The following is a 71096-nucleotide window of genomic DNA, read 5'->3' as shown; positions in this document are numbered from 1 at the left end:
CCAGCACAGACCCTGGCAGTCGGGAGGTTCCCTCCGCTGTCAGGGTCAAGTTGTCGAGCACAGGTCTTAATGCAGGGCATGTGTGCAGTGACTCTGATGTCCTTGCATCCTTCCTCCTGCACATGGTCAGGACCTCATCCTCAGAATTCACAAGCCTATCCTGCTGACAGCTTGGTGAATGACTCTAGACAGCTCAAGGGGCCTCTCTAGATCACTAAAACCTGGCTTATAAAATGAAGGGGTTGGTCTGCTCATTTCTAAACTCTGCTGGTGATAAAAGTCTCTCGGCAGCCTCCTAAAACGCTCAGCCTCCCTAGCTCTTCTCTTAGAGATTCTGGTTCCCGAGGCCTAGAATGGGACCCAGGTTGGAACCTGTCCTTTAAATGTGATTCTTGACTGTAAGGTTCCTTGGGAAATACTGGGGTCCCTGCACTCTAAGGTCCTTGAGGCTGAAAAACTCCTGTATGTTCAAGTTCTACAACCCTGGTGTGTGTGTGTGTGTGTGTGTGTGTGTGTGTGTGTATGTGAAAGAGAGAGAGAAAGGGGGAGATGTGTCTTCGGGCTGATGAAACTGTCAGCCAGGCATTACATTTCAGAAAGATTTTAGGTTGTCAACTTTCGAGAATTAGTCAGCACATGACGTTTCCACGCCCGGGCCGCCAGTATGCACATGTGACTGTTTGCCTCTGTCTTTCTGACTCACATCTGCTTTCCTCCAGAGACCTCTGGCCGTTCTCAGAACCAGCAAGGGACAAGAGCCTGTGGCTGGAGCATCCCTGCCAGCCATGCCCGAAAAATGCCCATTCAAGAGCTTCTAGAAAACTCACCACCCTCCCCGCCCCTCTCAGCACAGGCCAGGGCTCCAGAAGGCTGTTTGAGGGAGGTGTGCCTGAAGGCGGAGCCCCCAGAAGTAGGGCTGAGCCAGGGGCGAGAGGCAGAGCTGGTAGGGGTGGCGAGGAGAGTGGCTGTGCAGCCAGGGCCCAGTCCTGAACCTGCCACTTAACAACTGCAGGCCTGGGGGCAACTCACTTTACACGTCCAAGTCTCAGTTTCCGCCCCCCCACCCAAAAATGCTACACAGTGTTGTGAGGGTTAAGTGAGATCATTGGTGAGCTCATTTTGTAAATGCTGAAGCTGCCTGGGTCACATGCCCCCTCCAACTCTGCACATCACCCTTTTCCAGTTCTCTTGAAAGTTGCACCTGTAATGCACAACCCCAAGTTTCTAGTGACCAGGCCTCGGCTGTTGGGGTTTTTTTTTAGCTTCTTAGACTGTGGAGATGCAAATAGCTGTGCACCTGGAGAGTTGTTTAAATTATTCTCCCTTCCCGAGCCTTACTTTCTAGGTCCGGGGGAGAGCGTGACATCCCCAGGGTGCAGGTTGGGCTGACACAGGCTTGGGCTGTGTGGAGACAGGGAGGCCCCGGAAGGTGAGAGAAGAGAATGCCCTGGAGACTCAGAGGGTGACACAGTGCCCCTGGGCTCAGGGACGCGGGGAAGGACTTCCCGGAACATTGTGTGTGTTCAGAGATTTCTGTGCATTTGTGTTTGTAATTGCAAATGTGCATTGTATGCATTGTGTGTGTGTGTGTGTGTGGCCTGTGTATGCACTGAGCCTGAGCCTGTTCACGTGACCATGTAGAGCTCTTCTCCAGAAGTAGACTCACTACTGGTCTAACCACGATGTCAGACTCAGACTCACAACTCACTGAATTGAAGCCCAAACACTAAAAGCGTAAGGCCATGGTTTTGGTTCTGACTGTCCCTCAGCTCCTGTCCAGCAGGTCACAGCTGGGGGCTGTCCATCAGGTTGGACACTCCACACCTCTGCCATGGCCCTCAGCCTCCTCCCACCCCACCTACTGCCCACATGATTGTCCAGTGAATCCGAGCAGACCCTAGAGTTAGAGTCAAAGATTGCCAGGCTGAAAGAGGTCTCGGAGGTACAGTCCTCCTTCCAGACTAAAGGCAAGGAAGCTCTGAACCCCAGAGAGGTCAAGTGGCCAGTCCAACCAAGTTCGCACAGCCAGTTGTTGATATCCATTTCTTGTTTATGCATGGACAAACATTCACTGAGTTCCTATTGGGTGCCTGGAACTGGACTGGACACTGGAGAAGAGAACCAGGGAGCGTAACCTAAGTCAGGGATCAGAGGTGGCTTTAGGAAGTGACATTTAAGCTACCACTTAGCTGAAGAGTGGGTGAGGCGGAGATCGCCAGGTGATGGATGCATGGGAAACTCCACGTGGATGAGCCCCAAGCTTGAATGGGGCTTTGAAGGAACTTTGAATGTTCAAGGCCGTGAAAGGCACTCACCAGGGATGGGGAGATAGACACAAACTCACACAAGGACTTCGGATGCTATCCCACATGAGGAGGAGACATTTCAGCTGGGGTGGGGGGTGAAACATTCTTAAAAGGCAATTTGTGGAGAATAGGCTGGCAGGAGCAGAAGCCTAGAGTCAGGTTCTGAGATGTTCTCCACCGCTTTGTCACTTGCACCACGTCATTTAAAGGTCATCATACAACCTTATGAGGTGGCCAATTTTATTCCTGTTTTTGTCCCTGTTCCCCTGGGGTTGTGGCCCGGGAGGAAACAAGGCTCAGAGAGGCTGAAGCTTGCCTAGATGCCACTCACTTGGTGAGCCGTAGAGGTAGCTCGCTAAGTTCCCACTCTTGCCTACTAAGTTTTCCTGACCTTTCTTGGAAAAAAAAATCAGCTACCCTTGGTGGTCATTGCCTCCCACTTATTCTTCAGCCCCCCTGCAATAGGGCTTTGTCCCCCTCTGTCCCCGCACCTGCCTCTGCAGTCACAGTGATGTGCTATGTCCATTCCCCAGTCCGTGCCAACCTCTGATGCTGCCCACCAGCCCTACCTTGACTGCAGGGACATCACACTCTCCTGGTTCCCCGCCTGCATCTCTGGCTGCTTCTTCTCACACTTGCCTGCTGTATCCTCCTTTGCTAGCTCTCTGTGGATGGATCCTCCTCGAGGAATCTGTCTCAGGACAATTCTTGCTCACTTGGGTGCTTTGAATACACAGCGGAGGCTCGAGTTATGCCCCCTCACCGACTGCCAATTGTCTATCCCTAGCCCTCACCCCAGTCTTGGGCACTGAAACTAGACTGGCAATTACCAGCATCATCTCCTCAAAAGCAGCATGACCAGAGTCCCTAAGCCTTCTACCATGATTCTTCTGGTAATGACACCGCTATCTACCCAATGTCCTGCTACAGAAACTTATTTTTTCCACCTCTGACACCATTATTCCTACATCCAATGAGTCGTTAAGTCCTCCAATATTAGCTTCAAAATCCTAATCCAGTCTTTCTTTCCCATCCCTGTGTTCACAACTCTGATCTGTGTCTTCATCAACCTCCTTGGCAAGGTATACAGGGCACCAAGGGTGAAACAAGGGTGAAGGGGCCTATGTCCTTCATCATGGCTTATAACAGCAAGCTTCAACCCAGCTCATAGGCATCCAGCCTATTCCAGAAATAGGATGTCATCCCAGTGCAAGAGTGGATAAGAGAAGGCCAGCTTTCCTTCCTTGGCCAGCTACGGTGTGTGGGTATGGTGCAAGTCTAATCTGGGGAGGGCTCCCTGACCTCTCTCGCACTCAATATGGCACTTCCCTCTGCCTAGGGAACCACCAGTGCCTGCTCATCCCCCACCATGTATACACACAATTCACTACTGCTTAGTGGGTAGACAGATTCTAAGATGGTTCCCAATGGCCCTCCCTGCTTGGTATTCACACCTTTGTTTATCCCTCTTTCTTTAGTGTGGACAGGACCTATGACTTGCTTATAACTGACAGAATACTGCAAAAGGTGATGGCATGTCACTTCTGTGATTAGATCACATAAACACACAACTTCGATCTTGCTAGAAGACTCATTCTATTGCCTTCTTGGCTTGCATGCTTCCATGAAGCAAGTGGTGATTATGGAGGGCTTTATGTCCAAGAAACTGAGGGTGTTCCCTAGGTTACAGGCAGTAGGGAACTCAGGCATGCAGTCCAACCATCTGCAAGGAACAGAATTCTATCAGCAACAACATATGTGAACTTGGAAGTGGATTCTTCCCCAGTCGAGCCTCAGATAAGACCCCAGCCCTGGCCAACACCTTGACTACAGCCTTGTAGGAGACCCTGAAGCAGAGCACCCAACTAAGCCATGCTCTCATCCCTGCCTCAGAAACTGTGAGATACTGTGTATTGTTTCAAGGTGCTAAGTTTGCACTAATTTAATACATGGCAATAGGAAACGAATACATTTACAGTGTCTTTTCTTATTTGAACAAAAGGAGGTGAGTTCTTTCTGCTGTAAGCAGGCATGTACGACAAACATAGAGGTGCCCCAAACCCACTGGATTAGCCTATCTTATTGGCCTGTCCTGTATGTCTTCTCCCACACCAACTTTTCTATTATTCCCTGAACCTATACTTTCTTTGTTTAGAGTATTTGCCCCTTTTCTTTTTTTTTTTTTTTAATTTTTTTTAACATTTATTCATTTTTGAAAGACAGAGAGAGACAGAGCACAAACAGGGGAGGGCTAGAGAGAGACGGAGACACAGAATCCAAAGCAGGCTCCAGGCTCTGAGCTGTCAGCACAGAGCCCAATGCGGCGCTCGAACTCACAGACCACGAGATCATGACCTGAGCTGAAGTCAGATGCTTAACCAATTTTCTTGACCTGCAAACTGCCTTTTATCATCCTGGACTGGCTGAGATGATACCTCCTCTAGGAATCCCTCTGAAATTAGCCTCTGAGGTTGGATTCACAGCTCACTGTGTGTTCCTTTACCCTGCACCACCTACAATGTTCTGTGGCCACCTGCACTCAGGTCTCACTCACCACTCAGTGCCCCAGATCTCATCTTATTTTCCATCTTATACCCAGGGCCTATTAGGTCATGGGGATACAATAAATGTGTGCTGAATGTGTGAATAGTTGAGCCTAGCACAACTCCTCCACCAGGAACACCACAGCCAGTGAGGGAACTCTGTAACCATCTTGAATGGAAGACAAGGCCTTGCTGTCACCACACTGGCCTACTTTAAGGGTGTTAACATATGCTATTATGATATTTATGTAAGTGGGGAGAACTGCCTTTACAGGGGAGTAGATATGTTGTGCTTAGAAGCAGGGTGGTTTTGGATACTCAAGCTAGCCTCTAGTAGAACAAAGGGTGGGGACAGGGAATAGTGGAGAGAGCAAGGAGCCAGCAAGATAGTGGGAACTGGGGACCAGCAGTGACACCAACCATGAGAAATCCCCAATACGAGGAAGGCCAAGAACAGAATGCCTGATGCTCACTTTGAAGTTGTTGGCATTGCTGTCAGAGTTGCCAGATTTAGAAAACAAATGGGGACGTACAATAAAAAAATTATTGTTTATCTAAAATTCAAATTTAACTGGGTGTCCTGGGCGTTATCGGGGTTTGTATCTGCTGTGACAAAAATCCCTCCTCCTATACATTTTCAGTCAAGTCTACAGTTAAAACTGTGCCTCATATGATTTTGGGGGGTTTATGGAATTATATAAGAGGAAGAGTTTGGGCTCTGGAGCCACTGGGGCAAAGAACAGGAATAACACAGAGATAAAAATGAATAAATTCAGTGGAATCAGCAGTTGAGAGTCAGAGGTGACCACAAAGGGTAATCTTGGGAAAATCTTAGGAAAGGCTTAGAACTTTTGAAAGGCGGAGTGAGGGCTTGAAGCAAGCTTATCCTTTCAAATGCAAGGAGGGAGCAACCAGATGACATGTGGTTGACACATAGAACACCTGTAGAGCTCTGAATAGAGTCCGAGGAACTGTGTTCTCTCCTCATCCATCCCTCACCTTTACTGGGAGAATTTTGGATGCAGGATCCACAACAAAGCAGCAAAGTTCTTCACCTGAGGGTCAGGGAGACGCAGAGGTGTGGTGGAGGGAGAGGCACCCTGATAGCCTTAGAGAGGAGTTGGAAAGGGCCAAGATTGGCTTTGGCAACATACACAGTGGGAGAGGGGCTGGGTTTTCACCAAGTTCATCAGGAACCCTGATGTGAAGAATGTGTGAGGAGGGGTTACTACTCAGCACCCTGCTCCCAGCTGCGAGATAGATCTTGGGGGGCAGCGTGACCCCCAGGACCCTGGCTGGGCTGCCCCAGCAGTGTCCAGTGGGGCCTGGCCAGCTGCCCATTTCAGTAGGGACTGCTAACCCCCAGAACAGCCCTCTCTGCACCCCAGCACTGCAGTTTTGAGGCCTTGTAGCTCTTCTAGGGCTAAAGCCCATTGGGAACCAGCCTGTGTGGTTCCACACGAATCTACTCTACCCACAGTGGACATCCCATTTTTCTCTAAACACACCAGCAATATTCATACCTCGTGCCTTTGTACATGGTATTAAGACAACATAGTGTTAACACAAGACCACATATATTTTAATCCTCCTCCCTTTGAAAGGTGAGCCTGATTCCCCTCCCCCTGAGTGTGGGCTGGACTTTGCAACCCCCTTCCAACAGGTGGAATAATGTAGAGGTGACAATGTGTGACTTCAGGGACGAGGTCCTAAAAGGCACCGAGGCTCCCTGCTTGTTCTCTCTCATCACTTACTCTGCAAAGCCAGCTGACATGTCACCGAGACACTCAAGACTCTCCCTACATGTGAGGAAGTGAGGCCTCCAGCCAACAGCCATCAAGGGACAAAGGCCTCTGCCAGCTGCCACGTGGGAGAGTCCCCAACCCTGACGAAGCCTCCAGGTGCCTGCAGACCCAGACAGCATCTTGACAGCAGACTCAGGGGAGCCCTTGGGCCACATCCACCCAACTAAGCTATTCCTAAATTCCTGGCCCGCGGAAGTGTGGGACAGCAAACGTTGTTTCAAGCGGCTAGGTTTCAGGGTACTGTGTTAGGTAGCAGTAGGTAACTGCACACACACTCTTGCCTAGACCCAAGTAACCCTCCTTCTCTGCCCGGCAAACCTTTCATCATCCTTCCAAATGCCATGCCAATGCCACTCTCTCTGCATCACCATCTGCTAGGCTCAGGGTCTGGTCAACTGAATTAATCCCGTACAGTAATCCTCTACTGGATTATTGCTTGCTGTCTCCCTCTCCTTGGAATCGGAGCCCCTTGAGGGATTATTCTTCATGCCCGGCACAATGATAACGCTCAGTTAATACTTCCTTAGCCACTTGATTTAATCAATCAACACAGAGTGAGGCTACGTAACATGGTGTCCTCCTCGTCTTTTTTAATTTTTTTAAAATTGATGACAACATTTTATCGGAGAAATTGTGTTCATTTGTGAGACTGCCTGGTAATGGACTGTGTTGCTAACATCTTTCTGTGGCTCAAGTGCTCCAGAGCCACACATGTTTAGTGGTTACCATACTGGAAAGTGCCAAGATAGAAATTTTCATTATTGCTGTAAGTGCTGTCGGACAGAACTGATTTAGAAAACTTTTGAGATATCTTGGGGCGCCTGGGTGGTGCAGTCGGTTGAGCGTCCGACTTCAGCCAGGTCACGATCTCGCGGTCCGTGAGTTCGAGGCCCGCGTCGGGCTCTGGGCTGATGGCTCGGAGCCTGGAGCCTGTTTCCGATTCTGTGTCTCCCTCTCTCTCTGCCCCTCCCCCGTTCATGCTCTGTCTCTCTCTGTCCCAAAAATAAACGTCAAAAAAAATTTTTTAGAAAAAAAAGAAAACTTTTGAGATATCTTAACAATGGTAGAGGTCAGGAGGGTCTAGGCTGATGCAGTGGCAATGAGATGAAGGGCCAGGATCTCTCTGAGACACTTAATGTCATGCAGAGCGATGAGGGGGGATGCATTCAGGTACCTTCTAGGTTTCTCCCTACGGTAAAATGGGTGGGTGATGGATGGAAGCACTGTAGGCACAGAAGAAGGAGCAGGATTTGGGAAAAGGGGATAGAATCAGATTTGGACCCAGAGAGTAAGAGATAAGGCTGGGACAGGCCAGTGATGTCTGGGAGGCTGCGGGGGTCTCAGAATGTGATGTGGGAGTCTGTGTGAAGACAAGAGCACCAAGGGAGGGGCAGGAGCTATGGTAGGCACTGGAGCCACGCGCCAGGGTGAGGGTGCTCGGGGAAAGCAGGCAGCATGAGATGGTCAGGGGTAACATCAGGGCTTGGGGAGCACTGGCATTTAGGGCAGGGTTTTCAAACTGTGGGTGGGTCAGGAACTAGAAGAGATCTCCTCCAGCATCCAAAATAGCATCAAAAATATTAACATGCCGTGCATACGATTTAGGTAAAGATCTTTCCCTTGAAACTTTTGTTATGACGATGTCTATATATCCATCATTATCTATCATCTATTTATCTATCTATCTATCATCTATCATCTATCATCTATCTGTACCTATATATATTTATGCACTTGATTGCAAGCTAAAACATATTTCTGGGTTGTGGTCCAATTAGTTTGAATGTCACAGGTTTTATAAAATGAACACCACAGACTGCAACATGGGACACGGGAACTGGGACGGTGTCCTTTTTCTCATCCCCACCTGAAATCCCGGCATACGGTAGACACTCAGTAAAGACCTATTGCACGAAGGAATGTAGCTAGAGGGTAAGAGGAGAGACAAATAACCCAGTGTCAGATGTCAGGGATTTGGCAATATTGAGAGCATGTGTGGCCTTATCTCTGCAATTTCTGTGCATTGGCGGAGCAGAAGCCAGCCTGCTGGAGTTGAGGAAGCAGAGATGAGGCAAACGACCTTGGAAATTGAAAGGCATTTGTTTTGTTTGTTTTGTATTGAAGACATGAAAGTTCAATATGTGCCCAGAAAAGACTGTATGGGAAAAGCATGCTCTAGAAACTGTTGTTGGACAACAAAACCACTAGCCATATGTGACTATTTAAATTAAAATCAAGTAAATTCAAAATGCAACTCCTTGGGGCGCCTGGGTGGCTCAGTCAGTTAAGCGTCTGACTTCATCTCAGGTCACGATCTCACGAGTTTGTGAGTTCGAGTCCCGCGTCAGGCTCTATGCTAACAGCTCAGAGCCTGGAGCCTGCTTCGGATTCTCTCTCTCTCTCTCTCTCTCTCTTTCTGCCCCTCCCCACTCGTGCTCTCTCTCTCTCAAAAATAAACAGCAAAAAAAAAACCCAAAATTTTTTAATGCCCTTAATCTCAGGAGACTAAGTAGCTAAGTGGTTGGTGTGCTAACTGGCTAATCAAGTGCTAAACGGCTACCATGTTGCACAGAGCTGAATAGAACATGTTCATCATCGCAGAAAGGTCTACTGGACAGTGTCACTCTAGAAAAAAAAGTCTTAATTCATCATGTCTATGCTGGCTTCAATAAAACAAGTCCAGGTTAAACCAGTGCACAGCGCTCCCAACCTCCTTCTACCCCAAACATTCTCCAAACCCAGCAGGAAACCTTTGGGAGATTATGTTACAACCTGTACACAATGGACTCACGTTTGATCTCAGCGGGTGAGAGTTAACCCCGGGAGAGGTCAGTGGGGACATCAGGGAGGGTGCTGGACCTCAGGAGGTGGTCTAGGGACTGTGTGGGCATTCTATGCATTCATGATGCTTTCTCACCAAATCCAGCAAAGGTTTGTGACAACTAGAAAAGCTCGTGCTTGCCCAGAACTGAGGGCACAGAGAAAGGGGCTGACCAATGGTGGGTATGGGGACAGTGCTGGACAGGAAAGGTGGAGCATCCAAGGTAGGGCGGACAGAAGGTAGTGGGTAAAATAGGGCCATTACATCAAAATCCCAGTTCTACAAAATTCAAGTGACTGGTAGAGAACCAATAAATGATGGGTATAATTTCTATGCGTAAGTTTCATGGTGTCTGTATGGCGCCTTAATAACAAAAAGCAATGTGGTAGAAGACTGAGATGTTATTATCTATCAGAGCCAGCCACTTGGCCTCTGTTACTAAGGCTCTCACCAACTTGCCAAAATGAGAAAGTCCCTTCTGGAATTTTAAAAATATAATGTTCAATTTAATGGAAAAATCTCTCTCTTTTTTGAAATCGCTTGCTCTCCAAGATACGTTCATTTCTCTGTTCAATGAAAAGGGAGCTATTCCTCACAGAAACGTATTTCCTTCTCTTCTCTTCCATCCACATTAGCGATTTGTGAGCCCTGTGTTAAACTTATCATCTCTTCTGCGATAAGACAGGAATTTGGAGCAGGCTCTGGAACCATTTCTGAACCACAGTTTCTGATGAGGCAACCAAAGCTCAAAGAAGTTAATAGACTCACTCCAGGACCTGAACACGGCATATTCAAAATCCGCTGCAAATAAAAATATTCCACTCAATGACAGGTGAACCTTAAAACATCCTGTTAAATGAAAGAAGGATGGTCTAAAAGAATGGAATTATGGAAAAATAAGATAAAAACAGAGAGGGAAGCAAACCATAAGAGACTCTCAAATACAGAAAACAAACTGAGGGCTGCTGGAGGGGCAGTGGGTGGGGGGATGGGCTAAATGGGTGATGGGCATTAAGGAGGGCACTTGCTGGGATGAGCACTGGGTGTCACATGTAAGCCATGAATCGTTGGGTTCTACTCGTGAAGCCAAGACTGTACTGTATGTTAACAGTAATAACAAATTAAAATTAAATAAATTAAATAAAATAATTAAATAATTAAATATTAATATAAATATAATAAATATAATAAATATATTTATATATAATATATAATAAATATAATATTTATTAATATTATTAATAAATAAATATAAAATAAATATATATAATAAATAAATATAATAAATATAATATAAATTAATATAAATATCAAATAAATAAAATATTAAATAAAATAAATAAAAATAAATTAAAATTAAAAAATGAAATTTTGAATTCATTTCTAACAAGTTCAAAACAGGCAAAACTAAACTACAGCCCTTAGAGGTCCACACACAGGTGATAACACTACAAGGAAAGCTGGGGGCGGAGGGGGGGAAGATTCACAAAGGTCGGGAGAGCAGCACCCTTGGGGAGGAGGGAGGTAACACAATGCAGGGCTCTGGAGGGACTTCTAAGGGATCAACAAGGTTTTGTTGGTTACACTGGGCGGTAGTTACACAAACATATAAAAGCGAAGTGCAAATCTTCTCATCTCATTGGTTCAAAAATGACTGTTTAAAGAGCTCACTCATCTGGCCTCACTAGTACAGAATCCATGGGAGTTCACCTGATTTTTCCAAGAATTGAACTTTTAGACTGTGGGGTGAGAGGTGCTCTGTGGGGGGGGGGGCAGTGAAGTGAGTGGGGTGCACGGGATGTTGGGGGGGGCTCTGCTGCTTCTGGAGGTGCCCCACTTCACCTCCCTCTGAGCTTCTAAGGGTTTCGAGGTGTGGTCCTTGGGGCCCTGTGGAAGTGGGTCGAGGGCTTGCTGAGGGGGTGCTAAGTGACCGAGTGCAACTCCAGGCCCCTGTGGTGGCCATAACGTCACTGCTCTGCCTCCAGACACCGTTCGCAGTGGACGTCCACAGGAGAGCTCGTTTAAAGAATGGCTTCTGATGCCAAAAGAAAAAGGAAGTAAATTCCTGGAGCATCAATTCTCCCTTAAGCAATATAGAAACACAGAAATACTAAAATTAATATTTTCTTTAAATGTTTACTTATTTGGGGGGGGGGGACAGAGAGAGAGGGAGATGCAGAATCTTTTTCTTGTTTTAAATATAATTTATTGTCAAATTGGCTAACATACAATGTGCCAAGTGTGCTCTTGGTTTTTGGGGTAGATTACCGTGGTTCATCGTGTACATACAACACCCAGTGCTCATCCCAACAAGTGGGGAGACACAGAATCCAAAGCAGGCTCCAGGCTCTGAGCTGTCAGCACAGAGCCTGACACAGGGCTTGAACCCATGAGCCGTGAGATCATGACCCAAGCCAAAGTCGGAGGCTTAACTGACTGAGCTACCCAGGCGCCCCATAAAATTGCTGGTGTTTTGTTTTGTTTTGTTTTGTTTTGTTTTGTTTTAATTCTCTCTTCCAGACTATTCACTAAGACAATTTCCATCAGGCCTCCCTCCAGACCCTGGGCCCTGAGATCCTGAGTTCTTCCCCCTGACTTCCCATCTCCTTCCAACTACATCCTTCCTGACTGCTGCAAAAAGGCTGCTTGCTTTCGGGGCCCGAGGGCCAATTCCAGCCATCCTGGGTCATCTGGTAGTCTTTTCTGGGGGAGGTGTGGCTTCTAGAAGGCGGCTTCCCCCAGGCTATACTGGACAGGGTATACAGCTGGGACGCAGGAGAAAGGAGTCCGGGAACAGTTGTAGCCACCTAAGTCTGGAATCCCCAGGGCTAAGGCATGTACTGTTAGGTCGGATGTCCCTGTTCTAGATTTGTCAGCTGCTGGGCTTCTCGGAGCCTCCGGCTCAGGACCTCTGGCCTCCTCTCTGACCTGCTGGCTTCCAGAGCTGCTGACATAGGAGTCCTTCACTGTGCAGGCTGCCCGATCCCTGCTAGAGCGAGCCGGACACAGTGAGAACCGGTCACATGACTGCCCAGAGCCCAACAACAGAGAGCTGAGGCCCGGGGAGCCAGGACAGAAGGGGCTGTGCTCAGAAGGGCAGCCCAGTAGGGTGGGAACATGGGAGCTTACGGGACACACCAGCACCAGCCCAGCCGCTCCCCATTTGGAGAATAAACTCCCTCCAGAGAAACTTGCCCGTTGTGGCTCGCACACTAAATTCAAAGTCATAGACAGGATGTATTATATAACCAAAGGCAACTGTTCCTCTTGGCGTCACTCCAGAATTTCATTATTAAAAACAGCTAAGACCATTTACTGAGTTATTACTACATTCCAGACATTCTGCTAAGCACTTTATGTACATATCTGGGTCAATCTAAGTCAATCCTACCTGCCGCTGAAGTATTTTTACCAACTGTTGAGAAAACGAGCACACGGGGAGGTTTGGTAGCTGTCAGCATTACCCGGTCGACACAGGTGAACCCAGGTCTGGATGGCTTCATCCAGTCCACGGAAGTAGCCACAGCAATCACGCTTGCTTCTTGCATGGGGCAAGCCCACCATGACCGCCGCCTGTGCATCTCAGTATCCTCCTCCGCCGTGCCATACTTCCCCCCAGTGACATGGCTTCCAGTGTCCCGCTCTCCCCATAAACATCCGTCTCCCCAGCCTTCATTTTCTAGGGGCTACCTCCATAGCTTGGTGTGAACAAGCATAGCTCATTTCTGTGCAGCCTCCCACGAATACAAATGCTGCCAATGCGGGGTCCCCAGTGAGCCCCCAAGGAACCCAACTTTGGGGGACCCCAGGTCAGTTCTCAGACTTGTAACACTTCCATAGGTGTGTCTACACTGATGGCTACAGTCCAACACTTGATGATCTTAGTAATACTGCCAAGTTACCAAGAACTGATAAAATTACACCCGGTAATCTGTGTGTCTTAGACAAATATTTAATCTCCCTCTGTGTGTTTTCTTACCCACAAAATGGTGATAATGCTTGTATATACATCACAGCATTGTGAAGATTAAATTAATACATGCAAAGCACTTAAAATTGTGCCAAACTCATTTAGTGTTATTATTATCATTATTGGTGTTGTCAGTGTATCACTCTTACTGAGGCAGGAAAGTATGCAATGACTATTTAAAAAATGTGTATTTATTCTGAGAAAAGAGAGAGAGAGAGAGAGAGAGAGAGCGGGTCAGGGGCAGAGAGAGAGAGTGAGAATCCCAAGCAGGCTCAGTGCTGTCAGCACAGAGCCTGAACGGGACTTGATACCACGAACCCTAGGATCGGAACCTAAGCCTAAATCAAGAGTCAGGTGCTTAATTTACTGAGCCACCCAGTCACCCCTGCAATGACTTTTAGAGATAATTCTGTCAAGAAGGTAAAAGTTTTGAAGACTAGAGTTAGTCTTTGGATATTGGCCCAGTGACTCCCACTGCCTGAGATGAGGGACAGCCTAGAGACAGCACCATAAGGCCACCAGAGATAAGAGATAAAGGACTGGGGAGTCATTCAGTTAGCTTGATTGCTCTCAAACTGCCAAAATAGATTCCCTAATTAGTAATACACCTTCTTCCAGTGTCTGAAAGAGATTGAATGACAGTTAGATGAAGCTTTTTAATCAGAAAAACTGCACTGATATTGTGACCTCTTTTTCCAATAATTTCATTGTGCCCTGCCTCCTCCCCTTTGCTACACTTTCCAAAGACAGATCTGGCCTTCCGACCTTTGGGAGAGATCAGGCATGGCCTCCCCTGCCGATTCACTGACTCTATCGTTCGAGGTCCCATTCTAGGGGCAGGGGTGGGGAGATGACATGGCCTGTTGGCTGGCTCCATCAAAGCTGGACCCAACCACAGACAGAAGAGTTGTGCATGATAGTATTTGTATCCGACCGCACTGCTGTGGAATATACCTATTCTGAACACGGCAGGAATAAAGGTTTTTTTAGATTAATAATTGGTTTGATTCAAAAGACATCTTTGGACTTCCACTTCCAGGCAAGAGGAAATAAAAAGGACCATCTTTGCCCTCTTGGCTGAAAAATGTAAAACCGGACAAAATATGTTAAAGACACTGGACATCAGGCAATGAAAGGTAGTATGATTCCTAAGAGATGGGAAACAAAGGAATCGAGCCCTCTGGCTGTCTCAGCCCACTGGCCGGAGAGTTTCCACGCTGCCAGTCAGGAAGGAGGAGGCCAAAGGGAGCCAAGTTTTGGAGATGGGGCCAGGAATCTGGGGGAATGCCAGGCAGAGCACCAGAAAGGAGAGAGCTGCGTAGGGAGGGAGCTCCAGAGACCTGCAGAGGGTCCCCCTCAGTCTTCAGCTGAGTACTGAGCAGTGCATACATGTGGGGAAACTACTCTGGGCTGGGGAAGAACCACCCAAAAGGATTGGAGGGAAGAGCTCCCTTGCTCCACAGAGCCAGGAATTGTTCCTAGTCCACCAGCCAGCATGTAAAACCTTGTCATTCGGGGGGCATTGGATGGAGAACTGACGTCAGTGATAGAATTGGTAGACAAGAATATTTGAAAAGTTATGATACTCTCAGAATTGCTAAAGCCCAAAGCACTGACAACACCAAATGCTATTGAAGACGTGAAGCAACGGGAACTCTCACTCATTGCTGGTGACAATGCCCTGTGGCACAGCCACTCTGGGAGACAGCCTGGCCGTTGACTACAAAACGAAGCCTACTTGTACAATGTGATCCAATAACACGTTTGTTAAAACCCACAGAATGTATACTGCAAAGAGTGAGCCTTAATGAGAACAATGGACTTCAGTTAATAATAACAATGCATCAATACTGGCTCATCAACTGTTAACAAGTGTCCCACACTAATGGAAGATGGCAAATCATAATTGGGAAATGGTGTGGGGGTGGGCAAAGAAGGGAGAGGGGGTGAACAGGAACTCGGTACCTTCTGCATAATTTTTCTATAAACCTAAAACCTAAAACTGCTGTAAAAAAAAAAAAAAGTCTTGTAATTAAAAAAAAAAAACTAGATAAAGAACAAAACTCTAGGGGTGTATGGGTGGCTCAGTCAGTTAAGTGTCCGACTTTGGCTCAGGTCATGATCTCACAGTTTGTGAGTTTGAGCACCGCACTGGGCTCTGTGCTGACAGCTCAGAGCCTGGAGCCTGCTTCAGATTGTGTCTCCCTCTCTCTCTGCCCCCACCCCCCCTCTCAAAAAATGAATAAACATTTTTTAAAAAGAACAAAACTCTATTATAACTCTATTCCAATTCTCAAAAAGACAGAGGAAAGATTGACTACATTAAGTAAAGAAGCAGAAGATACGATAAGAACTGAACTTCTAGAAATGACAACTACAATGTGAGAAATAAAAAATAACCTGGATGGGGATGGGTAGGAGAGGGGAGGTTTATGCTCTGCAGAAGGTGGGTTGGAAAGGCTCCGGATTTGGGGATATCAGCAATAGCTAAGGGGATAGTTGAGATGCGATTCTGAAAGTGCAGATTAAGTGAAAGTCCACACATCTTGCTGTGAGCCAAGCTCGTGCCTCCAGATCTCAGCATGGCTGAAAGATTCCTCTTGGGAAAACTGGCCCATCCTGGAGAACGTACCTCCAGATATCCACAGCGGGCATGACAGACTGAGCATCTGTCTATTCCCCTTCCAGAGACAGCTAGGAGACCATAAGGAAGCCTTGCGCATCGGGTAGAGCTTCTCCTTCCGGTCTAAGTGACTCACTCATTCCAAAATGAGAATGGACAGCCGAAGGTCATCTGCCTTCTGAAAACAGCCTCAAAAGCGAAAGATGGGATAAGACACATAAACACAGAAAAGGAACTTGGAGAAAGGAGGGTACAAGGACCATGAGAAAATATCAGCAAAACTTCCTAGTGCTATTCTTAGAGTGACAGAAGACATCACATCTGTGACATAGCAGTAGGAAGCTCTTTAACTTTCTGAGGTTGGTTACACTTGAGGTGGGGCTGAGGGGGTACCAAGAGTTTGGGGTTGGCTTGGGCGAGGCAGAGAAGAAAGCTGAATTGGAAGGATGGAGTGAGAATATTCTAGGAGATAAAATGCAGTGACTGATGAAAATAAACAAATGTGCCACATGCCCATGAGTCTACGGAATGAACTCTAGAACGTTCTTTGTGATGACACTCACGTTTGTAAAGGGCTCTGTAACCGTTCTGTGCCCGCACGTTCAGGCCCACACCCTCTTGCCGTGTGTTGTCTGGACCACTGCTGCAGCCTCCCTGTGGGTTTCCCCCCATTTCCCATCTCAGCTCTGTGCCTCCATCCACCACACAGTGGCCACAGAAATCTTTCTCACACTCAAACCTGATTGTGTCACTCACCTGCTCAGCAGCTTTCAATGGCTTCCCATTGCCTCCCCATTCCCCGAGTGTGTGAAGCTGAATGGACCCATCCTGCAAGGCCCAGCTTCAGGGCACCTCTGTTGAGGGGCTTTTCTCAGTCATTCCCTTCTGTTGAGACCCTAGTATTGTCTCCTCTGGAAATTGCCCCTCCATTTCAGGATGTGACACTTGTGTGTTTTTACACTGTGTTTCCAAGAGTCCATGAGCCCCTCACAGGCAGGGACTGCTTCTCACCCATCTGAATCCTCAATGCCCAGCACAGTACCTGGCATGTGGTAAGCACTCCTCACTCAGTCACTGGATAGAATTGACCTCTTTCTCCCTCATGAGAAGGTTGGGCTCAGAGAAAAGCCCCAGGTACACTCATTACCAGCATGAGTAAGGGTCCTACATCATGTCAGCCCTTCTCGGACTCCTTCGCAGCTTTTCACAAAGGTCCTTGTGGCTTTAGGCTCAGTGTGGAACTGTGGGCTAAGGCCCCTAAAGATGGGCTAGTCCAATGTCTGCATTTTGCAGATGAGGAAACTGAGGCCTAGTGAGGGCCGGTGTCTTGCCCGAAGCTCCGTGAGCTCACACACCAGAACAGGACGTGGTCTCCTGGCCTCTAGGCCAATGTCCCACCAGCTCTCACCCCATGTGTAAGGTGACTGGTGAGAAACTGGTGGCTGTTTTCCAGCTAAAGTGAGTGCCTCACCCCATCTTCCCTTCTCACCACTGTGGACATGTTAGTGGAGGCCCCCAGGGACAGGGCAAATAGGAGGCAGACTTGGAAGGGGACTTGAGAATAGGCGAACTTGACCAGAGCGGGGCGTCCATCTGAGGAGAGGGGGATGTGCAGACCACCAGGAACCTGCTACCACTGTGATCTGTCCTGGGCTCGTGAATGCCACAGCCAGTAGCGTCCAGCAACGATGCAGGTGTGTGTCACCTCAACAGACGGGTCCTCGCTGGGAACTCTCTCAGCAGATATGAAAACTGAAAGAGGAGATCCTGGAAAAAGCGAAGCAGGGCATCTGTCCCTGGATTCTGTGACCCCAACCCGGGAAGGGTCAGGAGATCAAGGAGGTGGTCTTGAGGGAGTAGTGACAGCAACTGTGGGCCCCGCCAGTGAAGGCTGAGATGCGAGGCAGCTTCTAGAAGCCAGAGCAGAGCGCTGGCCAGCTGTCTAGGGGGAGCCAGTCCTCTGTCCACTGTTGTAGTTTAGAATTCTTTCTATATGTATTTTCCTTTTGTTCTCCCTTAACATTTAGTAAAATGTCCTTTTGAAGCATCCAGCTTGTCTTGACTGGCTTCGGGGCACCAGGGACATTTGGTGGTGTCTCTGCAGGAAAGAGTGGCTTCCTGAGCGGAAGTAGCAGTGTCCTGAGGACAGAGGCTCCCGAGGGGCCGGAAGAGCTGCTAGACCACCTACCCTTCCCACCAGAGGATTCTCCTTCCACAGTTAAACCTCCAAGACTGGGGATTTCATCACGGGAAGTGAAAATCTCTTACCACCACCCTCGGAGTGCAGTTCTTGGGCTCAGTTGTGTTCTAGAAACCACAAATCCTCTTAATTCTATTCCTATTCAGCACACGGTTCCTCTCCAGGCACATGCGTTTTCAAGATCTGAAGTAAAAATGCTATGTGTTAACAATAGTCAGCTAAAACCACAAAAACAAAACTGTCTTTCCACACCCTGGCCTAATAGTCTAAGGAAATGACAGGCAGATTGGTCTCTCTTATTGAATCTGTGTGGGCAGGCCTTTAAAAAACTCCAAACTAATTCTAAGTGTGGGCATCTAGCTTGTTGGTCTGATGTTTCTGGTTGCCTTGTTTTCTTGCTGAGAACTGTGACAGGGGACCCCATCTTCAAGGATTTTCTGTCCCTGGGGAGGTCATCTTCTGAGCCTAGGATCCTGCCGTCCCTGATCCTGTGGTATATCTCCTCCTTAACCCTTATGCAGTGGTATCCAAACTCCAGAGCACACGGGAAAAATCTGAGAACAGTTCCCTGGCCCTTTCCCAGACCTACTGAATCAGAATCTTGGGATGGCATCCTGGGAGTCTGAATGTTTGACTAGCACCCCAGGTGACCTTAACCAGGCAAGCTGAGTACCCAAATGATGACCACTACTTTACTGAAGAATTGTCCTGGTTAAACACACACACACACACACACACACACACACACACACACAGGCTATCATTTATTAACCATCTCCTTAGTGCTAGGATCTTTTCACTAACTTTATCTGCTCCTTATACTAACTGTAGCAGGTTACCATCCCCATTTTTATAGTCGAGGAAACAGAGAGGTTAAGCAAGTTACCAAAGGTCACAGAGTTGGGAAATGACCACGTAAAGTCCGTCTGGCTCCTCAGCCCTCACTCGGGTCTCATTCTCACTGCCAGCTCCCTCCTGAATGGAAAAGTCAGACACCCAGGAGGAACCAAGCACACAGGGAGTGCACCCAGGTTCCCAGCCTTTTCTGGGAACACAGGAGAAATTGTGACCCTGAGAGGGAGAGGCGCTTCCCCAGCTGGCTGAGAGGTACAGTGGAAGGTGGGCCGAGAGGACCATCTGGGGCCCCACCGCCGTGACGCCCACGTGGCTAGAACCTCCAGGCCCAACTTCACAGTTGGGGTGACAGCAGGTCATGCTAGCAGGTGCAACAGGCGACCACAACCAGAGACCGGGATGGGAAGGGGTGGAGGGAGCTGGCATGAGGCTGATAATACACAGGTAACAAGACTGGCAGTCTGCAGCCCCACCTGTTTGAAAGACACGGTTGGGGGAGGGGCAGAAAAAGAGGACGAGGGTTACGCTGCTAAACAGCCTTCGTCTACAACAAGGGCCAGCAAACTACAGCCAGTGGGTCAAATCTCTCCTGTTGCCTGTTTTCATAAAGCCAACACACAAGAGTGGATTGTGTACTTAAAATGGCTGGGGAAAAATTGGGGCGCCTGGGTGGCTCAGTCAGTTGAGCGTCCGACTTCGGCTCAGGTCATGATCTCGTGGTCTGTGAGTTCGAGCCCTGCGTCGGGCTCTGTGCTGACAGCTCGGAGCCTGCTTCGGATTCTGTGTCTCCCTCTCTCTCTGCTCCTCCCCTGCTCGTGCTCTCTCTCTCAAAAATAAATAAACATTAAAAAAATTTTTTTAAATGGGGAAAAAAATCAACCTAATAATATTGCATGCTACATCGAAAGTATATGAAATGCAAGTTTCAGTGTTTATAAAGTTTCATTGGAACACGGTATTAAGTCTTGCTGTTTTTGTGATAACAGCAGAGTTAAATAGTTGTGACTGAGACTGTATAGCCTGCAAAGGCTGAATTATGACCTATTTGACCCTTTACAGAAAGATTGCTGACAGTTGAGCTAGAAAAACCCTCATAATGCCCTCAATAAGTAATTTCTCTAGTTGGTTTCCACCACAGTGAGATCAGAAACCTGCCCAAGCTGATCTCAAATGGCTGTGCAGCATCCCTCCACTTCTTTCCCCACAGGTCCTGGCTGCTGACTTTGCCAGAAGTCACCGAATGCTCTTCGGGTTGGGGAGGCCTCTAGCAGAGAAAACTCAGCTGTGCTAGAGAATGTGAGCATGCGAAATCCCAGCTTCTGCCAGCCCTGTTTCTGCCAGTTCCCCAGAGCTGCTTGGTCCTGGGCCTGGGGGAGCAGGCCCCCGGTGCGGGATGGGGGTGGGCTAGCCCTCAGGGCTCAGGCAGCGGAGGAACATCTGAAACAGCAGCTTTGGAGAGAGAGGAAACGCCCCCTCCATGCAAAGTCCTCTTTGTTTATCATCACCATTATTAGAAATGTGCACATCCCAGCAAAACCGGCGGGTCACGCATTTACAAAAGAGCCTGCCACACGGGAGCAAGAGGGTTCTGGGCCTTTTCAGCATATGTAGGTTCTAATTCCTAGCACAGGGAAGTTGTTCAGTGAAAGAACAAAATGACTTCATTGTATAGTGAGTTCACTGCAGTTCTCCAGAACAGCGTCTTTCGAAAACTCCCTGTCCAACCCCAGCCCAGCGGTGAGGGAAGTGCTTCTGGAGTTCTGGGGAACTCCGTGAGCCGGAAACACCTCGGGAGAGAGGCTAGCTCGTTGTCTAGTGGGAATTATGATGATATTGCAGCCCATGGGCCAATGGGCAATGGGGCGGCCTGCCAGCACAGAGCACTGTCCGGTGCCCCAGGCTCCCAGCCCAGTAGCTGGGCATGGTCCACACCGTCTTGGCTGCAGGTGTAAAAATGGTTCAGCCCGGGCTGATAGACCACTCTGTGGCTGTGTGGGCTGCGGAATGTCACTGGACCTTTCTGAGACATGGGGGTGTATGTGTCCCTTCGAAACAGCAGACCTGTATCCCGTGGATAAATGCCTACTCGTGCAATTGCTGGGTCGTAGGGTAGTTCTATTTTTAGTTTTTTGAGGAACCTCCATACTGTTTTCCGGAGTGGCTGCACCAGCCTGCATTCCCAAGTGCTGTATTTTTTTTTAAATGTTTATTTATTTTGAGAGAGAGAGAGAGAAAGAGAGAGAGAGAGAGAGAGAACAAGTAGGGGAGGGGCAGAGAGAAAGGGAGAGAGGATTCCAAGCAGGCTCTGAGCTGTCAGTGCAGAGCCCCACACGAGGCTCAGGCTCATGAACCGAGAGATCATGACCTGAGCCCAAATTAAGAGTCAGACGCTTAACTGACTGAGCCAACCAGGTGCCCTTTTTATGTTGGTGCTTTAAACACCACTTAGTTTCTCTTAGTTCCCCAGGCAAACTGTAAACTCCTGGAGGGCAGAGGATGTCTCGAGGAATTGATATGGTCTCTGAGCACTGCTGCTGGGCTTGGGGCTTTATGTCAAGGGCCTCGTTTCAATAATTCTTAGCAATGCAAAGTCAGCATTGCCATCACCTGTGTCTCTCTATGAGGACAGCCGGACTTGTGGAGGTTTATGGGAGCACTGGGCAGCACGAGGCATGTGCTGGGTCCAGGCCTCTGGGTGCAAAGCCCCTGGTCTTCTGTCCCCCAGCCCTTCTGCCTCTCTGGGGTTCCTCACCTCACTTCCCTGGCGCCCTGCTGGGTACAAAACTGGCTTCAGGCAAGAGGCTGGAAGCAAAACCCATGGGCTGTGGGGCTGAGGACGGTGACTGTGAGCCCCTGGTTTGACATTCCCCCAAATAGGGGCTGTGTCTGGTTCAGTGGCGGCCAAAATCCAAAAGACAAAGAAAGAATCATTTTCCTTTCAGTAGTATCTGAAGTAGGATGGAAAATAAGGCTGCCGAAAAGCCGCTTCTGCTCCTGGTGCCAGAGAGAGAGGGGGGCTCTGCTCCCCTCCCGTCCCTGTGCTGATCACGTGACAGCCAAGGAAACTGATCCTTCACCAGCGGAGGGACAGGAGGCACGAGGACAATCAGATACACGGGGCCGACCTAATGGGAGGGAAGGACCACAGAGGGCCATTTTACAAGGGAGCCTGGAAGGGCAGAGGGGAGAGCGAGGCAGAGAAACAAGGGGCTGGCCTGGCCCTTCCTAGCCGCCCAATGCTGCTTCGTCCAGCCTTCGGCTAACCTGAGCCAATGTCAAGATTCTTTTTTTCTTTTTTTTTTTTTTGAAATGTCTTTGCCCAGCTGTAGTGTTTACTTAAGGATAAGATGACCCAACTTCCACTATATTTAGCGCATGAAAATCTACAGGTGTTTGACCCCAGGAACTGCTTCAGGTTTTGCTATTAGTTTTCGGAGTCCCTTCCCTGCTCGGTTTTCATTGTCCCAGAGCTCTGGGCGAGCTGGTTTCCTGAAGTCTACGCAATCCTCCCGTACTCCCCGACTCTCGTGCCTCCAGTTTGCAGGTAGTTAAATACCCCTCTACTAGGTAACTTCTTGTTTAAGAGGAAAAGAGATGTTTTCATTTCAATTCTAACTTAAAAATCTTCTGCCAAGCCACAATCCAATATAGGCACCCTATTTTAGCTTAGTCAGTTGGCTTAATTTTTCTTTTCCACTAATCCATCTTTTTTGGCCCCCATTTAATATGCTGCTTGCCAACCACAGACCCTGCAGGGGAGTCATGCCCCTCAAAGGCTCCTGTTGAAAGGCACACTTGCCCCTGTCTCTTCCATGTGGTGTCCTGAAAAATACAGGTTGAAAGCAGAAAAGCATGTCGTAGAAGGACTAAAAGCTTGCACCCCGAAGTCAGACACCCCGTGGCCCGGCCCTGGCACTGCCAGCCGTGTGACGTGTTGGTCTCCCCTGTAAACGTAACTGTCGCATCTCGGGGCACAGGACTCAGCGCTCTGTGATATTCCCTAAACGTGTTAGCGAGCCTGCAGCACGTCGCTCGCCAACCTGAGTCACAAAGCGAGGCCTGCGGGCGACTCAACGCGTCTTTGGCCCTTGAGAGGGGACCGGTGTCATGGTGCACACCTGCACGGCGATGCGTGGCTTACGGAGTACCAGCAGGATTTATGGCGGTGGGAAGAATGGGGCCTTGGAGTCAGGTGTTCGTGCACAGGCTGTGCCCATCTCAGGGTAGGTAACCCCGGGCAACTCTGCAGTGTTTGGAGCTTCCACCCTCTTGTCTAAAGCGGAGATGCTGCTACCCACCCCCCCAGGGTCCCCAGATCCACAAGCTGACATTTTTGTAACGTGTACTTACTAAATCCTAACTAAAGCCAAATGTGAGCGACTGTCACTCAGTTTCCCATGGCTTTACTTGCCAACACATCCCCCGGAGCAAAGGCTCCCATGCTACCCAGGTTGAGTGGACTTGGAGGCTTCAGGAGGATCAGAACCAAGTTGCTGCTGAGCTGTCACCATCTATCCCTCACACGCACCCCAGCCTCGGACTCCTCCTTCCCAGCAGGAGCGTCTGAAAGAAGGCGGGTGACTCACTTCTCCTGCCTTCCCCTAGGACCACTTCTATTTTATCTTTATTATAATTTTTAGATGTTTATTTATTTCAAGAGAGCACAAGCAGGGGGAGGGACAGAGAGAGAGAGGGAGAGAGAGAATCCCAAGCAGGCTCCATGCTGTCAGCGCAGAGCCTGACGTGGGGCTCGAACTCATGAACTGTGAGATCGTGACCTGAGCTGGAATCAAGAGTCGGACACTTGGGGCGCCTGGGTGGCGCAGTCGGTTAAGCGTCCGACTTCAGCCAGGTCACGATCTCGCGGTCCAGGAGTTCGAGCCCCGCGTCAGGCTCTGGGCTGATGGCTCAGAGCCTGGAGCCTGTTTCCGATTCTGTGTCTCCCTCTCTCTCTGCCCCTCCCCCGTTCATGCTCTGTCTCTCTCTGTCCCAAAAATAAAAATAAACGTTGAAAAAAAAAAATTAAAAAAAAAAGAGTCGGACACTTAACTGACTGAGCCGCGCCCACTAGAACCACTTTTAAGAAACTTCCTACAGTAAAAAGCAGCCCGAGGGTTGACTTGCGTTGATGAAAAAGCCCTGGGGTCAGTAGACCTGTGGTGCAGTCACGGCCACAACAGGTGGCAGATAGCTCTGAGCTAGGTGAGGGATTACCTGCCTAGGCATGAAACCAAGCCTCCTGTTGTGCCCGCCTTCCCTGTCTTTTTGGCAGCAATCACAGAAATGTGCTCGAGAGGGATGCCAGTCAAGCAGCCAAGAGAAGTGTGGCCCATCTGCTAGGCCAGCACATTCTTCTGGATAGCATTTACCCCCGGACCAGGGACACAGCCCCTGTGGTGCAGAAGCAAGCATGGGGCCTGGAGGCAAGAAGCCAGCGCTGGGCCCGGCTCTGCTGTATCGTCAGGGCAGGAGCGTCCCCACCTCACCCTCCGCCCTCAGCTTTGGGGCAGGGCTGGGTGGTGGACCACGCCCCTCACCATGGGGCCATCTAGCTTCTGACCGGGCCCCAGACCGGGCTCCACCCCTCCCTTGCCTCTCAATTCTCCCTGCCTTCAGGTGCACAGGGAACCGAAGGCCTCGGGAAAGAAGGAAGTCGCAGGCCAGGGTAAGGGAGGAGAGGACGTGTCACACCAAAGCTTTGGCCTTTGCTTCTTCCAAAGGTTGTTTGGTTCTCGAAGTGCTTCCTAGCATCTTCCAACAGATAGTAATCCCAAATTACAGCCAGGTGTGTTATTAGCCCACCCAACTCACTACTAACGGTGGAGAAAAAACTCCCCACTAGTTGAAAAAATCCTTCCAGAATCCTGGGTGTTCGAGGTAGCAAAGGAAGCAGCACTCCAGCACCGAGCCATTAACGTTCAGAGGCCACACGAGAGTTCTACTAAAGCCCCAGAAGGGAAGATCTGTGGGGGCACGAGGGGGGTGGGCCGGTAGGAAGGACATGGCAGAGGGGAAGGTTGCGGCTGTAAGTATTGACCTTGCTCAGGAGGTCCAGAGCCTGCGATCAATAGTGTTGCAGCGTCCAGGACATGACGGCTTATTCCAGGGAACTGACCACCACCGCTTCCCACACAAGGTGCTCTGTGTGTAAATATTGGTCCGGACAATGCCTTGGACTGCCGTGTTTTCTGGCACTAGAAGGAGGCATTACAACACATCCAGGTTAATATCCAGGACTCAGCCGTGTCGCTGCTAGTGGCCCAAGTCCAAGTCCTCCAGGGATGAAGACACCGGGTTCAACATTTGAGGCACCAGACCTCTGGCCAGCTGTGTGGGCGGCTGTCGGGGAGGGGGGGGGTGTGGGGGGAATGAAACACACAGGTGTTGACCACGTCTGCGGAGGCGGGGTGGAGCCTCGCGGATGTGCTAACAGAAACAGCAGGTGGGGGAAGCCGGAGGTGTGACGGCCCAGGGGGGCCCTGGAGAGGCCCACTGCCTGGCAGGGCTCAATGGGCAGAGCTGTGTGCCCGGAGTCTGGAAGAAGGCCCCCTAGTAGAGGAGGTGAGGGGCTGGGAAGGCAGGCTGGGGCCGTACAGGACTCCTCATGTTTTTAAGCCTGACATTGGCCCTTGCAGGGTAGGGTCTTAAGCAGGTTTGAACGTAGGGGAGGGGCACAGGCACACCTGTTTTAGAAAGAGCCTTGGGTGAGTGAAGAAACACAGAAGGGAGACAAGTGACAAGACATATGAAATGGCCCAGGCAAAGGCTCAAGGCACTTCTGCCACAAAGGCAGAAGTCGAGGGACATTTCAGAAGGAACACATGGCATGGAGGAGGAGGGAAATGATCCCGGAGTTGGCTCTTCGGCAAAGCTAAGATGGAAAAGTATTGCTCTCAATGCTTGTGATGGTGTGGGGAAAAGAGACAAAGTCCCTCCAACCTTCCTGAGCAGTTCTAGATCCAGAGTGTAGCCTGGCGAGTAGGTGGAGAGGCCACACTGATGGTGTGGGCTGGCAGTGGGGTTTCAGGGGAGAAAGACCACCGAGCATGCACTCCAGACAAGTGACAGGGAAGGGCCTCACACCCCTCGGACCCCAGAGAATGCTTCTCCTCAGACCGAGAGGTTTGATGAGGAGGGGTGCATGAAGAGAGTTGAAGACAAGGTTGGGGAAGGATGTTACACAAAGATGGATGTTTTCAGAGGACAGTTACAGAGAAGACCATGGGAGTTACACTCAGCACAGAAGAGAGGTCATGGCAGGGGCAGGGCTGGGGGTGCACGGGTTGTGAACTGGCTCAGAAGATTCAGGAAGCTGGTTACCAGGCAAGGTCTACAGTACATCCTCCAAACACCTACCACTTGAACACCACTGTTCACTTCTGTACTTTAAAAAAAAAAACAAACAAACGTGAAGAAACCATGGTGGCCATTGTATATAGTATAGCTGAAGTCATTTTGGTTCCCTTATTTGGCTTGGGGTCAAGGTCAAGCTCAAGAGAACCTAGCCTTTAACACTGAATCAAACAAGATGCCAGTAAAGGCAGATTCCAGGACCGAATCACCGAATGTAAGCATTAGAGGAGAAGCTAGGGTAACGAAGCTCAGATTACTCAGGCACCTTGGAGGAGAGCCCCAGGATTAAGGGATTTATGGCCCCAAGGTGAGCACATACCTCTTCCAGAGAGAAAGCCTCATCTTTCAGAGAAGTATCTAAGGCTGAGAATGTTCATAACTGCCCCACCCCCTGCCATCACACAACACGTTTCCTGAAATCTTTAGTAGGTTCACTCACCGTGGAGGAGACACAAAGAAATGAGCACGACAAGGTTTTGGGGTTTTTTAAATATATCTTTATTTCTCAAACTCAAAGCTTTAATTCATTAACTTCTAATACAGTTTGCATTGACAAGTGATTTCACCTTCATCACATAAGGAGGTCAGTGACCATCACACCAAAGAGGAAACCTCACGCGTCTTAGGCATCACTGAAGAATGAACATTTCAAAGGCTTTGCAAATGCAGAATAACAAAAAGCTTCCAATTCAGTCTAATGAGTATCTTACTTTTCATCTATATCAATTTGGAAATTACTAGCTAAAAACTCTTAATTTTCCTGAAGCAGCTATTTTTTTATCCATCAAAAAAAAAAAAAAAAAAAAAAAAAAAAAGACCAGATGTCTTCAGTTTTAAAACGCCCACCTATCCATCTTATTTAATGACTTCCTCTTTAATGGATGGTCTTCTCACCTCCCTATACAAACACACACTGACAGTTTTGTACCAACTCACACCAGCCCAGGCAAACCTCCAAGCATTTTCTTTAGCTTACGCTTAAACTATTTTTGAAAAAGTGATAGGTAAACAAGATTTAGAACTCACAAAAACAAAACAGAAACAAACAAAAAAAAAAAACCCACAAAAAAAAACACACACACACACAAAACATTTTCTTTCCTGGTCCTCACCTTGGGGAGTCTCCACAAATAACCCGGCAAAGTTGCCAGGTTTAAAATACATCCTCCCTACGTACCTCCCTTGGTCCTCTGAATGGAATTGGCCGAACTGGAATAGGTTCCAAAACCAGCTGTGACATTCTGGTCTCTGCCAGATTAAGGATCCGAATCTAACCCTGGCAAATGGAAGTTCTTGACCTCGGAGAAGCCAACTGAAGGGTTCTCCCTGGTAGACAGCCCCAGTCGGACACCCGGGAAATAATGGCCCCGGTGAGCGACAGGCTCTCTCCCCACACAGGGATAGCTATCAACACAGTTGAGCCCAGAATCTAGCTGCGTCGTAAAACAAGGCACCAGTACCAGGAAGTTAACTAGAAAGGAGGTGTTCCTACAGTTAGGAAGCTGCTCTTCAGCGGCACCATTTCTCAAAGTCACCAAAGCAGTGCGAGTTAAGACCCTCATCTACCATGCAGGTAAGCAGCTAGTGCTCGCACGGACGTGGAAGGACAAGCAGACTCAGGGCATCAGCGATGGGACTGTTAATGTGTCACCCCAAAAAGCGGGTTCACACACAGCTCACAGTGACTCAAGTCCCCAAGGGGAAAAAAAAAAATCAAACTGGGTGGGGTGGGGGCGCTTGACCGCCAAACCACATCTGCGAGCACACAGCAGGGACCCAGCGTCTTTCCTACCCGACTCCCCCCCCCTCCACCCCCCTGCCCCACACGCTGCCAGGTGCTGCCGAGTGTGGGCCAGGATACAGCCCCCATGCAGTTAGCAGGGACCCTGATTTGAAGGTGTTAGTGACGGGGAGTTTAGTTTCAGAGTTGAAGTCGAGTGAGGAATCGTGTCTTCTTGCCAAAGTAAAATTTGAGGGTGAGACTGAAGCGCCAGGCCAGGAATTCAGACTGGGCCTTTCTGCCAACACAAGGGGAAAGGGTACTGTTTTAATCTCGCTGCTGCTCAAACGGATTCCAAGCAGCAGGCCAGGAAAACAAGCTGCGTACTTGCAGAAAGCATCAGAGAACTCTGTGGAGTCCTGAAGCAAAAAGGGATGGCTTAGATTTATATTAGAATTTGTACTTGAACTTTAGTGCCCTTAGCCACTGCCAAGTTTCATGTTACTCAACACACAAAAGAGAGGAACCACTGGTCTCAGTACCAGCTCAGGGTACCTGGTGCTTGTGTGAGCAGTGTGAAAGGCAGGTTTCAGCTGGACTTTCCAAACACCTGAAATTCAAGGTTACCTGGTCTATTCTGAGGCTGGCAAAGCTTGTAGAACAGGTAGAGACACCACCGGACCAGGGCGGGGTTTTAAAAGTGCAGCTTTGGTCAGTGCGGCTTTTTACCCCAATGGTTCTAGAACATGTGTCTCTTTTCAAACTTCAAGACAGCTGGGCTGACCAAAAACTTCAGGTAAGCAGACTGTACCAAAGATAGTCATCGTGCAATGGTAGTAAAGAACTGGGGCAGGGGGTGGGGGGCACAAACCTGGAAACTTCTAGCAATTTCTGTGCTTCCCTCCCTCCTCAGAGGAGGACTAGTACCGGATAGCAAAAAAATAGAAGCAGAAAGAACTCCAAGGGCAAACTGGAAATTTAATTACTTGATGTGGTTCTCTGATCCTATCTTCATCTGGAGCCTCGTCACCCTGATCGTCAAGCCTTCTAGTAGAGCAGCACTGACTTCTGTTAGCAAGTGCTTACGTTCATGGCTCCATCACATCTCAAAGCTCTGGTTAAACATATCTGTCACTTTTGTGCAAAGATGTTGCCATCCAACCACAATGGCAGCCTTTCAATGTCACGGAGGAACATGGAGTTTTCAAAGTTGGGATTCAGTCCTCATTGCCCCCCTTTTAACCCTGAAGCATGCTGGGCCCCCCTCAGTATAGAACTGGCCTGGACGCAAAGCCGGTGAATTCAAATGTGACTGCGATTCACAGGGCAACAGGAGCTGGTTGCAGGAGCTGGTTGCCCACAGAAGTGGCTTCTATTCACCTAGCGTAGGACAACATAGATACCAGCTAAGCCTCGGGGTTCAGTCATGACCAATCTGCTTTAAGAGGACCAAGATCTCACATTCCAAAAAAAAAAAAACAAAAAAACAAAAAAAAAAACACCCTGAAAATACCATCTTCAGAAAAAGGTAAATCACTCGGTTTCTGCTAAGCCGTAAGGTAACTTCACTGCCTAAAGCAAGGAAAAAAGGAAAGCAATCACTCAGGGCTGGGGAATTGTATGGCCACGGAAGAAAGGAAAAACCAGGAGTGTGGATTTGATGAAGTCACTCTATAAACCAAGCTGGCTGGTGCTACTGAGTTCCTTTGCCCTTAGTGCCCTAGAGTGATGCTTTCTAAGAGATCCCACGGAAGTTTCAAAACTCACAATCTACCGGGAGGGCAGCAGCCCAGAACGCCCCCATTCGCTGAGCTTGCTTTAGACTGGAGATTAACACTGTTTTCCTTCTAAAGTGCAGACAAGAAACAAGTACGGTCAAATCTACCAGAATAAGGAAGACATTCTTCATGTACTCCATTCTTCCCAGAACACACCAGAATTAATCGCGCCGCGCACACAAGGCCCGAGTGAGCGCGAAGCCTCTACCTCACGCACGCCACAGGGGCGGCAGGTTCAATTCCAAAGCAGTTTTCAGCCAAAGAACTCTGCCCACCACAGCAGGTCGTCCCACAGATCGTTCAGCCCCGTTGAAATTCCTGAATTCATTTGCCGTCCAAAAAAGTCCGGGGAGGGAAATCGCTATTTTTTGAGTAAAGAACAAAAACAAACAAAAAGTAATCGGCCAAGGTACTCGAGAAAAACGGCTGGTCATACTCGGAATGTGACCAAAATGGGTTTCCAATTAAAACATGGGAAGACCCTCGCGTCAGTTACTGCAAGGACTCTGGACAATCCTTCGTCTTAGGAAGGGCAAAACTAAAGTGGTAAGCTGCTGGGGGCGGGCGGGGGGCGGTGGGGGGGGGAGGTGTCATTCAATAAGAATTCCCTAAAGAAAAAAAAAAAAGAACATTCATGTTTCCTATTTACAATCAGCCCCTCCCCACCCCCACCACAATTCTGCTTTTAACATTATGTTCCACATTTTATTTTGTTTTCAAGTTACATTTCAAGCAAAGGTCTTCCACACCACCCCCCCACCCTCAGCAATATCTCACAAATCCTCGTGAGAGCACAACATCTAAACCATAAACCACTTTCAACCAGCTACCGGCTTTGGTTTATTGATGAGAAGAAATCCTCAGCTCTGCTAGCAGGGAATAAACATACGCAAGTCAGTCCCCCGAACAGAAAAATGCAGTCACGAGACCACTCTCATGTCCACCATTTTCTGCTTGGCTAAAATTGGTACAAGAAAATAGACTATCACCACAACTTTCACCTAACAGCTGAGAACCCCAAGTGAGGGCCAACAGAGCCAACCGTAGGCCCGAGTGAGAAACACCGCCCAGGAACTTTCCCAGATTCCATTAGCGCACAGAGCTCCAAATGTCCCCGCGCGGATGTTTGGGACGTGACATGTTAGTGTCTCTCTCGGAAAGACGTGGACGGGTCCTACTTCCTATAGCGTTTTCCAAAGTGGCACTGGAATGATGGGGTCCCTTCAGGGTTGGCTCATGATATACTGTAGACCCATTCCAATGGGTGCACAAAGAACAAAATAAGCAGAATCAGAGCTGAGTTCCCCTTTAAAAGCCAAACACCTACATCTAGAAGGAGGCTCCCCTACCTGAGAGCCCTTGCCCTATTGGGGTCCCCGCTGTGGAAACCCTCAGGTCTCAGGGTTAGTTACAGGGTAGCCAGGTAGGGTACGGCTGGCTGTAGGTAACTGGGGGGTGGGCAACGTAGTAGTTGTTGAAGTTGCCGTCGCTGACGTACGGAGCTGGCTGGTAGTAGCAGGTGACGTTGGTGGCGTTGGGGATGATGTTTTGTTCTGCCAGCACGCGCAAGGCCAGGAGGGAGATGAGGTTCAGGGTCTGCCTCCGCTCGTGCCCCATGAGGCACACGGTGCTCTCGTTCACCACCCTGCGAAGGATCATGAGGTAGTCGTACTTGCTCCTCTCTTCCTCGGCAAAGTGGTTTTGAAGGTAGGTCTCCAGCTTCCTTTGCTGTTCGAGGATGTCCGGGAAGTCGATGAAAAACCTGGAGCACATGTAACGCTCTAGGGTTTTGATCTCCTCCTGGTCCGTGGGCCTGAAGTCCCGCACCAGGAGGTTGCTGTACTTGAGCAGCCCCCCGCCCCGGATCTCTTCGGGGTTCTTGGTGGCGATCAGTCTGTTCTGCAGGTGGTCGAAGGCTTCCTCAAAGTCCCCGTACACGCTCTCCCCGATCACCGTGGGGTGGAGGTGCTCAGAGATGGGGCTAGTGGAGCAGTCGTAGAAAAAGAGCAACGAATCCAAGATGATCTGAAAAGAGTCCACGCTAAACTCGAACTGGCGCCGGATGGAGTCGACGAATTTCAGCTCCACGTTCCTCCCGTTCTTGTTGGAGAGGGAAATCAGGCTCCAGCGGTCCGTGTCCGTGCAGACCTTCACCAGTTTCTGGACGTAGGCCTCCTTCAGGGTGACCGGGCTGATCTTGAGCTTGTTCACACCCTCCGGCAGGAAGTTCAGGAGGGAGCACAGCACCACATCTCTGACCAGTTGAAACTCCGCCTCTGTGGGAAGAGCCACATGAAAGATGAGGTCCAGGTCTTTGCAACCCAGGCCGTTGTCTTTGACCAAGACGTGGCCAGCCGCAGAGCCGTTCAGCCGGACGTCCTGCACTTTGATGCCCGCCTCCTCCAGCCGGCTGCGCACGGTCTGGACGATATCCTTCAGAGTTATCTCCAAGGTCGGAAAGTTGCCTCGTCCGTGGATGGGTACGACCTCGGTCAGGACCTCATGCAGACGGCTGACCTGATCCCAGCTGAGCACGCTGGAGGACAGGCAGTCCCTGGTATTGCTGTTCTCCTCTGCCATCTCGGGGGGTGTTCTTGCAGGGAAACTGCAAAGTGAGGGGGTGAGAAGCAGAGTTAGGAGTCACTCTTACGCGGCCCAGCACCTCAAGGGACTCAGAGAAGGGGCTGGTTGATCTCTGAACGCCGTCCCGCGTGACAGCAACAATCAGCACCCACTGCTGGGTGTGGCTGATATTCTGGAGAAGTATGTGGGAGTGGTGCCTGTGCGGAGGGAGGACAGAACACACCTAAACCTACCCTCTCCCAAATCTGAGGACCTCAGAACTCTGTCTGATGTGGGGCTGGCTGGTATGTCTGCGAGAGGGTGGCGTGTGCGAAGGCAAGTGGACAAACTCGTTGAACAAAGCGACCTAAACACAGCATGACTCAGTAGAGGGCCTACAGGATTTGCTACTCTTCCTTTTTTTTTTATTTTTATTTTTTTAATAGAATTACCTCTCCTGCTTTTGCATGACTGACTACATCTTGAACTGGCTGCTAAATAAGCTACAACCCCCACACCTCGAACACAAGACCCCGCAGAGAAAGACCTCCTGCACTCCGTGAGGAGGTGAAGATTCCCCTCTGGGCTGCCTGCACACCAAGGAAAGGAAGTCGGATCAGTCCTGCCGGAACCACGGACACAGACACCTCGTGAGCAAGAATCCCATGTCCTTTTCACTTCCGGGAGTGGCCCGCCCTAGAGTTAAGCACCTCGGTTATCCAGAGTAGGACACCAAGGAGCTGCCTGAATGACAAAATTCTTGGCGACAAAGGCTGGGGTCAGCGTGGTGAAGGAACAGCTCTGCCAGCTAAGAGGCCCTCTGCGCGAGGTGGGAAAACTTCCTCGGGGCAGGGTGATCTGACTGGATGTTGAAATCGAGTACCTCAGAGCTACCCAAGGAGAATGAAGCTGGCTCTCAGTCCTAGGAGAAAAACATCCTGCGTCACGCGTCACTTGTTAGAACCGCAGTTACCAAAGTAATCTCCGACTTAGTGATACGTTTCAGAAAATTTGAAACACAACAGATCTCTGGAAATCCTGATATGTAAAAACAAATACTGCCGTATTAGAAAGTCAAGGTGTTTGGGGATCCACATGGGTCAAATGTTAGCTAGACAGACGTAAGAGCAGAAACAAAATGTCAAGGTGCTATCCTTGGACTTCAGTGAGAGCACAGAGTCTTCCTGCCCCCTTCACCTTCCTGACTGGCGAGGCACATGTAAAACCCATCCCAACAACTGCTACAGTTTTATGGTGTTTGGAAACCGCTGTCTTTGCGTGCACACCCACCATGCACGGTCCTGAGGTTCCAATGTGGATTCTTAGCCTCGCGCTGGTGCCAGGAATCCTTGCCTTAATCGCTCAGGTCAGTGGGATGGTTGTCACTCACCGCTGGGGGGGGGGGGGGGGAGGCACCACTGGACACACCGAGACCGGCTTTCCAGGAGCTGGCCACGAAGAAGGTGGGTGCAAACACAGCATAGCAATATAGGGCCATATGCGCTAGAAAGAAAATGGAACGTACAGGTAGAAGAAAGGAGTGTCCCTTGATTGGGGAGGACAAGAAGGCCACAGAAGAGTTCCCTGATGGGGAGGGGACCTAAGTTGACAGAAAGGCAACATGGGCGCTGGGCTGGGGATTTAGGGGCCGAAGGTGGCATGCAGCCGAGACCTAGCAAGTTGTCCAGTCTGGCCATCATGCACCACTCAAGCCACAGCACAGGCTCCCTTCACTACGTAGGTTAAGGGGCCGAATCTGCTTGGCTTGCAATAGGAGGGGCGGTCACGTGATCCAAGCAGGCTCTAGGAAGCCCAATCTAGGGATGAGCACTCTTGTGCTTGCCACAGGAGAATACTTGCCAGTGGGCAGACAAAAGTTTCCCTTCAAAGCTGTCTGGACAGCGTTAAAAAGCCCGCGACTACCTAGATCATTCTACCAAAGCACTCCTAGGTTAAGGATAACAAAAATTTGTAATGAAACACTGAATGCTTATTGTGGCTAGCACTTGGCTTGAAGTCAGATTTGGGGCGTCTTTTTAATGTGCTCTCTGTACGTTTGGTTCTTTGTGGCCCCTCAGTGATCAGCATCGGTGACCAGTACGCTGCGCCTAACAACATAGGGTGCTGCCCAGTTCAGTCCAAATGGCCATGGAAAGGTCTGGCGCTAGCTTTGTTTTGAGACACCGCTAAGCCACCTGTGATTCGGTGACACAGATTTCCGTCGGCTGTGCTGACCCACCTATGAAAACACACTTTGCTCTACCTTGTGCATTACCTGTTATTGTGCTTCTGAGTCTCGTGTTTACAATACAAGGTAGGAGAAGTCACAGTGACAGAGGAGTCGCAGTTGAATCAGTACTTGGAAGAGAAGGAACAATTCATTGTGACACCTCTAGGAAGAACCTCAATGTTGCAGAGGAAAATAACTATAGGAATGCCTTTTGACTCATACGTTTTTTTTTTTTGTTTTTTTTTTTCTTTAAAGGAGTTGTGGGGGAAAATTTTTTTCTAAATTAAAGGCAGGACTATTGCCACCTTTAGAACAGTGGTTCCTACAGGAGGAACATCTAAATCCAGTGAGAATCTGATGGAAGCCATCATTCCTCCTCCAGGAAGGGACTGGGGAGGGAAGGGGATGACATATACAGGAGACTTTTCATGTATTTTTAAATCTCTAAACTTGGTTCAAAGTTAGAATCTGTTTTAGATTGAAAATTTGTAAGGTTCATATGGGAGGAGGGGCATGAATGGCCAGAAAAGTTATGAGAAACAAGAATGATGTACATATTAGCCCCATAAGAGATATTAGGAAGCCACAATAATTGAAACAATGTGGTATTGGTACAAAAAGACAAACTGATGGAACAGAATTCTTAAAATCTAGAAATAAAATCCAACACATAAAGGGATTTGGCATATGATACAGGAGAGAGAAAACGTAGAGAGAAATAGTAGAGAGCAAAAGTCTAGACATGTGATAGTTATCTAGGTTAAAAAAAGAAAATAAAGTGACTCCTCGTCTTGTGCCAAACTAAGATCTGGATGGATGAATTAGACTTAAGCACAAGAGGACAAAACTTTACGGGTTCTAGGGAAACATGGAATTTACACACACGTACATAGAGTAGGCAGTCCTTTCTAAGTCACATAAAATCTCAAAGTCACAAAAGTCTGATACACACAAAAAAACACCTACATGGTAAAAGCACCACAAAGACGTCACATGAGCAGGCTAGGAAAATATTTGCATGATGAGGCAAAGTGCTCGTTTCATCAATGACGGATGAGCTCCTACAAATCAGGAAGACTGGCACCCCAATGGAAGAAGGGGTGAAGGGCACGAACTCAGATGCCTGACACAGTCACCCTCACGTTAAGGGATGGGCGTGCTAAAACTTCAGTGTATCATCCTTCCCCATCAGGTTAGCAGGGATCAAGCAGCAGATACCTTTGGGCACCCTGCCCATGAGTTCTCTCTGAAGAACAGTGTGGATGCCCTGTTTTAAGTGGACGTATTCTCCATACCAATTCTACTTCTAGGTCCTTTTGATCTTATCCTGTGGGTATACTTGCGAGGGTGAACAAGGATGCTGGAGAATTATTTATGAAGGTACAGAGTCCTCAGCAGAAGGTTAAATGACTTAGTGCATGTATACGATAGCATACACTTAGATGGCAGTTGTCCAAAGAATGGCTCAATCTGTATGAATGTGAAATTCTAGTTGAGACTTATTCAGAGAAAACCAATGCTGTGTGTGTAAAAGCACAAGCCCATGCGTGTACAATCATACAGACCTCTGGAAGGAAACACAAGTAGTTCAACCTGCCTCTGGACTGGGAGACGGGACGAAGAAAACTTACTTTATACTTTTTGAATTTAGAACCTTCCCACGTATTAATTGAGAACTGTTAAAATCTCATGAGCCATTTCCTAAAATCTTTCCCCCATGAGCCTGCTCACTCCCCTGCTGCCTGATTCCTTCCATCCCTTTCCTATCACTTCCCGCCGTCTCTATGTCCACGTGCCCCAATCAAATACACATAGAAACTTCCCCTCTGAGCCTTAAATGTTGATCTCTAGGTGTGAGCTGGGGAGGAGGGACTGGTTTTCTCCTAGAACGGCTTTTAGTCAAGTTTCTCTTTCCCTACTGTTCAAAAGAAGATGTCCATTGTTTGTCAAAAATCCTCCAGACTTCCAAAATAATGGATAAGCCATCTCACCTAGTGCCATTCCAGGTTTGTAATCCAAAGTGTTCTTCGTAGTTTTGTAAGAATTGCTATTTCACATTTCAGACATAGTATAGCGACCCTGATGATGCTGTTATGTTGACTGCTGGCTACCACGGGAAGACCCCTACTACATGCAATCAACACTTCTCCAGCCATCTAAGAGGTCGTGGTTGGCATCTTCTATGCCAGCTTCTTCTGACACACGTGTGAACAGTGGAGTTAACTTTCAGAAAAAAGTAGCCCCTATAGAAGCATGTTGTGGAACTGGCGAGTGACAAATCTATGGTGTAGCTCTTAATTCTTCCAATGTTCATGACTCAGAAACAGAGGAGCTCAAGCGAGCGAAGGCTCAAATTTGGGCTGGATTCATATTTGGTACTTAGCTCATTAGAAGAGCCCCAAATTATAAGTTATTGGTGATTATTACAAAGGAACTCCATGTTTTCTCTCAACCATCCAAGCAATTTCAAATATCAAAAGTGTATTTTTTAGTTACTCCAACGAACACTGGTATTACTAGAATAAATCCTCCAACTTTCAGGCCCTGAGGGCTTAGATAACGCACCAGAGCTTAGTGCGACAGTTTGAGTTTTAATTAACCACTTGAAATCAACCCTGATATTGTGAAACACACATTCCCAATTCATGAAAGGCCCAGGTTCAAGGCCAATTCTGTTCAGCAGAATTAGCAGAATAATGACTAGGAAAAAAAATATCAGTCTGAAGGCTGGTAAATTCAAACTAAAGTGTATGATTTTCCTCTTACTGCCTGAGAAGCAGATTTATTGTATTTTTGCACAGTAGAAACTGGGCAAGGTGGGAACCAGGATTTCTCACTGATTTGGAAATTCAGGCATCTTTTTACAGGTGAGGATGGCCAATTGCCTCCTCAGTTCAAAGTACTTAATCTTCTGGAAAGTGGGACTCGTGATGACCACCTACCTCAGGTGCCCTGAATTCCCTTCTCTTCTCTCATCTGGCTGCAGTGGACAGGTGGAACATGAACACTGGAAGAAAGCACGTTTGCAGAAATGACAGCAAAAGGTGAGAGGAAAAGACCGACTAAGCCCAAAGAAGATTATACCAAGTTCCCTAAGGACAAGTTCATGTCTAATTTACCCATGTTTCCCATGGCCTGGGACAGAGGCCCTCAAAGGGAGGTTGATCTGAAAACTTATGATTAGGCCTTAATTGAAAAGAAAACAGGAGAGAGAGAGAGAGAGAGAGAGAGAGAGAGAGAGAAAGCTAGCTATTTCTAGTCCTGCTTTATAGCTTATCTGGATCCCAGAAACAAGAGCAATGGAGACTATGAAAGCATGGGGAGGACTCAAGAGCACAAGCAGGACAGATGGGCAGACAGGTTGGAGAAGAGCATGTGTAACACTTCTGGGTCTTATGGTCAAGGGCTTACAAATCATCACTGAGTCCTATTTATGCCTGGTGTTAGGCACAGACACCGTCCGGAGAGTTCTCGGTACATGTGGAGATGTACATCTACAAAGTTAAGGACAGTGTGTAGTTAAGTCTTGGTCTACGATACTTAACACGAAAGCTCTAGAAGGTATGGTCCCAAAGGTTTCATGGAAATGCTGAGGTGTGAACGGAGGCTCTCGGCTATGGCAGACCTCCCATCCACTTCAGAGAGAGCTGAGCAACGCCCTCTTCCTCTGACCCTGCTGGGGTGTAAGGATACGAAGGGACCTCAAACACATTTCAACATTCCTTTGATGACAACATTTCCTTTCACTGTTACTGGATGTTACCTCCAAAGCCTGGACCTTCCTAGTAATACTTTCCAGCTCCAGGTCAGAGACCCAACCATGGGCAATGGACCAAGCCTGGTGACAGACTACCGGAGGTGTGTGTGCAGAACAAAGATACCTGCTGTCCCCAGCTCCTGGCTGAGAGGGGACCCGTGCACCCGTGGCAGGCCTCTTCCCCCTCCAATGTCCAACAGAGGACACGAAGGAAAAAGAAACTGCATCACTGCATATAAAAACCTGGAGTTTAAGCGGAAGTAAAAAAGGATGCAAGACACAACATCATATTCTGTCTCACCAATTCTTTCAGCAACCTGAGTGAATGAGAACCACAACTCTGGTCCTCTTTTCCCTTATAAAACAAAGGTGCAGATGTGCATGCAAAACCAAGGGTGCTCAGTATAACCACTTCACACCCACTCCCAGTTAACCCTCACAAGCACTCTGAGGAAGCCACCAACGTCCCTTGCGTGCAAATTAAGGAACAAGGATTAGAAAAGATTCAGTGAATGGACTCCAGATCCTCAACTCCAGAGCTAAGGTTCAAACTCCTGGAACCGGCAACGGCTCCCACCAAGCTCGCCCGGCTGCTGGCAGGGTGGGAGGTGGGGACAGGGCAGCAGGCTCATGCTACAAGCACACGGATGCACTGGGATGACCAGTTCTTGCTCCCCTACAGCGATCGCTTCTAAAAGAGACACCGTATTGGTCCTATCCAAAAAAGGACCGTGACACCTTATGTCCACCACATACGCTGAAAAGAGCAAAGCTTGCATCAATCACCCTTTATTGCCTGCTTTAGAGCAGACTGCAGTTGAGCAAAGGACAGGAGTCGGTGTTCATCTTCAAGGACGCCAAGGTGGTTTAGAAGTGCCCTTCAGAGAGGCACCAGAGAAGGTGATTCATTGGCCACAGTGTGGGGAATCGGATTTCTCAACGAGGACACGCATCAGCTGTTTCATAATAGAAACATCTTACCAGTCCTACACACTCAGAAACCACTTACCACTTCCTCAGAAGCTCCTAGCCGGGACTAGCAGGTGCACAGCCCTCCAGGGCCTCTTCATGTAGAGAGGGCCACAGCCTGGAGACACCAAATGTGACCAGTTGGCGAGCCAGGTGCCCTAACATGAACCACCAAACCCTATCTGATCCAGCTTTATCTGGATCAAATCATCTGACACGTACACCGAGGCTACAAGGGAGATACTATTATCCCTACTTTGCAGGTGAGGGGACTGGGGAACAAAGAGGTTACACAAAGTGTGAACTGTCCACGGATGCCCTGCCGGGAAGTGGCACAAAAGCCACTGAGAGGTTTCCTAGGAGGTGGATGGTTTTGGCGCACGTCTTGGGACTGGGGTAGGGCCCTGAAGATAAGCTAGTTGCTCAGGTAGTTGTAGAAAGTAGACGGCAGCAAGAAGAAGCCAAGAGGGGAAAGGTACAAAGGTCTTTTTATAGGATGGTGGGAAGGAAGCTGGCTAGATGTGCTGAGGCCCCTGAGTGAGGCAGGCCAGATGGCAGGTATCGGAAGCAAAGGCAGAAACACTCAGAGCGTGAGTTACCTAACAGCTGTCAGTACAGAGACCCTCTCCCTCAAGATCACCCTGGATTCGGGGAGGCATGCAGCCTGGCTGGAGCCACCAGAATTGAAGGTAATTATGGATAAAAATGGTAATCATGGCGCTCAGGTTTGTTTCAAAGGAGCAATGGCTGTGAGGTGAAGGCCTTGTTCCGCACATTGAGGGGGCTCCCCGATGCCAGCCAGGCCACAAGGCTGTGGCTCGCAGAGGGCTCAGGGACAGCTGCAGGATGCGCTCTGCTGGCTAGAAGGTCAGCAGTGTCGATCTACTGATAAAGCCACAGAACAGGACACTCTGAAGACAAGAGGGCCATTTTCTCAGATCCCAGGAACTGACAACCCAACTGGAGCTGCAGAGAGAAGGTAGATAAGTTCGCAAGAAGTGACGGGAACCCCTCGGGCTACCTGGGGAAGGAGAGCTGGAACAGAACTGAACACAAAACAGCCTGGAACAGACTAACGAACACACACGTGCTGAAACTGAGCCTGCACACCTGTTACTTTTCCCAACCGCACAGAGTTTGGCCCTTGAGGTTCCTATGCCCTCGAGAAAAAAGCTGGGCACTCTGCATGACCGTGGACTTGATAAACACAGCAGATCAGCGGGCAGAAAGGGAAAAAACCAGGGCCAAAGTAGATTCTTTTTTCTGAAGAGAAATCCTCCCTTAATCCTTGAATGTCTCGTGAAGGCCAGGAGTTACCAAGGCCCAGGGGGCAGCCCGAGGAAGCCCCTGTCTGCCAGCCGCCAACCCCTCACCACCAGGGAGGGGGCCATGTTCTGACCCCTCTGCCCCAAACACAATGTTACAGACAACCGAGAGGCACATCGGTGCTTAATGTAAACATACACGAAGTAAGACTTCACATTAGTAGGCAGCCCAAAGCAGGAGAACCATATAATGTCTTGTTTATTAAAAGGACAATAAAATATATTGTGTTAGCTTTTTCTAAGAAGTTATTTTTACAGTTGCCCACTCAAAACACCCACAAACAAACAACCGCCCTGTGCCACAGAACTGTGCCCAGAGAAGACGTTTCTAAGTCGGTGACACAGCCCATCGTGCAGATGGTCTGTTCTCACTCTTAGCTTGGTCACATTCAGCCAGGCGTCTCAATCTATTTTCTCAGGGTTATCAGCACCCTCTCAGCCATTCAACACCGACGTGTACTACAGCCAAAAAATTTGGCGTGATTCCCATGGCAACAGGGGTGCTGCCCTCTGAGCTGAAGGAAATGGGGTGTCCTGGACGGGAGCAGAAGTGGGCCACAGACCCCAGTGACCCCAGCTTTGCTCCGAGCTTTGAGTTTGGGGGTTGGGGGAGGCCCTCACAAGTTCCTCCCATCTCTGCCAGCATACGGTCCTAGTGGGTATCAGAGATCGGGCTCTGTCCACAGACACCCGCCCTCAGAAGACTCCACGCGGAAGGCACTAGCCCGTCTTTCAAAATAGGATGCATAAGCAAGTGTGGCTGGAGAGATAACGCTGGGAGAACTCACGCTGTGGCTGCAAAACAGAGCAAGATGGAATCAAAACATGGGCCCAGACAGTTGGGACACCACAGTTGGGAGTGCTTGAAGGAATACCCCGAAGGCATCACAGATGTAAACATTCACAAGGACAGAACACAGACATCTTTACGTGGAAGCTGAGCATAGAAGTCATGATTTTTCCAAGGTGTCAGCAATATTACGCCCTACGCACACCACTCGAACTGGAAATAATCCCTGTTCAGCTTGGCGCCCCACTTCCTCCTACCAATTGCCTCTTTCTAAATCAGAGGCTACTGGTCTGACTCATTTAAAGAGATCTCCAGAGCTGGCCCCACCATTTTAGAGATTGACTATACTGAGAAAATAGAAGGACTCCTAGGAGGCTGTTTACCATGAGAATGAGCAAGTTTACATACAGTCCACAGGGTCCAAGGGCTGCTGGCCTCTGGGGTCTATCAAGGGTTGCATCCGACCTGACTCTCCAGCTTAGAACTTTGAACAGTTGTCAGGTTTCCAGAAGGAGGGCCTCAGTTTGCTGTCCCGTCACTAGCAGCATCCCTGAGCCTTATCAGGAAAGGGACAAGCTCGAGTGTAGCACTTATCGTACTTTAGACACATACACACACCCCATTCACATATGTCTAAGTGTGAGCTGGCTTCCATGCCTGTGAGGATACTAATTATGCACAATCCATCCAGGTTTCGGTCTTGCACAGAACCGTCCCTGTAGCAGACACCTGACCTCCAGGTCTGAGCACAGCAGCAGCCTGAGTGTAACATCACCAGGCTCAAGGGTCCCTCTGACCTTAAAAATGTGTGAAGAATGGAAATTTAGGTGGATAGGCAGCGTGGGGGGTGGAGGGATGCATTAAAGTGAAGGAGAAGACCATGGGGTGGTACCTATTCCTGTACCAACTGCACCTGAGGCAGCCAAGCCACCTTGAATTTGGTATCCCTACATGTGTGGAGCCTTGCACGCCATGAATATGGCCCACTAGGATGGTTAAGCTAGCATTTACCGAGTCATGTGTTGGTGTCATTTGGCAACTCATAGACACCCCTTTCTTGAAAGTTACTTCCTCTTGCATTTTCAAATTTTGGTCATTGATAAATCTTAACTGTTGATAAACAGGTGGAGTCCTGGTCCCCTGCCAGTGTCAGATTTCCTCTGCAGTTCTTTGAAATTCTATTTCCTCGTAATTATTCTCTAAGAAACCACCAAAAAATGGAAGAATGAGCACTGGACTAGAAATCAAATATCCTGTGTTTTAGTCTCAGGACTGACTCCCAGGGTAAATGGGTAGCAGCAAGTTGGCCACGATGACTGCGTTTCCCTTCGTTCTTCCCAGTATCTGAGGGCTTACTATGTTCCAATCGCCGTTCCAGGAGTTTACGATCAGTTCATTGGTAAGCAAGAGACAAAGACCCCTGCCCTTGTGGTGCTCACAGCCTAGCTCACACTCTTCTTCCATAACTTGTTGTTGCTACCTCTTGGCTCCCACTCATGCAGAATCTGAATTTGAGAGGGAGACACTGGACAGCTGGTGTGGACCCATGCTGCTCAATACCGTATCCACAAGCCTCATGCGGCCCTTGAGCGCTTGAAATGGGACAAGTCCACTTTGAGACATGCTGGGAATCTAAAATACACCCTGGATTTCAAGGACTCAGTATGAGGGAAAAAAAAAAAAAAAAAGAGTAAAATCTCATTTATATTCTTTATGTTGATTACATATGGGATGTCACCATCTGCCATGACATCTCCATGGCATTACAAGATCACAAATAACATCGTGGCTTGGACCCATCTTAAGGACATGGGGGGACCTCTTTAACCCATGATGGGTAAAATTATTAAAACTCTTTCCACCTATTTTAGCTTTTTGAGGACTTCTAAAAACTTAACTGTGGCTCTCCTATTTCTACTGGACGGCACTGGTCTACCACCCTCATACAACGAAGAAACGGAGGCCTGAAGCAGGAAAGGCGCAGCCAGGACCCAAACTTGAGCACTGTCACAAGTCAATGCAGCCTCAGAGGCCGGGGGGAGGGAAGACTAAAGAGCACGAGAGGCCTGGGCACCGGAGACCACAGCAGCGCTCGCTCCCAGCCTGGGGACAAGTGGCCACCAGTGCCTGGACACGTGGAAGGTGCTCACTTAGTGTCCACTTCGTGTCTCCCCCTGCATCTGCACTCTTCCCACCGCAGCCACCTTACAGTTACTCCACAACTGGCCGAGACCACGCACGGTCAGCCGGCTGCGATGCCCACCTCCCCAACCACCACGAGCACCGGTCAGGGATGTGTTTGGGGGTGGGGTGTAGACAGCCAGGCAAGGTGGAGGATTACCCTTTCTCCCACTCTCGCAAGGGCTAAGCCAGGGGAGAGAGACGTATGGCAACGTGAGGGGGTGGGAGCGGTTCGAGATTCATGGAGAGTTTTCTTCTCAAAATGGGTCCTCCGAGAGTGAATAGGGAGACAGTTATGGGCTTTGTGTGTTCATCCGGTAAAGCACAGAAGAGGCGAGTAATGAGATATGAGGACCCTCAGGCGGGGTAACATCAGAGCCTCTCAGAAGGGTCTAAAGCTGGCTAAAAATGTAGTTTGGTGAGACTGAGTTGTTCAAGCAGCTGAGTATGAATTCTGTGAGGCAAGGTAGGGCAGTTAGGAAGACTCATCCAAGGGAAGTGGAGAATAGACGGAAGGTCAGAAGGGTACAGGTCCTGAAAAGGAACTCAGCATCCAGAGGGATGGGCAGTTCCTGGGAGTCCTTCAGGTGGTGTTTGAGGGGCCTGGGATGTGCGACTGGCCAGAGAGGCTCACTGCTGCTCTCACGGAGTCGCTGCCTACAGGGCCCCGAACCAGGTCAGTGACGGCAGTGGGAAACAAAAAGTTAAAAAGATAAAAGGTCAGCAGAACTAGCAGCCTAGTGAACTGGAGAGAGAAAGGCTGAGCGAGCCATGTGAGGCTGGGGTTGGGGTGGATGGGTAGGAGGGGAAGTGCCGGGAGAGAGCAGGTCCGGAGCTCAGCTTAAGGGATTTCAGCTGCTGGCCAATTGGTAGTCCCTGCCCTTCAGCTCCAAGCCCGGCCAACTGAGGCCACCATTCAGAAAAAGGCCCAGACGCCACCCGGCACTTTAGGCTGGAAGCATCCAACCCAAAAAGCTTCCGGCACCTTAACCCACCAAAAGGATATCTACCTAAAGTGCACTTCCCTCTGAGAGCAATGGCAGCTGAATGCTAGCAGAGCACTGTATCCAATTAACAGGAGCACTGTCTGTGCACCAGGCCCGGCTCTAGGTGCTTGGGATTTAGCAGTGAGCACAGACCCCCGCCTTCCTGGGGCTCACAAGCCAGCGGCGAAGACAATCGAGCAAAAACCAAGTGCCCAGACCTTCTGAAGCCAACCCAGCTCCTCCTGCATTCTCCAGAGCACCTCCCCAGGCCTTTTCACCTATCGCTGCCTTGGCCCCTGCAGCACCTGGCATACACTGCGGCCTGGGGAGCATTTAACTACTTACTGGCTCAATCACTGTTATCCAAGAAATAAACACTTACTTGATGCAGTTCGGGGACCGAGACTCCGCAAGGCTCTACGACTAAAACATAGGCTACACGGAGTTACTTAAAATCAGCAAGTGTATCTTCATATTAGCTTTTTCCTGTTACTCCAAAAAGTTCTGCAAACAGTTCTAGGAGAGGCTACAGGGGCCAGCTGTACAAAATCCACTGATTCTAAACAATTCCTGAGGCTTTTTCTTACATAGCTGGGTTATACAAAGATGCTTCCTCTAAACCATTTAGATTCCAAATAAGAGCTTCCTTATCATACATGCAGTAAAAGGATAAAAAGGCTTGAGACCAGAAGTCTTAGAAGCATCACAGGAGATCAGCACTACCGCTGTATCTGTTTTCTTCAAACACATGAACATTTCTTTAGACACAGATGTGGCTGCTTCATCATAATATAGCTTATGCCAACTTGGTAGGCTACAGTCAAAACACCAAGATGGCAGAACACATTTGTCTATACTGTCTTGTGTATTTCAGTGACATCACAAAAAAGCAACGAACCTTATCTAACCAAAGTAATGTTTTATCCCAAGTAACACCTTGGACTCCATATTACTTCCCTTGAACCCCTAAACACACACACACACACACACACACACACACACACACACACACCTGTTGCGAGACCAAGAAACCCAACACAACAAGTTTAACTTAACTCATCAAACTAGTCTTGGGCTTCCATAACATCTCCTGGTAACACAATAAAGGTTTACCACATCCATTCGGAGCCCTTGGCTGGTCATTCTTTGGTGACTGGCCCCCTGCGCCAACATCTCCAAGATGAAGGCAAGGTACCACTTACTTGAGCAGTTTTAAAAAATCATGTCGTTTTCTAACTTTGTATCAAATGTGTCTGATTGCAGGCACTGGAAGAACAAGGGCACCCCAGTCCACACTAAGTTATCTTCATTGCTAGGCGGTTCTCTGGGCTTTCAGAAGTACGAGGACTTCTCTGTTCTTTGATGGGTAGTGTGAGATGTGCACAATTTGCCCTGGCCTTGAACCCTGAGGGATGGAGGCCAAGTGGGGCCTATTGGGAAAAGCAGGGGTGAGGGGTGCTGTAACTCAAGAGGGGATTTCGTGAGCTACTTGTACTCACAGTACAGCTGAGGAAACCAAGGAGGGAGAACCATGGGTGCTCAACTAAATCACACTCATTCTGACAAACGGGCAAGATCCAAGTCGTTCCCCTCAGAGGTACCCCAACTTAATCTCTGGCTACAAGGTAGGTATTGTGGAAGAAACTCAACATAGAGTGCTGCTGTCGGCTCTGTGTATACCCTGTTCTGAAACTAGGGACCTTTGTTTTGGGTAACGATTGAGAGGCCTCCTGGTGGAGAAAAAAAACTTTGTTTTTTTGTTTGTTTGTTTTTAATGTTCATGCTATGTTATGGGGCTCTCCCTACAGCTACCTGAGCGATTGTATACAATCTACCAAAACCTTCTTTCTAAAAACTCCTTATTGAGATGAGAATAAATGAACTCTAAAGATATGCGTATACCTTAAGACACAAGGTTTCAGTTATCTCAAGTAAAAGCTTGACTGCAGAGATATTAAGGTTTCCATCTTCACAAACAAGAATGTCAAAGGACAGAACCCCTGCTGGTACAGCTCAGACAGCCTCCCTGAAAGCGAAGAGAAAAGTCAGCATTCTCCAGTCCACACCGCACCCCCTTCAATGGCACGGTCTCACGTGTGGGTCTCACTCCCTCAAAAATACCTTTGGGGATTTAAGACACAGCACAATTCTTGGTAAGCGCTCCTACCTCACCCCGCCCCCACCCGCAGCGCCCCAGGCTGCCTGGCTTGCTTCCTTGCCGGCTTCTTTGCCAAGTTACTCCCGTGGAAAGGTTAGTGTAGCCAACAATGGCCACTCTCATCACCCCACCCCCTTGGAGGGCAGCTGGGCCAAGCCAGGAGTCTACTTTAGAAGGATTTAATAATCTTCTTTTTTTTTTCCTGAGGAGGTTCAGGTTCCTAACCCACCTACCAAATAGCCCGAATATCAACCGTCACAATACAAATGATTACAACAGTCTGCATAAACGCTGACTGCGGTAAGTGCACTTTAAAGCACTCCATTGCTTGCATGCTGTAACTCCATAAAAAAAATTAAAAAAAAAAAAAAGTTTAAAAAGGCAGCAGGTCGCCACCTAAGACAAGGGCTTTGCCAGCCGTGCAGAAACCTTCCTCCAGACAAAAAAAAAAAAGGGGGGGGGGAGGGGACACAGCTGATCCCTCCTCCGGGGTCCAGCCTTATCGGTTGGTTCTAGCGAGAATGGGTGAGTCGGCGAGTCCTCCAGGGAAATTTCCCAGGCTCTTCTCCGGGAAGTTCTCCCTCCCTGCGAGGTAGCGCAGTTTTGTTTTCTCTCCCACCTGCGTTCTGTGTTTAGGCGTACAGCCTCTCAACCCACAGCGGTCGAGTTCACAACCCTCCTCTGACTCTCCTCCCACCTCTGCGATCTGGGGCAGCCTCCCGCGGCGGCCGCACCGCTGGCCAGCCGAGTCAACTCACTGTCAGGCTTTCAGTCTACACGGGTAAGCAAGTTTCATTCCTAAAAGGGGAGGGACCAGGCAGGGCACAGACCCCGTATTCCCGAGAAGTTTCCAGGAGAAGCGCAGCGCAGAAGTCACTCGCTTGGACCACTTTGCGGCTCACGGTGTCCGCAGCCTAGTGTGAGTCCACGGAAAGTTAGGGATCTCTGCCCTGGTCTCAAACCCCGGGGCTTGGCGCCGAACCGGGGCAGCGCCCCTCCCCTCGCCGGCCGGAGACGAGCCCCTGACCGCTGGGTCTCCAACTGCGCCTCCCAAAACCGCCGCGTTCGAATTCGCGCTCGGCCGGCCGGCGGCGGCGTGCGTGCCCGCGGGAGCGCAGGCGGGGCGGGGGCGGCGGGGGCGCCGTCGGGCCGGGACGGAGCTGCAGGGCCCCATCGCCCGCTCTTCGGCCGCCCCGCCCGCGGGACGCGCGGAGCAGGAACTCGCCGAAGTTTGCCAAGCCCCGGCCGAAGTCTCTGGAAAGTTGTAGCTCCCTCTCGGGGCGTCTCGACTGGTCCTCACGGGGCGGGGGGGCGGGGGAGGTGTGTTGTCGCAGGAGCCGGAGGGGCCCGGCACCTGTCTGCACCTCCCCTCCGGCTCCCGCGCCCCCACCAGGCTCTGGGAAGACTTGAGAGCTCCGCTCGGCTGGGACAGACCCCCACGAAGGCGGGGCGCGCGGTTCTCTGGGGCCGCCCCTTCCTCGCACCTTCAGGTGAGGGGGCCGGGGACTCACCTGGGCGGCGGAAGAGGAGACGACAGAGGTAGGTCCTTGGCGAGGGCAGCCCCCAGCAGGAGCGGCGCGGTCACTACAGCCCCCAAGCAGCGGCACCGAGTGAGCGGTCTTGCCGCCGCCCCCTCCGTTCTTATACGGCCTGACCACGCCCCCGCGGGCTACCCCCGCCCCCCCCACTCCCGCCCCTAAGCCTGCCCTCCCGGGGGAGCGAGGGGCGGGGAGGGGCGGAGCCGAGCCCACGGGGTCCTTCCGCCTGGGCGCTGACGGCGAGGGCAGGGCGAAAGCTGCCCTCTGATTGGCTCCTCGGGTGAATGGTTGCCGGGAGACCAGTAAATCTTCGGCGGCGGGAAGGGGCGGGGTGCTGAAGGAGGTAGCACTGCGCAGGCGCAACACAGGGCGCCCGGGTTGACGCCCCCTTAACTTCGGAGTTACCAAGACTCTTTCTACTTTCCACTATGCTCTTTGCTGCTGCTGCTACCATAGAACTCTTCCTCCCAGGCTTTTCCCATCTCCGTCCTGCTCCCACTCCCTCTCAGGCCTCTTTCAGGCCTCTTTTTCTCTTGCTTTTCTGAGGATTTTCGCGTCGGTTCTCTCTCTCTCCAGGAGTGGGGAGTGAAACTCCTACGCCTACCTCTGGCGTGTGTTTTGAAGTGGAAAAAAAAACATAGCGTTTCTGGGCCGGGGGAGCAGCTTCCCTTTGCCCCGAGCAAATTGCCTGGAGGCCATCGGGGAAAGGGCTGGCGCCATTGGTTCTCTGGCTTAGTTACCACCTGTGCGCGGTTAGTGGGCCTGCGGGCCTCGAGGAATTGGTCGCCAAGCCTGGCAACCGCGACAGCTTGGGCCCTGCTCGAAATGCCTTGTATGTTATATAACATTGCAAGCGGGGCTTGGACACCATCCACTCGTTCCATAGCCAGCGGTGTAGAGTCCAGTTTCTAAATTCAGAGCAGTCTGGGTTGGGATCTGCACTCACCACCTATATCTGTAAGGCTTTTGGCAACAAAGTTAACCAACCCTCCATTAATCTTTCTTCACCTGTATGACGGGACTAACAGCTTTCTGAGTTTACTTAAGTATTAAAGAAGAACATAGAAACCTGTTAGTGGCAGCCTCTGCTGTAAAGCGTGTGGTAGATGTTGTTTATATCAAACAGCAGCTCATGTTGTTTGTCAATAAACATTTATTGAGCTTGTATTCGTCTTCTACTGAGTGGTGGAGAAAAAGATTACTTCCCAGATGCAGTATTTCCCTATCCCTCCCCTTCCATCCCTACCTGAAATATCAACGTCTCCCAATATCTCAAGAGCACTCGAATGGGGGGAGGGGAGGTCTTCTGCAATGTTAATACATAGAGTATCAGTATGCATGCTTTTAGGGACAGTCACAGTGACTCCATTGTTGGACATGAAATCCGGATATATGGTCTGATTTTTTTTTTTCACTTTTCGAGGTATAAAAATTCAGTATAGTGCACAAAGCTGGTATGTACACAATGATGAATTTCTACATTTGTGTTCTCTCATGGGGCTACCAACCAGATCAAGATGTAGAATATCTCCAGCTTTCTAGTGACCCTTCCCATTCAGTGTCCCACGAGAGGTAACACTATTGTAACCTCTATCACCATAGATTAGTTTTCCAGTGTTTGAACTTGATGTGGATGAATTACATGTATGCGCATTTTTGTGTCTGGCTTCTTTCACTCAGCAGTGTGTCTGTAATATTCGGCCATTTAAAAACTTTTTTTTAATGTTTATTTACTTTTGAGAGAAAGAGAGACAGAGCACGAGTGGGGGAAGGGCAGAGAGAGAGAGAGGGAGACACAGAATCCGAAGCAGGCTCCAGGTTCTGAGCTGTCAGCACAGAGCCTGATGTGAGGCTCGAATGCACGAACTGCAAGATCATGACCTGAGCTGAAGTCAGATGCTTAACCGGCTGAGCCCCCCAGGCGCCCCGTGTAATAGTCATCTATTTTGTTGCATGTGACTATGATTCGTTCATTGCTGTATATTACTTACTTATATAAATATTCAGTGATTTATATACTCATTCTCCTGGTGGATGTTTGGGTGGCATCACGTTTTTGTCTATCATGAATGAAGTTGCTACAAACTATCACGTTTTTCTAGTTTCCTTGAGATATAGTTGACAAAGAAGAATTGTATATATTTAAAGTGAATTACATGATGTTTTGATATACATGTACATTGTGATATGGTTACCATAACCAACCTAATTAACACAGCCATCACTTCGCCTAGTTACTTTGTGTATGTGTGTGTGTGTGTGTGTGTGTGTGTGTGTAGTGAGAGTGCTTAAAATCAACTCTCTTTGCAAATTTCAAGCACATAATATAGTGTTATTAATTATAGTCACCATGCTGTACCTTGGGTCCTCGGAACTTATCCATCCAGCATAACTGAAACTTTGTACCGTTGGGCCTACATATACATGCCTTTTATGTTGGATTTATATTCAGGATTGGAATTGCAAGATCACAGAATATATACTTGTTAAGCTTTAAATATACTGCCAAATAGTTTCCTGAAGTGATATAATAATTTGCATTCCAACCAGTGAGAAGACACTGCCAGTTGCCCTCCACATCTTTGCCAGTGTTGGTATCGTCAGTCTCTTCAATTCAAAAAAGCGGGTGTGTATTTCATTGTGATTTAAATTTACATTTACCTGATAATTAGTGATGTTGAGCAACTTTTTATGTGCTTACTGGCCATGTGATACCCTTTCAGTGAAGTGTCTGTCCAAGTCTTTTGCCTATTTGTAAAGAGTTGTCTATCTTAGTGATCTGTAAGAGTTCTTTACATATTCTGGGTGAGTCCTTTACCCAATATATGCATTACACATATCTTCTCTCAGTCTGTGACTTTCTTTTCATTCTCTGAATGTTATCTTTTGACAAACAGAAATTCTTCAGATTAAAGAAGTCTACTTCATTCATCTTATTTTTTTATGACTAGAGCTTTCTATGTCCTGTTTAACAAACCTTTATCTGGTATAAGGCCATAAGTATCATCGCCTTTATTTTCTTCTAGGAACTGGATTGTTTTAACCTTCACATTTAGGTCTATGATTCATCTCAAATTAATTTTTTGTGCAGTTTGGGATCAAGATTTATCGTGCTTTTTGGCTACCCAATTAGATCAGCACCAATGGCAAGTAGTTTTGTTGAATGAATGAATGAATGGATGAATGGATGAATGGATGAATGAATGAATGAATGAATGAATATTGGTTGAATGAAAAATTCAGAGAACAAAGCAGCCAGTTGCTTAAAAATCCAAAATGTCCAGAAAAACCCAAGCACATGATCACAATAAACTCAGTGCAAAATTTTATATTACATTGACTCTTGGACTGTTTCTATTTTTTCAGTACCTTGTGGATACCATTAACACAAGTAGCCTCAAGGTAAAACACAGTTCAGAAATTCTTACTTAGAATTTGATCTGGCATGGTTTGGTTTTGCCTTTGTTTAAGTAAAATCTTGTTCAGCTTCCTGACCGTTAGGTAACTTTGACCATTAGGGAGGAGGGGAGAACCAAGAGCCAGAAAAGAAATTAATTATTCATGTAGATGTATATATGTTTCCTTGGGCCCCTTTTTATTCTTGGGGCATTACTTGACTTTCCTAGAATTTTGTTTCTGATTGTGTTTGTTTGTTTGTCTATGTTGTTTTATAAAATACACATTGTTCTTTCTACCTCATAAAACTGTGGCATCCTAGAGCCGGAAGGACTCTCGGGACGTCATTGTCCGTTGGACACAGAACCAGATATTGAAACTGTCTTTTCAAGATTATTGGAGCCTCCTTGCCAAATTCCAGCTCCTGCTGGAACACATCCAATCAAAATAGTTTAACGACCTTTGCATTTTGAGCGGTTCACTTATCTGTACCCGGGAAAACTGAGGAAAGAAAAACCAGAGAGAGGAAGTAGTCTTTAAAATGCAGGTGTTTCTCACTTATGGCCATGACCCTGAAAATGTTTTATGCCTCAATAGAATCTTATTTTAAATATTTAGGGAAGCAAAGAAACTCCATTATCAATTATTTTTGTAGGGCAAAAACCTCACTTCTGTTTAGTGCCCAGATATCCTCATTTATTAGTTTCTTGAGTCTTAAGTTTTTGTATTACCTTATCTCAAGGTGGACCACCATGATAAACACTTACCAAAATACCCTCCTCTAAATATCTTATCTTTCTTATGATGATTTTTAAGTGAGGTTTCAATTGTGTACACTGACGTATAGAGAAGCACACAAATCGCAAAAGCACGACTCGATACATTTGTACAAACTGACCAACCCTGTGTCACCAGCATGTAGCTCAAGAAGCAGAGGAGCACCACAGCACTGTGGCCCTGTTTCAAAACCACCACAGTGGCACTGTCTGCATCCTAGTGAGTGTCTGGTGGGGCCAAGGCGTGACTTGGCTTTCCACCTCCCACTTAGAACTCTTGCCAGTAAATCTCTCTCTCTTCTCAGGCTCCTTCAGGCCAATAATTTTTCTTGGGTGTTGCAGAAAGAGAACTTGGCTTGGAGCAAGAAGGTGTGCATTTTATTTAGAGCAAAGCACAGGAGGAATGGACCTACGACTAGTCAGATGTGTTGGGGCAGGAAGGAGGGAACCGGCTGCATCTTTGGGCAGTGTTCTAATGGCAGGCCCAAGCATATCATGGCCTTGGAGGCCCTGGGGAGCCAAGGCAGCACGAAAAGAGTAAGATAGGGACCCAGAAAGGGGGAGAGGGTGATGGCAGCACTTCCGGAGAAAGGAAGATGCCAAATATGAGTAGTACCAGCTCATCTCTCTGAGCTAGTGTCTCTAGATACCCTTCCTGCCCACCTACCTGACGGTGTTCACTGAGCAAAGGATATAGGAGTTAGTCAGATGGCTCATATCCCTGACAGATGGCTCAACCTCTCTGAGTCTTAGCTTCTAAATCCAAAACTGGGAAGGGTAATTAACCTCTCTGCTTTGTGGAGGTATGCCCCAATCAGATGAGGGAGTGAATGCATGTGAAAGCAGCTGTCCCCTCTTTTTTAAATCTTTTTTTTTTTTTTTTTGAGAGAGAGAGAGAAAACGCACATGTGAGGGAGAGGGACAGAGGGGGAGAGAGATAGAGTACACACGCGTGAGGGAGAGAGACAGAGGGAGAGAGAGAGAGAGAAAAAGAGAGAGAGAATCCCAAGCAGGCTCCATGTTCAGAGCCCAACACGGGGCTTGATCCCACAACCCTGAGATGATGACCTGAACCAAAATCAAGAGTCAGACGCTCAACTGACTGAGCCACCCAGGAGCCCCAAAAGCAGTTGCCCCTTTACAATATTTCACTCTTTGTCAACCGTGGGCCCTTTCTCTTTTTTTTACTATCAGGATGGCTTGGCAAGCAAGTCTGATGAGGGGGGTAAATTCTCAACACTTTGTTGTGGCTACCTTCACTTCTGGAGCCACAGATTTCTTATCCCCCTTCAGGGAAAAGGGATTCCATGAAAGTGTAAATTGTTAGCTGATCATTTCATATCTCCTGACCAACTGTGTCCACTCTGAACCTGACTTGCATTTAGATCCTGAATGTCTCTCTCGCCACCTGTTGTAATGCCTGAAACTCCTGGCACTGAAGTCCATGCCTATTGGGAAAGAGACTCCGATCATTCCCACATCGTTTGCCAGAAGAAGACGCTGCCCACCTGCTAGGAATGGCCAACTCACCTGCCAGCTGTGGTTCTCAGTGTTCAAACATTGGTCTCCCAGTGCTCACGGCAGCCTGGATTTGGAGTTGCAAGCATTCAAAAATGACTCTGGAAGACATAAGCAAAATGAAATTTACTGGGACGATACTGGGGAGCCCATAGCATCTGTAGGCTGGCTGGAGAGTTTGGCCAATGAGCTCTGCTAGCAGGAACAAGGCTCAAAGATCATACTGCAGAACTGGTCCAGGGAAGATGCCATGACGTTCTGACAGACATGTCTCATGCGGCCACTACTGCCTTTCAAACTGGACCACCACTGTGGCCGCCACCCATTGGCAACTGGAATCTTTGTGTCTCTGTTTCTTCCTACCACTAGCTTCTGATTCAAAATCTGGGTGGGAGCATCTGATAGGCAGAGCCCAGATGGTGTGCCCAAGCCCTGGTTGCAAAGATGGCTCAGAAACAGATTATGTGATATTTTCAGCTTTAACTCTAGACAGTCGGCTCTACCTCTTAACCCAGGGGAATTTCCAAACAGAGGCAGGCTGTTCAGACGCTAGATGGCCAGAACACGTACCTTTTCCTTTCCGCCTTTACAGCCATCTCTTGCGAGCGTTGCTTGAGTGAATCAGCACCCTTTGATCCATCTAGCTCGGGGACACAGACAAGTTTCTGAAGCCTACAAATTGGAGGACCAGGAAATGGATTCTTGAGGAACTTCAAGGATGGAGGCCATTCAGTTCACGCTACCCTGCCAATATTCTCTGGTCCTGGCCAAGTGATGCTTTTCCTCCTCAAAATTCTTAGAATAGGCCCTGAGTGGATGTTTGGTGTGAGAGTGAAAAGAAAAGAAAAAAAAAAGAAAGAGGTCTTGGGTACACCCCCCCCCCCCCCCACTCCCCACCAACTCTCGGTTTGCATTCCTGGCTCTGCGTTGTATTAGCCACCACTCTAAGCCTGAGTTTACCTGTCTGTAAAAATAAATAAATAAATAAATAAATAAATAAATAAATAAATAAAAGGACTTACTGCAACGCCTACGGCTCCAGCAGTGACATGAAGGAGGTAACGAGTGTGCGGTGGGCCTGCCCAGCACATCATGGGGTTGGCTGCATATAATGACAGTGTCCCAGAGCTGGCGCTTGTGTAACAGGCGGATTTACCGAGAGGGGACGACTGTTTGCTCAGCAGCCTAGAAGTCTATAATTAGACTGTCACAACATCAGCAAAAGTACAGGATCAATGTAATCAGAGAAGAAATGGAAAAGAACACAGCATCAGTCAAAGCCTCCAGTGGGTCCCCGTGGTTTCCGGAGCACTAATCGCCCAGGCAGATTCAATGTCCCGCTTGTGGGTTTCCTCCTGGTGATGACCAGGTTGGTTTGGGCCTCCGCTGACTCCCCCTGTGAGCCACCCGCCCTCCCCCTCCTCCCTTCCTCTGCTCACTGAGTGTTCGGGATGAGAGTCCAAAGGACTTGTACCCAAAACTTAGTGGCCAAGGCTCTTCCATTCCTCACAATGTGTATGCGTGCTGGAGTAGAGGAGAGCCAGCTTCTTTAAGATGAGATTCCTGGGACCCATCTTGGCCCTCTTGGGGCCCTATTCCAATGCCTTGGAATCTGCATTTAGCGTGTGAGGAGATGATGCTGTGCACGCTGAAGCTTGAAGGCCACTGGGCTGAGCTATCCTCCTGCGCCCTTGTTTCTACTACACATCTGGCATGGCCATAGCAGTCAGGACGGCAGCAAGATCCAGGCCGCCAAGGTCAAAGGGCCACCTCAAAGCCAAGGAATGAGAATGGGCCTCTTATTTTCTTTTTAATCACATTAAGAATTCCAAGCTGCAGACATGTTTATCTCATTAATCCCCATGACACCTGATCTAGGGGTAATGGCCAGTGTCTTTAGTTTCCCTCAGCCAAAGTGGATCGGGGCCCAGATCTACCCCCAAAGGACGTGGATCCGATGGCTTGAATCCTCTTAGAAACAACTGGATTTCAAAAACCTGTGATCCTTTATTTCTTACGTGGGTTTTTAACATAAATAATTCATATTGAATTGTATAAAAATCGGAAAATGTAGAGAAGCAGAAGGAAGAGATAAATCATTGCTAAGCACACAACAACATTCCCGTTAACACTTCCTTCCATCCGAGCGTGTGTGCACGTGTATGTGCTAACACACACATAGGCAGCTAGGAAGGGGCTGCCTGATGGGAGCCGTAGCCTCTAGGCGAACGGTGACCTGGAGCCGGAGGAAAAACACGTGGCTTCTCATTCCCCGTGCTCTCTGATCTCCTTGCCTGTGTCCCCCTGTGGCCAAGCTCAAGCAGAAGGCAGGTAGGTGCAGTCCCCAGAGGTCAGCCTCCCTGAGACACAGAGTAGGGAGTTGGAAGGGAGCAGAGAGGGTCTAGATGGGCGAGTGGAGGCTGCCCAATGTGCTTTCCTATGTGCATTGATGAGTGCAATGGGTGGTTTTCAATTTCTAGAGTTCCAGATCTAGAAAACGCAGTGTTCTGTGTTAATTCTCTCCTTGACCACGGCGAAGGGGTGAGCTGTTATTTTGTGGTGTTTCCCTCAACACACTGAGTTGGGAGCCCTGGCTACGAGCTCTGACTTCTCTGCTCCTTTGAGGCAGAGCCAGACCTTCAGTTATTCGGTCAATGTGGCCTCCTTCCTGATGTAAGACACAGTGCCAGGCACCAGGGAGGAGTCCAGAGGACTGGCCTCCGGGAGCTCACAGCCTCACGGGGGCTGAGGGGCACACACCAGTATCCATAGACCAGGCAGAGAGGCAAGCCCCATGCGGAAGACACAAAGATCTACATTTATAATAGTGACTTAGAAGCTCAAATTTTAGACCAATAGTGATTGCTGTTTATTAATAATAGATAGTATTTACTATATACTGGTGCTGTTCTAAGTTCCTTATGGCATTTATATTATTTAATCTTCCAGCAGCCCCATGAGGTAAATTGTATTATGATCCTCCTTTTGTAGCTGAAGAAACTGAGTCATGAGAATAAGCTTGAATGTGAACCCAGACAGTCTGATTCGAAGGCGCGTTTTCTCAAAATCTACATTCGACTACAATGAGTCTGGGATCAAAACTACTTGACTAATAGGGAGCACCTGGCTGGCTCAGTTGGTTGAGTGTCTGACTCTTGATTTTGGCTCAGGTCATGATTGCAGGTTTCATGGGATCAAGGCCTGTGTCAGGATCTGTGCTGTCAGCACGGAGCCTGCTTGAGATTCTCTGTCTCTCTCTCCTGTCTCTCTGTCCCTCCCCCATTTGCACTCTCTCCCAAAATAAATAAACTTAAAAAAAAAACCTTAAAATAAAACTGCTTTAATAATAATTCTAAGTCATTTTTTGCCTTTTGAATTCTCATTCTCTCAGCAATGCACACTGGAGTCTCCAGAGGCTGTATGACACTTCATGACATCGGTCTGAGGCTAATGGAAAGTGTGCTGTGTGTTTTAAAACTTCCTTAGCTTGGGGGCACCTGGGTGGCTCAGTCAGTGAAGCATCCAACTCTTGATTTAGGCTCAGGTCATGGTCAAAGGGTTCATGAACTCGAGCCCAGCGGTTGGCTCTGTGCTGACAGCGCAAAGCCTGCTTGGGATTCTCTATCTCCCTCTCTCTCTGCCCCTCCCCTGCTTGCATGCTCGCTCGCTCTCTCTCTCAAAAAAGAAATAAATAAACATTAAAACTTCCTCAGTTTGAGTGTCTCATATAGTAAATACCCATAGAAATAATTCACATAAACAAAAGTTCTTTGGTGTTCTCAAGGGGGTCCTACGGGGTCCTATGAAGGGGTCTTGAGACAAAAAGTTCGAGAACCACTGTGAACCACTGGGTTCAGAGAAAGGGATCCCATTGGATTACTGGATAAAATTTATCACCACTAGTTTTCTTGCCTAAATCATAAGACAGTGTAAGGCAGATTCTACAAAAGAGAAGAGTAGAGCCCAAAGGAACCCAGAGAAGTCATCTGGTCCGTTTTCTTGGCTTTGGGGAGGACTGTGGGCTTCCCTGCCTCTGGCCACCTTATGGACCTGCTTATGGCCAGGGTGGCCCTGCTCATCTTATCCAGAAGCCCTGGGCCAAGTCTATACTAGGTCAGGGTTCAAATTCTCCAGGGATTTGAGAGTACTCAGTTTAAAGATGGCCCTCGTAATATGTGTCATCTCATTTGTGAGAAAGAGTAGAAGTGATTTTCGGTAGAATAGTACAGTTTTAATTATCTGACAAGATTTACAAAACATGATTGCAGTATGCCCTTTTTTGGTCTATGAAATGGGAGGTAATAGTAATTGCTTTTTAATTAATGGAAATTGGGAATTGTAGCAAATGAATTTTAGCCAGTCATGGGGAAAGACTAAAACCTAACACTCGGGAATAGTATAAAATCCTTGATATTCCTTACTTAAAAGTGAAAAAAAAAAATCACTCAGCCATTAAAAAGGATGAGATCTTGCACTTGTGACAACATGGATGGACCTAGAGGCTATTATGCCAAGTGAAATAAGTCAGACTGAGATAAATATCCTATTTCTCTTATATGTGAAATCTAAAAAGAATAAAATAAAACAAATGAATAAACAAACAAATGGGAGAAACAGAGCCATAAATACAGAGAACAAACTGATGGCTGCCAGAGGATAGGGTACTGGGATTGGGCAAAATGGGTGAAGAGTAGCGGAAAATACAGGTTTCCAGTGATGGAATAGATAAATCACAAGACTAAAAAGTACAGCACTGAGAATACAGCCAATGGCATTGTATTCGCATTGTGTGGTGACAGACGGTAGCTATACTTGTGAACACACCAGACTTGTGGAATCCCTATATTGTACACCTGAAATGTAACACTGTGTGTCCACTATAATTTAAAAAATAATTGTTTTAAAAAGTGAAAAGAAAATAGGAAATGTATGTAGTGAGAATTCTAGGCTGGTGCCCACTATCCATTTCTCCTTCCCTGACTGGGGAACGGCCATGATGCTTGAGTAGAATTGATGTGGGCACCCCCAGTATCCTAACAGTGGTCCCAAGCCATCAGTTTACTTCCATCCCCTTGCCCTGGGATCATTCAGGGATGAGAAGTTATCTCACGCCTGTGTTCAGTGGTTGGAGGGAGGGAAGTGGTGAACATTCACCTCTTGTCTGGACAGAATGATGTGTAGATGTGAGTTGCGGAATGGGTGCCATTGTTTGCTGTCTTGAGAGAAGGCAACATGTAATGAGACCTACTCACCGGCAAGAGTGGGACCAACAACTCCAGGACAGCTATGTCAGAAAGCCACACTGCCACCAAACATTTCTCTTCAGTGGCCCACAATTCCCTGTGCATTAGCTAATTGAACTGTATTTTCTGATACTTAGCAACCAAGAGCGTCTGACGTGGTAAATAACTGTTCTTTCCACCTCAGACACTGTCACACAGAGAAAAGGGCCGTTGTGTCGACCAAACAAAAATTGTCAAGTCTGGCAATTTAAGGACGACCCTGATGGCACATCACCCTCCGTCAAGCTGAACTTCCAAACGACATCTCCCTTCATTGTCCCAAAGTCCCCTTGTTCCTCCTTCCACATAGGCAGTTCTCATACTACCGTTGTTTTTCTTTACAAATAAAACTGTCCTTCCCTGATTTACTGTGTAGTGACCAAGCATCAGAAGTTGTAGCCTTAGCGATGCCTGGGGGGCTCAGTCAGTTAAGCATCTGACTCTTGGTTTCAGCTCAGGTCATGGTTTCACAGTTCGTGAGTTTGAGCCCTGCACTGGGCTCTGTGTTGATAGCGCAGAGCCTGCTTGGGATTCTCTCTCCCTCTCTCTCTCTGCCCCTTCCTGGCTCTCTCTCTCTCTCTCTCTCTCAAAAAATAAATAAACATTAAAAAAAGTAATTTTAGCCTTAGCAACCAACAAAAGTTTCTCAAGTGTCAAGGAAAACAGAGGCCTAGGAGGGGAGCACAACACACGCTATGATGATAGTGAAGCCAGCTCGACTGCCAGTTCTCTGCAGCAGGACAAAAGCAATGGCATTGAAGGGCATGGTTCACATGGTGGTTGGAAGGATGGGCTTCCAGATCAGACTGGCTGCGTTCAAGTCCCAGCTCTGCCTCTTTCTTTCTTTCTTTCTTTCTTTCTTTCTTTCTTTCTTTCTTTCTTTCTTTCTTTCTTTCTTTCTTTCTTCTTTCTTTCTTTCTTTCTTTCTTTCTTTCTTTCTTTCTTTCTTTCTTTCTTTTTTTAATGTTTCTTTATTTTTGAGAGAGAGAGAGAGAGACAGCATGAGCTGGGGAGGGGCAGAGAGAGGGAGATGCAGAATCTGAAGCAGGCTCCAGGCTCTGAGCTGTCAGTGCAAAGCCTGACACAGGCCTCGAACCCACGAATTATGAGATCATGACCTGAGCCACAGCTGGACACTCAACCACCTAAGCCACCCAGGCATCCCTGCCTGTTTCTCTGAAAGCATCATTTGACCTTGTTAAATCTCAGTTGCCTTATCTTAATAAGATGGTGATAATAAGAGAACCTCTCTCATCAGGGCGTCATGAGGATTAAAGGAGTTAATTCATGTTCACTCATGAGTATGTAAGGCAAACAGGAAGCTTTCAAAAAATGTTATCTAGAGACAGTCCCAAGAGACTTCCCCTCCCTGGGACTCAGTGTCCTCTCCCGACAAGGGTTGGGGAATGTTCTAGAAGATCTCCAGGGTCCCTTTCAGCCTGACGTGCCCAGAGCCCATTTGTGCAGTGTCCTCAGAAGCGTTGCGGGGGCTGTTTGTCCCCAGGGCCCTCAGGGAGGACACCAACGTCTGTTTTGTTTGTTTGTTGTTGTTATTGTTGTTTTCAGAAACTGTAGCAGGGAAACACAGGGCCAGTCCATGCTGGTCATCACATACATAGCACAAGAAGAGCAGGGCCATGAACATGGGCTGGAGAGTCTAAATACTGTGTCACTCTGCCCTCAGGCTCTTAGGGTGCTCATCCATAAATAGGGTCACCCTCTCTGTCTCTCTGAGGGACCTTGAGGATTATGCAAAACAAACCACCTGATGTCAGAAAGTGCCTGTCAGGGGTGCTTCGGTGGCTCAGTCGGTTAAGCAGCCGATTTCGGCTTGGGTCATGATTTCCCGGTTTGTGGGTTGGAGCCCCATATCGGATGGTTCTGCTCTTAGCACAGAGACCACTTTGTGTCCTCTCTCTCTCTCTGCCCCGCCCCTGATTGTGCTCTCTCTCTCTCTCTCTCTCTCTGTCTCTGTCAAAAATAAATAAACAGGGACACCTGGGTGGCTCAGTCGGTTAAGTGTCCCACTTTGGCTCAGGTCCTGATCTTGCAGTTTGTGAGTTCGAGCCCCACATAGGGCTCTGTGCTGACAGCTCCGAGCCTGGAGCCTGCTTCAGATTCTGTGTCTCCTTCTCTCTCTCTCTCTCTCTCTCTCTCTGGCGCTCCCCTGCTCACTCTCTCTCTCTCTCTCTCTCTCTCTTTCTCTCAAAAATAAATAAATAGATAAATAAATAAGTTTTTTTTTAAGTGACTGTCATACCACGGTGCCTTGTTGATATTTGTTTCCTTCCTCCTTCTTGAGCCACCGGCCACCACTACAGGGAGTGGTGGGAAAGAGTTCCACCTGAGGTGGTGGCAGACCAGGCTCTCTCCCTAGGCTGCAGACGGTGAAGGCTTGTGTGAGAGCTGCTGGGGTCCCGAGGACACAGGAGCCTCGCAGAGACCCCAGACAGGGGACAGCTGTCCTCACGGTGCCTGGCACCTGGTTGGGGAACGAAAATGTGATGGCAGCTCCAGGGACTCCCTTTTCTCCCTGCCCCCTCGGTGCATATTAATGATCTCTGATAATAAGACTTTGCTCTTTTCTTTTCTAGAGGCTCCTCCCACCACGAATTCCCAATGCGTGGGCCGTCGAGAATGTAAACTCCCAGAGAGGAAGTCTGAGGGGCAGGTAGGCACTGGCAATTCTACGTGGGCATGCGTTTTCTCTCTGGTGGCTTCTAGGCTGGCCTCCCCGGGCCAGATGTGCTCAGTGGCGGTCACAGGGATGGGATCACAGGAGTACAGGTGCTCCAGGAACAGCAGGGGGGGCAGGGGCGGTCAAGAGCCTGGGGCCATCAGCTACAGGGACGGCAGGCAGATCTACACGTAGCAGTGTGACACAGCCATATGCGGGCATAGGCTTTTCCCTCCCTCCTTTTTCATTGTCTTGTTTCGGACCCACCCATCCCAGGCCAAAGATCCTTCCCCATCAAGCTGGTGCCATCCCCAAAGCAAAGGGATTATTGGGAGCTGTGATAGCCTGCCTCCCAAAGGGCTTGTTTTTGTATGAAAGAGCCTCAAAGAATCACAGGTCTGGAGATTGCACACTGTACAGAGCAAGTTTTGTCACCGCATGGGTCCCAATCTTCACAAATTAGCTAAAGCAGAGGGCGAGCTGCCTGTCAGGGCCCAGCCCCTGGAGACAGGCATCCTAAGGCAGCGTGGAGAAGCCGATTTTGGAGCCATCTTGCTCACATCCACTGGGGGAGGTGAGACCGCTCCCTCCATCTTGCCGATGGGAGCTGTGACAGCATGGATGGCGGAAAGTCACAGCAGAAAGGGAGTGACCCGCCGTAACCGCGGCCAGAAGAGGCTCTGGCCATTGTGCTGAGTCAGCATGCCGCACCTACTGGGGGTACAGGATGGGGCTGTCATCACAGGGTCCCATCAGTCCTGGTGTCAGTTACCTGGGGAAGAGGTGCGTCCATCACACTGGAGACAGCCAAGCTCCTGGGACAGAAGCCCTGCCCACGGGTCTTGACCCGAAGCGCCAAGAGAGGGCTTCCCATCCATGGGCGTTGTTGGTTCCTTCATGGAGGACTTTGTTCTTCAAACTTCAAGACCATTGGAATCACCTGGCCTACTTGTGGTATACATTCCCATGTCCCAGCCCCAGAGGCTTCCATTCCGGGGTCTTCGATTTTGACGAGTCCCCCCAGTAGTTCTGACCCAAATGACCAAGGACCACACCTCAAGAAACCCGGGCTAAGAAGAAGGGTTTGCTGTCAGGGCGGCCTGGATTCATAGCCTTGCTCTGCCACTTGCCGGCTGCATGGCCACTGGCAAGGTTTTTCATCTCTCTGGGCCTCCCTTTCCTCTTCTGACAAATGGGGACAAATAATACCCACCTCATCGGGGCCTTGAGGGGAATAAAGGCTATGAGGTGCTGCTCTCAAAGGCATGGGAAGGGTGGGCGCGGGTGACAGAATCTGTCTGCGATCTCCCTTGCAGAACCATACTTGTCAGGGGGCGCTGTCTGCAGGAAGGAACGTCACTTCGAATGTCCTGAAGAAATACCAGCTTAGGACCTTCCGTTCAGAATGTTCACTGATGAGCGAGTGTAGCCTAGCTGGCCCGCACCCCAGCACCCGCACCCCCGCCTCCTTCCTCTTTCAAGAGGACCAGCTCTCTGCCTGGAAGCCTTCTGGACCCTGTTGTTTGGCCCCAAACATGACACCTGTCAGCGGGGAGTGTGTTTCCGCACCGACACCCCAACTGTGCAGACACCTCACGCAGATTCCGCAAGGACTCTTAGGTCCTACACTTTGGTTTTTCAAGTAGTATTCCAAGGGTTGGTATCCAGCCATCGGGCAAATAGCTGAGAGATGGTAACAATCTGTTGTTTGGCTGGTCTTACACACATTCGTGTTTGAGGATGGCCACTTTATACAGAGCATCTGGCAATCCCCGAACTCCACTAGGCATACTTAAATCTTTGACGATTAGAAAATTACTTTACAATCTTCCTGTTTGATAATTCCAGTTCAGGACAAACCAGCTTCTACCCAATTAAGCCTACGACCCTGGCGAACATCCTAGGATTGTCTCTCCCGCACAAAACAAGCTGGGGATCTTGGTGGGATTGCTTCTGAGCCTTGGGGTCCCCAACCACATGGCGAGGGGCTCCCATGCCCTCTAGCCTGTAGTCTGTGTGGGCGGGTGAGGGAATTGGCATTCATGTTTCTGTAGAGTGACGCCTGGTCTTGGTGCTGCCTCGCTGCCCATGATCGAATACAAAATACATTTCTATTTGTTTCGCACTGAACAAATTCCCCAGGTCAGCCATCTAAGCAGAACAGAGTTGGTGGTGATGGAGAAAGCCCGAGATGAAGGCACAGCTATCAGCACTAGGAACATTAGCCGTGTCTCCCTAACACCAGAAGCGTGGGAGGAAGAGTGCACACCTCCTTGTGGCGCCTGGGTGGCTCAGTCGGTTGAGCGCCCGACTTGGGCTCAGGTCATGATCTCGCGGTTTGTGAGTTCGAGCCCTGCGTCGGGCTCTGTGCTGACAGCTCAGAGCCTGGAGCCTGCTTTGGATTCTGTGTCTCCTCCTCTGTCTGCCCCTCCCCTGCTTGTGCTCTCTCTGTCTCTCAATAATAAATAAACGTTAAAAAAAATTTTTTTTTTTAAAAAGAGTGCACAGCTCCTCTGGGCACCCACTTGTCTGTCCTGACCGGTGCCTCTTGCCACCACACTGATGAGAGTCCCCACTTGTCTTGCATTGTGTAGGGGAGACACAGCTCTGAGAAACCACGTGTCTCTGCCACCCACCGTGCCCCTCCTCTGCGGTGCGTGTCGAGAAAAGAGCAAGGCTAGCTTTGTAGTGGCCATCATGTCCAGGGCAGCATTGGGCAGTGTCAGCGGAGGGTGGGGTCACGGCCTGGCTTGTCGCTTCACCTGGCCAGCGCTCCATGGGCCCCCAGTCACACAAGGGAAGGCTCTGAGAGAGGATTCCAGAGCTTTGGAGCAACGCTGACCCAGTTCTTCTGTTGGGTTTGCCTCATCGCCACACTAGTCCCTGTGCCTGTTTCTTCCCAGCTGGGTCTGGCCGTAAGCTGTGGGGAAGGAGCAGCTAAAAGGAGAGGCTGCCGGAGTCAATGACAACAATATTCATACTAGTAGCTCACAGTGATTAAGTGCTGTACCAAAGGCTGTTTCCTTGCAGGATTTTATTTGGAAAAACTGAGGCAAGAGAGGTTAAATGACTTGTCAAAGCCGCAAGGCCAGAAAGCCGAGGAGAGAGCATCTGAGTGCACATCATCCAGCTCCAGGGCTGGCCGCTGTTGAAGAGCAATGCCTTTCTAGAATTTTTGAGGGCAGGGGGCATCCTCCAGACTCCTGGGCAGCTCTGATACAGCCCCTTTCCAGCTCCTTTCTCAGAGCTTGATGCCGCGGCCTGGGGAGAGGCAGATTTCTCTTTTGGGAATGTTCCACTATTTGCACAGGGGTGCAAATAGGTTCCTTTTCTCCTGAGGGGCTTGAGTACAACAGCCTCAGCTTGGAGCTTTATAAATGCTCCTCACGCTGCCATCTGGGGGGGGGGGGGGGGCGGGGATTGTTAAAGATTGTTTCTCGAACCCACCTCCTGCCTTCTAAATCGGAATCTTAAGCATCCAGAGGGGTTCTTTGGAAAACCCCTAGCATAGGGAGCAGAGCACCAGCTTCTAGGTGGAAAGACTTGGGCTTATGTGAAAATCAGCCAGCTACGTAACCTCTCTGGACGTCCTCTGTAAAACAGGGCTAACACTACCTGCCTCATCCGGACCACAGCTTTATTGTCAGGGTGACATGTGATCATGTACGTGACAGCGTCTTGATGAATTTTAACAATTAGCTAGCACTTACGAAACTTGCAAACGGAGGACTCAGCAAGCATTCTCTGTGTGTTTTTCGATGTGCAAAAGGCAGCGGAGAGCAGTTCAGGAACGGCCTGAGAACCCACTGCGTAGAAGCCCAGGCTCGCTCTCGGCTCTAAGTCAGAGCTGTCGACTCCCTTTCCAAGTGCTGGTGTCAGACAAATGCAACGCGGTGGTGAGCCGGTGCCCAGGCGAGGCAAGCCCACGTTCCAGAAAGCAGGGTGGAGCCAAGATGCTCCACAGAAGCGTGAGAGCTGCCCCACTTATAGGGGAGCCTGAGAAACCTCTCCGGCCGATGGAGCGGCCACCTCGGTCACTAGGCGTGGCCGTGCCTCTCCTCTGCCTGCAGACAGGGAGCGCCGGGTGACTAGAATCCTCAGCCAGGCCTGAAGGCAGTCGTGTCCCCTGCTGCCTCAGTCACATGTTTTGTGGGAAGCATTCCCAAGGAGCAGGGAGACACTGAACTGGAACATGGGCCCTGGCAGCATCCTCCCCCCCACACCTCTGTTCCCTCTGCCCCCAGCTCCTCACAGCTGAGACCAGTTCACAACGTTCAGGCTTGTCCACCCCAGGCCTTCAGTCCCCATGGAGGGGCTTAACGAGCTTCCTGAGAACTCAGACACAGACCAAGGCCTGGCTCATAGACTCCCGGGAAACTCATTCTGCAAATGAGCTCTTGTGCCTAAGTCTTCAAGCGGGAGTCCTTCTAGGGCCCCCAGTCTGTGGGATTAACATTATTATTATTTTATTAATAGTACAGCAAAACCTTGGATCGCGAGTAACTTGTTCTGAGAGTGTTCCGCAAGACGGGCAAACGTTTCTAATAAATTTTAACTTGATAAACGAGCGATGTCTTGCAATATGAACAGTACGTGAGGCCGAATGTCACATGATCACAACGGAGCCAATGGTTCTTCTCTCTCTCTCTCTCTCTCTCTCTGCCTCTTGCTGCCGGATTGTGGGTGATTGCCTCCCATGCTCAGATGCTTGGTCTCAGGCTTGGTGTTTGGCAGAAGTCAGTGATTTTTCAGAACATTGGAAGGTGCCCACAACTGGCACTTGTGTATTTTCTTGTCACTTCAAAGCACCTTTGGACAGTCCTTTATTTTTGCATACAAGAGTAAGCTTAGGAAGGTTTTGCTTCATTCTAGGTCAGGCTCCCTGCAGATACAGACCCTTTCCTCTACTGCGTTATTTACTGCAAGTTACATAAAATACAGCATATGACAAGAGTTTATTAATCTGTACTGTAGTAGACATCCGTGGGAGTATATACAATGGCCCCCGTGCAGAAAAAGGTTGAAAAGAAAGGCAGTAAGGAGATATTTACGGTGCAAGTTGAGAAGGAAATCATCAAGAAGTACGAATGAGGTATGGGAGTGGCTGAGATTGCAAGATTTTATAAGAAGTTTATGTCCTTATCTCATCTGCAGAGGAGGAGAAAAAGGCAGAGGAATCCCTCACTTCAAATGAGATTAGGGAGATGTGCAGAATGTGGGAAACAGTGCAGAATTTTGTAGAAAGGCATCACCTGAAGGTGTAGCAGTACGAGCGATGAGTCTGTTTAACGACGAGGTAATGTCACATTTCCATGAAACCCTCAAAAGGAAGCAAAAGCAAGTGTCATTGGACAGGTTCCTTGCTAACGTTGCACGAAAAGAAAGAGATTCCATTGTGCCAATAGACAGCAGTGATTCCATTAGTGATAGTGAAAGTCGCCCTACACAATAACCCTCCTCTCTCTGGTCTCCTTCACACCAGCCACGAAGGTTTTCAAAGGTAAGTGCAGGTTAATGTGTTTATTTTTCTTCATATTTTGCATTTCCTTTATTATTTCATATTATATTACAGTATTCTAATCATTTTCATGTGAATATTTTTTGGGCTGTGGAACGAATCATCTGAGTTTCCATTAGTTTTTATGGGGAAATTCGCTTTGATGTGCAAGTGCTTTGGATGACAAGCTGGTTTCCGGAATGAATTATGCTCGCAAACCAAGGTTTGACTGTATTCGTTACAAAAGAGTGCTACTATTTAAGCTGGGGCCGACTGCATATTGGGCATTGTGCTGTGCTCTCTGCCTGCATTACTTTAGGGACATTATTGTTCCCATGGGACAGATAAGGAAACTGAGGTGCAGAGATATTAAGTGCTTAGCCAAGTTAAGCCAGCTAGTAAGCGACAGAGCTGGGGCTGTTGAACTTCAGGCAAAGCCCATGCCCCACCGCGACATGGCCACTGTCCTGTACTCTTGGTCTGGTAACCTGCCCCCTGCTCCAGGCTCGGCCATTCCTTTGCCCCCCTGGAAATCAGGGTGTGGCACCTGTGGAGAGACCTGAGTCCCCACCTTCCTGGACTTGGTTCCTTCTCCACTCTACCAGCAAGCCCAGCTGACTCCCCACCGGGCCTCCATAGCCGGCTGTTCTCGAGCCACCTGTCCCCCAAGTCTGCGTGCCTCCTTAGCCAGCCCTGGGGTGTTTCCAAAGACTCCCAACCTGTCTCGTGGCTCCCAGGTTTCTCATACTTCTATCCGTCCTGCCCGTGGCTGCCAAAGTCCTCTTCTTGAATCGCTCGCACTCCTTCCTCGGTGAGACACCCCAGACCTGGCTGCAGGTTATGGGGTCAGACCAGACTTCCAGCCTGGCCACGAGAGCCTCCCAGTCTGGCCCGAACCCCCGTCGATCTGCCTCCCATGCTGCCCTTCTCTGGTCTGGCCTTGCCGGCCTCCGCCTTCCTCCTCATATGTGCCTAATGCTTTTCCCCTGCATTCCCATCAATGCACAGACTGCTCACTTCGTCACTCAAAAATATTTATGGAACGCCTATGGGTGCTGTGCATCTTCTCAGGCACCGTGAGGGTCAAAAAGCTTCGCACTATGGAGCTTAGAGATTGGCTGAGGAGGCACACTGGTGTCTTTAAGGAACTGAAAAGCCAGGGTGGTAGTTCAGGGCGGGCTGGGGAGTGAGGCTTGAAAGAAAGTTGAGGACGTCAGCGGGGACTGGATCATGCAGATGCTTGCAGGCTACACACAGGGCTCCCTGTGACTTCTGGTGCGAACAGAAAGCACTGGAGGGTTTTAAGCAAGGAAGTGGCATGATCTGACCCCACAAATCCTGCTGTTGCTGTTGAACCATTCCCGGCTTCCGGTCTGATCTCTCCACCAGAAGGAGAGCTCCTGTCCTGCAGACGCTGGACCATGGGAGGAAAGCGGGAGTGATAGTGAGGCGCTGCGGTAGTGATGGCTGCCAGTCCGCGGTGGCCCTTGCCAAGTGTCAACCCCACCGAGGAGCAGTGTGGTGATGCCACACGGAGAACAGTGCAGGACAAACCATGGGCAAGGGCCAGTCCCCATGGCAGGACCAAGGGGCACCCTGGAAAAGAAGGGTGAGTGAAGCTTCAAAGGAGGAGCTTTGAGTAGCGGGTAGATGGCAGGGGGACTCGGGGCAGGGGGAGCTGGGGACAAACAGGAGGAACTGCCCTGCTGGAGGGGTGGCATGTGTCAAGCAGGAGGAGGAAAAAACTGGGCTAGTCTGACGGGGGACAGATAGTGGAGCTCTTGACTGGTGGACCAGGCCTGATGCAGTGGGGGGGTGCTGGTCGGTGGGAGCAGGGTCCACGAGCGCCCCCGACACCCACGCTGCATGCTGAACAGAGCAGCCTCAGATGGTCCCTTATCCGCCGGCTGCTATGCTGTGGGTCGTGTGACCGTGCGACTGTGGCCACAGATAACCGGTTGACCTGAGGCTCAGCACCTAACTCCAGAAGAGCCACGTATGGTCATCAGGACACCAGAGACCCGTGAGGTGGCCTGGCACGGCACTCTGTCCAGCTAGGACCAGACGCCAGAAAGAAAGAACTGCCCCAGTCAGATCGTCTTGGGGGTTTCAGTAGCAGCTGTGTGGAGATGGCCCTGGTCGGGAGAATGCAGCAGCGGTGATGAGAGACACCCCCCAACCCCTTGCCCCAAGGGATGGCGAAACAGAAGCCATAACGTCCCAGACACCCTGTGCAAGCAAGAGCAAATGAGACGGAGAGGAGAGGAGAGAGGCTGGGGTGGCGGGCCCAGAGCAGCGGCCGAGAAAAGCTGAGTTGCAAGGATGATGAACACCCAGGGGCAGGGAGGAGATGGTGTGGCTCGGAGGGACCACAACTGCTGTGGTGGGTGGTGAGGATCCAAGAGGCCGCTCTCCACAAGTCCTGCCCCACGCATCCTGCCAGCAGCGCCCGAGGCTGCCTGAGCGGGCCTCTAGTCCGCAAGCACCCCCAGAACACCAAACATGAGGACAGAGCTGCCGTGATCTGCCACGAGCTGGGTGGGGGCTGGAGCGCTGCTGGGCCACAGAGGTGGCTTCTCCAAGGACTTTTGTGACAGGCACCCCGAGCCACCACACTGGACCAGGATCTGCTTGGAAAGTCGTTGGTGCAGGGAGAGCCTGCAGGCTCTGGGTGGTAAATTATAGGGTCAGAGACCACAGAAAGCCACAGGAAAATTCCTGTCAGGGCCAGGAGCAGACACAAGGAGGGGAGAGGCTGTGAATGGCTGCCTGGATGGGAGAAAAGATAGAAACAGCCAAAGTTCAGCTAGATGGTATGGAAAGAAAATGAAGAAATGATGGAACAAATGTCTAGAATCCCTGAGTGGGGTAGCTGGCAGGGGAGAAGGGAACTGTGTGACCAGATGTTTGCTTTGCCTCCTGGAATGGAAAGCACTCCAAATGGAAAACTTGCCCGGACCAGTGAGGTCAGAATCTGTGAGCAGCCCCTCTTCCAAAAGCAAGATGGCGGCATCCTCCAGACCCTCTGCGCCCAACTGGAAGCCCTGCTGGGATCAGAGGGCAGGCAACCTCTCAGCCCCTGCCCTCTCCAGTCCCCTCTGAGTAAAACCTCTTGTGGGCTGGACAGAGTGCGGCAACAAAACATTTGATCCCCAAGTTTACAGACCTGGCTCTGGAAGGAAGACCCACGGGAAGGGAACCACATCCAACCGGAGGCTGGGAAATGTTTCCCTTGGTCTGTGGCAGGGGCTGATGTTGGCGTGCTTCCTTCTTGTCCACAACAGGATGGCACAAGTGAAAGCAAACAAAACAGAAGCCAAGGCAAAGGGCTTCTTGGTCTGTCTCAATGAGAACAACCCAGAAATCAAGGCCAGGAGCAAAGGAGGAGCTCCTGGGGTGGGGTGGGATGGGGTGGGGTGAGGTGGGGTGAAGAGACCTTGTGGGAAAGCTGGCTAGCTCCAGGGACCTGCTAAGTACTAC

General features: G+C 49.1%; 1 protein-coding gene and 1 long non-coding RNA gene across 3 annotated transcripts; one reads left to right on the top strand and one right to left on the bottom strand.

Annotated features, from left to right (window-relative positions):
- Window positions 1–30729: 30729 nt before the first annotated feature.
- TENT5C (terminal nucleotidyltransferase 5C) lies at window positions 30730–48568 on the bottom strand. 2 transcript variants are annotated; one of them, XM_045478813.1, is made up of 3 exons: window positions 48444–48550; window positions 46677–46800; window positions 30730–32579 (listed from the first exon to the last, which is right to left on the bottom strand). In XM_045478813.1, the coding sequence occupies exon 3, from the start codon at window positions 32552–32554 to the stop codon at window positions 31379–31381; it is 1176 nt and encodes a 391-aa protein (XP_045334769.1). In that variant the 5' UTR covers window positions 32555–32579; window positions 46677–46800; window positions 48444–48550; the 3' UTR covers window positions 30730–31378. The 2 variants fall into 2 exon arrangements, with proteins under 2 accessions (XP_045334769.1, XP_045334770.1); XM_045478814.1 differs by lacking the exon at window positions 46677–46800 and having other exon boundaries at window positions 48444–48568.
- On the top strand, window positions 47532–55022 carry LOC123598547. The gene is made up of 2 exons (XR_006712682.1): window positions 47532–47713; window positions 54028–55022. It is a non-coding gene; the product is annotated as an uncharacterized LOC123598547 (long non-coding RNA).
- Window positions 55023–71096: the final 16074 nt, after the last annotated feature.

The sequence above is a fragment of the Leopardus geoffroyi genome, chromosome C1 (assembly GCF_018350155.1).
Source record: "Leopardus geoffroyi isolate Oge1 chromosome C1, O.geoffroyi_Oge1_pat1.0, whole genome shotgun sequence".
Classification (NCBI taxonomy): domain Eukaryota; kingdom Metazoa; phylum Chordata; class Mammalia; order Carnivora; family Felidae; genus Leopardus; species Leopardus geoffroyi.
The sequence above is the reverse complement of the archived record's forward strand: the minus strand, read 5'-3'. Positions and strand labels throughout refer to the sequence as shown.

Coding starts and splice junctions, on each gene's coding strand:
- TENT5C (XM_045478814.1), bottom strand. CDS start 32,554: ATGGCAGAGGAGAACAGCAATACCAGGGACTGCCTGTCCTCCAGCGTG.